Consider the following 72,089-nt stretch of genomic DNA (forward strand, 5'->3'; position numbering starts at 1 on the left):
AGAAATATATATATATTTAGCAAAAATGCTAATGCCAGCTGCAGGTCTCTTTTATTGTCCTTTGTAACATTTAAAGCATATAACTTCATATTGTTTTGCACTGCCTTATTAAATGAGGACTATGAAAACAAATTTGCACTCAGTTCACTTGAAAATATAAACAAACTTGGAGTAAATTTCCACTTTTGCTGAGAAAAACCCTTGAAGGCAACAGTCGTTCTCTTAACAGGAAGTTATACATGGGTGGATTTTGTTTGCTGTAATCACATGATCATCCCAACAAATGCTGAAACCACTGTTGTACAGATCAGAATCTACCCCCTACCTTCTTCCAGACCAGACATCCTCTCTTTTTTTTTTTTTTTTTAGCTGAGATTGTTATTACAGAGTAGGGATGATCAATGAGATGCAAGTTCTTCCGAAATTATGCCATTTTTTATGCAAATATATGCAGCTTGCAAAAAATGGACCAATCAGGTTAAACCCAGGTTTAAATTGATTGGTCCATTTTCAAGCTGCATATATTTGCATAAAACTTTGCATAAATTTACATTTACTCTGAAGAATCTGCATATCTCTGACCATCCCTATTAGGGAGCAATGCTCAGAGTTTTTGTCTTGTGATCGGCTGTTTTGGGTGGTGAAATCCTAAATATGTCCCCAGACTTGACATTAGAACCTGCAATCCAACTAGAGACCGTGATGAGGTGATCTTACCTTTACAAGCATTGTTAGAAACTCCCAGATGCCTTTTTGGCTGATCAGTCTTTGGGAAGAATTTATTAGCAGGTCAGACATTTTGTGGTTTGCTGCTTTTGTTTTCCACCTTGGTAAACTGATACCAAGGATGTCATTCCACTCACCCTCTAACAGTCATACACATGTGCACCGAACCGCACCCTCGACTTACACTTTTATTTGCATTCAGTAGAATGTTATTTGAAAAGAAAACAATGAATAGATACTTATTGCCTCCACTACCTTTGACTACCACCCCTCCTCCCTCTTCCACCCCCACACTCCCTCATTCATCCACCACAACTTCTACTAGGGATGGTCCTCGAGATGCTATTCATTCTAATAATGTACATTTCATGCTAAATGTTATGCACATTCATGGAGCCTGGAAATGGACCAATCAAATGCAGCCACTGCTTGCTTCTATTGGCTCTGAATTTTTAGCATCTCATTGCCCGTCCCTACACCCTGCTAGAAGCTGACAGCCATGCGGGGCCATCAGTCAGTAGGGAAGCGTGCCACCAGCTTAGAGTCACAAAACCACACAACTGCACGCCCATGTGACTAAACAGGAAACATTTCAGACTGACTCTGAGCTGGGGAGACTGAGCGGGAAGCTTTCCTTTTTTCCTTTCTCTTTTATTTCTACATTATTTTTTATGCATGATTGATTTAAAGAGGAACCATAAGGACATGTAGTAGACTGCCGTAGATCATTCAGGATACCCACCAAGATGTTTCCGTTTATCATACCTTTCAGACTGTAAATCAGGGAGAGGAAAGGTTTTACAATTCCTGTCTGTGAGCCTTCTTGCATTGTGGGAAATAGCAGCTGTTTCTAACTGCCAATCAACCACTATCTCCAACTTTGCATATCTATATCCATTTTTTAAAAAAACCTTTTAGCCAATCGCATTTTAAGGGGGTGTGGTTATAGATAATGGCCTTTGGGGCAATTTTTTTTTCATGTCTGCCAGTAGTAAAGATGATGACATGCAGTCTCATTGTGGGTCAAACAATATAAACAAGTTACGTGGCGAAAATCAATCATTTCATGATCTCTCTTCTATTTATTAACTTCTTACTTTGCAATGTATTGGTTTAGTTTTTTTCCCCCTTTTCGCTAAAGTTCCTCTTTAAGAATTTGGTAAGGGGGAGCTAAGACCAACATTGTTGAAACTGGAATTTCCTCATAGTTGCACCACTGAGATATTTGTCCTGAGATTTCTTTTACCATAAAGACGAGTTTGTGACGCATAGGTTCTTTCCCGGAGGAAATCCATTGAAGGGAATCAATGAATCAGTCCAGTGACACAGCACCTTTTTTCATTTTGGTGAAAATCACATTGAGCCATGGATATTGCATTGTAGTCACGATAATGATAGTTTTGCCCATTACTTCTGCCCACCAGTGCTTCTACTTCTTATTTCCTAATGGGCACTTATGAAAGGGGTGGGCATTTTACTAAGCATGCCCATCATTTGTATTTTAGGAGATAATTCAGTCTTTGAGTTTCTGGGGTTGTCCGTTCTTTTAGCCTTATACTGAGAAGTTGTGGCCTCACTCCCTCAACCGCAACTGAAAATATGCTTCTTGCGTTGTGTTTTGTTGGTTCTGTTTCTTGATGTGACTAACTATCCCCAGAAACTATGGAATATTGAGAGTAGGTGGACAATTATATTCTGATGGAATGCTAGCTGCTTGAAATTAGGGCAAAGGCAATCATGTTTATATCAGTGCTTGAAAACTCATCAACGTAGTTCTAGAGAGAACCCAGATGTCTAGGAGAGGTCATAGAGAAGTATGTGATTTATTTGATCAGCTGATAGATTTGCAAAGCTCTGATTTGCTGTGCTTTAGCGCATGATCATGACAAGTAAATCAGAGACTTATATATCTTATCACCAGATTTACTGGGTCATGTGTAATAAGTTCAATGGATATATAGTATCTGGAGATGCCCTTGAATACACAGTGTAAATATAAAAATTCCAACTCTGCATTAGGTGTGTGTTTGGGGCTAAACTTTAATACAAAATAAACTTCATGAAAACAAAACCCATATGGAAAAGGTGTGCTTATGCCTCAAATGTTAAAACAGGCCTTACGTGTCCTGAAGGGCTTATCTACCCAGCTTTGAAGTGCAGACTTCCAGGTAAGCTGTCCTTTAAAACAGGTGACAAGGTTCTATTAATATATTTTTCCATGAGGTCAACATCTTCTCTTGCTATTGGCCGTTTTGCTTCCCTTCAAGCAAGTAAATGTAAACAAAGCAAGATAGGAGTTTCTGTTCAGGAGATGGCTGCCAGAAGTGAATGAACACCTACTTCAAGAGACAACATTGTTGGCAGAAGGAGAATTGAACCTTCTAGTAGGGGGGAAAAAATATACATACGCCTCAAATGTAAATCTACTTAGTGTTGACTACCTATAATACATCTTAAAGTAAACCTTTCACAGTCAGGCATTTGTAATAAATGGAGTCCACTCTTGCGGCAAAATTACTCTCTGGCACAGCTGTCTGACAATTGACAGATTTATTTATGTATAATAACTAATGAGCTTAGGCGGGAGATAAAGCACTATTTTTATGAGGCTCAGAGCCTGATATCTTAGGGAGGTAAGACCGGTAAATAAAAGGCACTTTCCTCCAAAGTAAAAGTTCCCCATTACTACAGTGGAGATTCTGTTTATTACAAATGCCCACTTAGGACAGGTGTACTTCTAAGTTCTTGACTTCATTACTTCAGAGAGTTTGCCGAGCGGTTTGTCTTTGTTCCATTTCAGACATACAACAACAAACTACGGTACTACCACTCCCTAACGTGCATAATGTCCTCCAAACCCCTTAATTTCCAGGCAGGACTCGAAGAGTCTTTTGTATGCTCTGCAATGTATTTGCAACAGCTCCATGTTTGGCAATGGTGAGCAATAAGTTTCTCTCTTTATATTACATCTTTTCTTTGGCTTGTCTTTTGTGGACCAATATTGTGCTGTTTTTGGAGAGGGGGGGGGGGGGGGAAGCAGACTTTTTAAAAAGGAGTGGTGACTTGTCGATTTCAAGAGTTTGTGAGTAATATTCTAGAACCAACAAGGGATGAGTTGCTCAGCTCTTAGGTAAGGTAGTGCAGGATATAAATGCCAGCATCTGACCTCAGGTAATTCGTTAGATGTCAAGGAACAGCAATTATTAATAGAGGAGATGAAGGAGCAGCCAACAGCCTAGTAGTGAAGACAGAATCATGTAGCACTCTCTGCCTGCAAATAGAACCTGTATCTTACTAGTTATCCAGATTTCTATGTCTTGTGCCCATTGTGTATGACACACAACTGCCCTCTCTGGTGCTTGCAAGGTTAAGAAACAGCAATAAAGGAAGATTGTTCTGTTTTAGGACGTGTACTGTAGATAAAACCTTCATGGAATCTTGTTACTTCCGTCTTGTGGCGTTTGTGCTTTTCTTTTTAATTTTGTTTTCTTTCTTTTTGAGTCAGATGTGGGTAGACAGAGAGGAGAGTATAGCTAAGCCCATACACACAACACATACGATCCAACAGATTCCTCATGGTGCTTGTTTTATTATTATATATATAATTCTGCTAGACACTTTACCCCAGGGAAAGACCCTCCCTGTTTAACAGTTGAATGTTAGCAGAAGCGTTACTTCATGGAGTGTTGACTGGTTTCGAGAATTGTCATAAACTCAGCTGACCACAGCTGAAACCGAGGAAAAAAAAAAAATAAATGAAATTTTTATGTGCAAAAGACGGCAACCTTCTTGTATGTTAAACCACCAGTACGCTTTGTACATCTGTGATAACGCCTGTTTTATATTCAAATGAACAAATAAAAGCTTTTATTTTTGTTGCTCTGAAAATGTTGTCTCCTAGCCTTCTTTAATCCCGTTATTGATTCATACAGTATCATCATCAGCCACGGTGCAGAAGAAAGGTCATACTGATTTCCTCAGAATAGCTCACGTTAGTTTCTTCTCTGGTTCCTTTGTCCTTTCTGTCTTGGCGGTGAAGGTCTCAGTGTTTCAAAATCAAAGAGATTATTATTATTATTATTTATTTATTTATTTAAAAAGCGCCAACATATTCCGTGGCGCTGTACAATGTAAGAAAACAAACAAGGGATACATAATGATACAGACAATGATATACATGAAAATATGAACACTGATACAAGATACAGCACTGCTGATTACAATTTGATTTAACAGGATGACTAAAATGTATAAATTTCTAACAGTGTGCAAGCAATTGAATTAATAACATTCCATGACACAAAAGGGTGAGAGCCCTGCCCTTGCGAGCTTACAATCTAAAGGAATGGGGTGGAAACAAGAGGTGGGGGAAGTATACAGTATATGTACAGGCAGTGCGTTATTAGGTTATTTAGTGGGTGCATGGCCTAAGCTAGAGAATATGCTTGTCGGAAAAGGTGGGTTTTGAGGGAGCGTTTAAAGATTTCAAAGGTGGGAGAGTGGCGGATGTGTTGTGGAAGGGCATTCCAGAGGAGGGGTGAGGCACGTGAGAAGTCTTGTACACGTGAATGTGAGGAGGTAATTGTAGAAGAGGATAGAAGAAGCTCGTGTGCAGATCTGAGATTGCGGTTGGGTTGGTACCTGGAGACTAGTGAGGAGATGTACAGGGGAGAGAGATTGTGGAGAGCTTTGTAGGTTATGGTTAAGAGTTTGAACTGAATCCTCTCATTAATTGGTAGCCAGTGAAGAGCTTGACAGAGAGGGTCAGCAGAGGAAGAGCGAGAGGAGAGATGAATGAGTCGAGCAGCAGAGTTCAGTACAGAATTGAGCGGTGTTAGTCGGTTAGTTGGAAGTCCACCAAGCAATATATTGCAATAGTCCAATCGAGATATAATAAGAGCATGTACTAACATTTTGGTTGTGTCATGGGAGAGAAAAGGTCGGATACGTGCTATGTTTTTCAGTTGGAAATGGCAGGAGCTGGTTAGGGAGTTAATGTGAGGAGTAAATGAGAGAGAAGAATCAAATATTACCCCCAGGCACCGTGCTTTGGGAACTGATGTTATAGACGTGTTGTTAACATTTATTGTAATATCAGGCAAAGGGGTGGACAGGGATGGTGGAAAGACTATTAGTTCAGTTTTATTCATATTGAGTTTTAAGAAGCGAGAGGACATGAAAGAGGAGATAGCGGACAGGCAGTCGGGAACCCGTGTGAGGAGGGAGTTAAGGTCTGGGGCCGAGAGGTACAGTTGTGTATCGTCTGCATATAGGTGGTATTGGAAACCGAATGAGCTGATTAAGTTACCAAGACCGTGCATGTAGATGGAGAAGAGGAGGGGACCGAGGACAGAGCCTTGAGGTACCCCTACAGACAGAGGATGTGAAGAGGAGGCCTGATCTGAATAAGAAACAGTGAAAGACCTTCCAGACAGGTAGGAAGATATCCAGGAGAGAGAGAGGTCCTTTATTCCTATAGATGAAAGGATCTGTAGGAGTAGAGTGTGGTCAACAGTGTCGAATGCTGATGACAGATCTAGAAGGATGAGTATGGAATAATAGCCTTTGGATTTAGCTGTGAGGAGATCATTAGCTACTTTGGTGAGTGCTGTTTCTGTGGAGTGGTTTGGCCGGAAGCCAGATTGGAACTGATCGAGCAAGGAATTTGCAGATAAATACTGACTTAGTTCAGCATGGATGTGGCGTTCAAGTAATTTAGATGCAAATGGAAGAAGTGACACTGGGCGGTAGTTAGCAAGTTCGGTGGGGTCTAGAGATGGTTTTTTAAGTAGTGGTGTTACAACAGCCCTCTTGAGTGAGAATGGAAAAATTCCGGAGGAGAGGGATAGGTTAAACAGCGATGTTAGGGCAGGGATGAGGGATGTGGATAGCTGTGGAATGAGATGTGATGGGATAGGATCCAAAGAACAGGTGGTTAGATGGGATTTGGAGATAAGGGAAGAGAGCGAATGTTCAGAGAGTGGAGAGAAACTGGAAAGAGAGCAGTCAACAAGAGGAGTGGAGATGGAGTTTGATGTCTGCGTGGAAAACACTTTACAGATAAAATTGCAAAAATCCGTAGTGTATGTTGCAAATTCTTCAGCTGATAAGCATGAAGGAGGAGGAGGGGGTGGACGGAGAAGGGAGTTGAAAGTACTGAACAGGCGCTTTGGATTGTGCAAGTGGGAGGATATGAGGGAGGAGAAGTATGATCGTTTTGCAGAAGAGAGAGCGGTTTTAAACTTGTTCAACTCTTTTTTGTAAGTAATTAAATCCTCATTAGTATTAGTTTTTCTCCAACGGCGTTCAGCTACCCTAGAGCACCCCTTTAGCTGTTTAGTAGCTTTGGTCAGCCAGGGTTGGCGACTGACACGGTGCGGGCGGACATTGGTGAGGAGTGCGATTTCATCCATGACTTGCGTGATTGAGCAATGATAGTGTGCAGCTGCTGAGTCAGGGTCAGTGAATGGTTGTGTGAGGAGAGGTGCCAAGGCATCAGAGACAGATTGCATGTCTATGTTGCGGTAGTTCCTGCGTGTATATGAGCGTGCTTGAGGCAGGGTGGTAGGAAGAGAGGAGGAGAGAGAGAGAAGTTTAGTAGGTTATGATCAGAGAGCGGGAGAGGAGAATTAGTGAAATCAGTGATAGAACAGAGACGAGTGAATATGAGGTCAAGTGTATGACCATTAGAGTGAGTTGGAGCAGTGGACCACTGAGACAGGCCGTAGGAGGAAGTAAGTGACAGAAGTTTAGTGGCGGCAGAATTGTTGGTGTCAACATGAATGTTAAAGTCGCCCATAATGATGGTAGGGATATCGGAGGACAGGAACTGGAGGAGCCATGCAGAGAAGTGATCTAGGAAGAAGGAAGGAGGGCCAGGAGGGCGGTAGATTATTGCGATCTGGAGGTTAGAGGGAGAGTATAGACGGACTGCATGGACTTCAAAGGAAGGTAGAGAAAGAGAAGGAATGGGGGTGAGTGGCTTGAAGGAGCATCTATCAGAGAAAAGAATGCCCACACCACCGCCATGTTTATTCCCACTTCTAGGCGTGTGACTAAAGTGGAATCCCCCATAAGAGAGGGCGGCAGGTGAGACCGTGTCAGAAGGCGTCAGCCATGTTTCTGTGACCCCAAAGAAGGTGAAGGCGTTGGAATTTAAAAGGTCATGGATGAAAGGAAGTTTGTTGCAGACTGAGCGGGCATTCCAGAGAGCAGCAGAGATAGGTGGGGGAGGAGGGGGGAGAAGAGGAATATTAATAAGGTTGTGGCAGTTTCAGTGTGCATGTGGTTGGCTGTTTGCAGTGCGATTAGTGTGCAAGAGTGAGGAGTGAGCCGGCAGAGAGGGTCCGGGGTTTGGTGAAATGTCACCTGCAGCAAGGAGTAATAGGAGGCAGAGAGAGCGGAGGATAGGGTGGGATTTAGATTTATGGGTAGTTGGAGTATGAAATGTATAGCGCGGTTGTATAAATAAGAAAGTTTCGTGGGAAGCAACCTGTGGAGATGATAAAAGAGAGGGAGAAATGTAGAGCGTGTTGCTGACAGCAGGAGGATGCAGTGAGTGTACAGATTTGAGAATAGCAGGGGAAAGCAGGCTAATCATGAAGAGCAGAGACCACATTATTGCACTAACCGTGAATCAGATTGCTAAAGTCTTGTGTCTGTTCCTTCTGGTCTCTTCTGGTTTAATTCTGGTGTAATTCGGTCGTTCTCTTTGTACTTAGAAACCGGTGTACTTTGAAATACCGGTGCATAAATCGAGCAAGGTCTAATCGACTGAGAGTTGCATTTATATAGTAAGCCTGATAAGCCTATGCTTAGCAGGCCTGATTGTAGCCTGACTGATGCAGGTGAGGGAATGAGAGCTCAGCCTGTAGCAGATCACAGTAACTCAGGTAATTAAGCAGGAAGCTGCTTGATTGTCTATAGGTGTTGGGGCCAAATTAGCATGGAGCCAGAGGAGAGCAGACTAATTCATGGAATAAACAAAGCCAGTCACTTAGCTATAGTAAAATGCAAAGTATTACAGAACTTCAGAATATTCACAGATTGCAGTAAAATCGATAGTTCAAATAAGCGCAGATCATACCATAAGAGTTAGATTGCGTTCACAGAAGGATTGCAGTAAAATCGATAGTTCAAATAAGCGCAGATCATACCATAAGAGTTAGATTGCGTTCACAGAAGGATTGCAGTAAAATCGATAGTTCACATAAGCGCAGATCATACCATAAGAGTTAGATTGCGTTCACAGAAGGATTGCAGTAAAATCGATAGTTCACATAAGCGCAGATCATACCATAAGAGTTAGATTGCGTTCACAGAAGGATTGCACATGTTCCACTTTCTCAGATGCTCAGCTTAATCGGGTTGTTTTGATTGACTAGGGCCGCTATCCAATCAACCTGAGTGAAAGCACAGGGTCAGACTGACATCAAGTGATGGAGATACTCACTGCAGACTTCACTGTTGGTAAGATGATCTGGAGGAAGAGAAGTAGAGTGATGGAGACCAGAAAAGGACTCATTGGGAAGGGACTTACATCCTTTTCTCCATCTTGCATGGTACTGAATTCTTCTGTTAAAGCAGTCTTCAGTAAATGTGTTTAATTTATTGGTGGAGATTGACTAAATGGGCTAGAACCTCTTATGGGTTTTATTTCTGGCTTTGGAGAGAGTGAAAAGATTTCCCTCACTTTCTGTCCCTGGGCCCATTATAATGTAAAGATCTATGATAATAATATAAGTCTTGGTGCTTGCAGAGTTTGTTAAGATCAATAAAAAAAACCTCAAGGTTCCAACGCCAGCCCTGCATGTCCCTGTTGCAATCATTCAATGTATCTAACAAAAGGTTTGTAGCCTTGCAAAGTCAAACTGGAAAGCTAAGTATGATCTGTTGATTGCATTCAGTTTGATCAGATGCAACCATTTATTCAAATTGTAGAGCTGAAAATTTTAGACCAAATTGTGTTGAATAGATCATTTAAAAACATTGAAGTGTTTTTAAAGTAGAACTAAGACACATGCACTTTTTTCCTTTGAGCCTTAATGTCTTGGTCTACCAGCCTGTGCAGCCCACACTCACATATGCATAGTATGGCTACACTCATCCATCACCACGCTTGCACTCTGGAGGAACTGATGGACCCACCACTGGAACGGAGCAGTGTAAAAAGAGTTACGCGAAACCTCTGGACTACATAGACACTTTCCACTACTGAAGTATCTATATTTTTTTTTAACCAGTTCACCACTAAGGTTTTGCCCTTATGTACAACACCAATTTTCGCATTTCAGCGCTTCTCCCTTCCATTCACTAATAACTTTATCACAACAAAATGATCTACCGTATATACTCGCAAATAAGCCGAAGTACCCACTTTTCCCTCAAAAAAACAGAAAAAAGTGGTTGGCTCGCATATAATCCCCCTCCCCAGTATGAGGTAGCCCCCCAGTGTACCAAAGTGAAAATAGGAGAGTAAGTACCAGTGGAAAATAAGCAAAAAGGTGTAATATATACCTAAATATAGATGAAACCACCACTAAATAACTATCAACTAGAGTGTCAAACAAAAATCCTACAAAGTGTGACCAAACAAATCTACCATCCAAGGTTAGAAATGGAGCATGATTCAACTGGTAAGTGACAAGGCTGTAGAAAGAGACACCAGTGCAACAGAGTCAGTAATGAATAACAGAGGCATACATTATATACTGTACACCCCTGCTGCAGAAAAACAAAGTACCATGAATGAGATGCTCAATGGAGGTCAGTGTAAACAATGCTTACCCAAGGAGTAGAGGATTGATAGCTGCCTGGCCACTGCATTTGCCAGCCATGTTTCTGGAGATGATTAGTGCACAGTGGGACAGGAGCTCCTCCACTTGCAGCCACTTGTGCGTCCTGCTTTCCCTGCATGTGGGTGGCCATAATGTATTACGGAGCGGGCATTCAGTGCTGTTAGCCACGTGTCTGGAGTGACAGAGCCTTACAAGCTCTTATTTGCAAAAAATAACAGTAATATATCCTCATAACATACATATTAAAAAAAAGTTGAGTCCCTAAGTAAACTATTTATGCATTATTTTTAAATGTCACTTAGCAAAATAAAACACTGGTATAGTTTTTTTTTTTTTTAACTATGGGAGGGGAGGTAAGGGGTTAATTAATGGGGTATTTTATGTATTTTTATTTAACATAATGTATGTAGGTGTAATTTTACTATTTGCCCACTAGATGCCGCCATCTTCTCTTTATTCCTCCTGTGTACTGTGAACAGTACACAGGAAGTAATGTGTGTATGTTTTACTTTCACAAGGCACTTAGATCAGAGAATGGGAACGTGTGTTCCCATTCTCTGATCTGTGTACTAACGGGCGGCGGTGAGAATACGTTGGTGAGGACAACACTAGGATTTCTGCTTATATTGGGCTCAATTCTGGTAGGGTTTTCAAATAAATTACCTCATGTATAGTACTTTTCCTCATGAGGCAATGACATTTAGCAATTTCGGTAGGTTTTAGTTATGTTTTACCTCATGCGGTAAATTTTAGTCATGAATTGCCTCATGCGGTAATTTGCATTAATTTTACAGAAAATCACTATTCACACGGAAATTAGGGGGCATGTTAGCACATAATTTACCCATCAGTTGAAGAGCTACCTGTAAAGTCAGTTTACCTGACAGTAAAGTCAATTTCTGTGCATTTTGCAGTTTTTAGTAGAGTTCCTATTGGTGTTTTAGGGGAGTTCCTTCCTATTCAGACTGAGAAAAATGGTAGAAATAGAAGTCCAAATAGTTACTGGATTTTTTTCATAGGGGTGCTACATAATCAAATACACTTACCTCAAGGAAAAAAAAAACAAACCATCTTCCACAGACTATCCTAACTTACGTAAGACAAAGGCTTCTATTATTTATTGCATGCTTACCGCTGAAATACCGCACTGTATGCATTTACCGCATGTTTAACCGCATGTTTGGAAATGCAGAAAAAACTTTTGAGTTGCTTAAAAAAAAAAATGAGGTATTTTACCTGCAAAAAATGTTTTACCTCACATAGCTACCAGAATTGAAGCCATTGGAGTCTATGGGCTGCATGAAAAAAAAACTGCATGCGTTTTACAATATGCGTTATTCAAAATGCACAACTTGCTGCATATTTCTCAAGAACGCATGTAAAACGAATATAATGTGTTTCAATGGAGATGCAGAGGACTGCATTTTTACATGTGTTTTTTTAATTAAATAATTATATAAGATAGTGTTTTTTACTCTATTAAAAGAAGTGAAAATATTGAAAAAACGTAAACGCACTGAAAACACAAACGCATACAAAAACGGAACTAAAAAAGCAGAAACTCTTAATGCAGAAAACTCATGGTTTTCCACACTGCCTAGTATGCTCCCAGCCTCAAATATAATAAATGGCTTCTTATAGATAACACAGCAGTAGAGAGAAATAAACCACAATCTGGAGGTCCATTTAGGGCTGGAACCCACTAGAGGGATTTTGTGAGGGTTTAGGGAGTGATTCAAACCGCTAGCAATTTCCCTAAACGCTCAGCTAATGTTAATAGATGGGCCGAATTCCACTAGAGCGATTGCGATTACCAAATCGCAAAATGCAGGACATGCAGCATATTTAGCGTTTCTGTAAAGTATATAAACGCTGGCCTAATCGCTCATCAAAACCTACACAGAGCGATTTTGCTAGCGTTTTGAAGTTACTGCACACTGTAAAAAAAATTGAAATTAATTAAAAGGACCAATCAGAATTAAGAACGCTAATCTCTACACAATTGCTGGCAAAAACCTTACACTTTTTAAAATCACTCAAAACCGCTCATGAAATTGCTTACAAAACGCTCATACAAAATGCTAGCGATTAGCGATAGCATTTTGTAGTGGGTTCCAGGCCTCAAACTTACTACATGGTATATGGTAATAAAAAAGCTAAAATGCTGTTTTTAACGACTTTTCAAAGCTTATTATTAGCAAAATAAAAACAAATAAATAAAATAGTATGGAATTAATACTTTAGGCTGGTGGATCTGCTATAGTACATCCTAAGTTCTAATTTGAGGGCTTATTCCCTCAAAGCATGTTTTGTCCATGTCCTGAATCACATAATCTTTCCAAACACATGCATATTACCATAGCAATTCTAACCATTCTAGCGTTCCCACAAATATGTTACAATAATACATGTTTTATAGTACACTGCTGCATGCATTCATTTGTGCTAAACCTGTGCGACCAAAAGGTCACAAATGACATGTAATAGTGATGCGACACTAAGGTCGCATCCTTACCACGTGACATGATGCCAGCCCGCCCTGCTCCCTGATAGGCCGGGGGGTGGAGGCAAACGAGTATTTTAATAGCAAAAAGGGAACACTTTGGCAACAAGGCGCCAGGTGTGTCCCTAACCAATTGGTGGTAAGTGGCAATCGTCAATCTAATCTTTTGCATTTATAGCTCGCACCTTTTTTACTTCCAATGTCTGCTCTTCACAATCCCCCCCACAGCTGCCGTTTTCCTACCAATCTACCTGCTTACACACAGTCCTCTTAAGCCCATTTCTTTTCAACCTTTTTGCCACTGTTTCCTCCCACCCCCCCCCCCCCCCAGTCCATTAATTTACTTTATATACCATGCTCATCGTCTATTCTACCCCCACTGGTCATTTTAGTGGATAATTTTCTCTGAAACACTATATGTGAATTATAACAATCCATTATATGATACACCTATAGATATATACACAGTTGGTTTTGACACACATCAATCTGTGCCTTTGTCCATAGTGTATGCTCCTATTATTTATTGCCTGAGGAAGTGGGTACAAACCCTGTGAAACGTGTTGCGAACCCCCTAGAGTATACCAAATAAATACTTTATTATTGAATAATAGTCTCTTGTGTCTGCTTGCAGGAGGTAAGTCCACCACTGCCTCCTAAGCATTTTTTAACTTTTTAAGTATTGTTTTTTATACTTTTGGCGCCTCTGTTCTATTCTGGTCATTTTTTGCTATTGTTATACCATTATGTAAAACTCAAGTGCACACACACACAAAAAAAAAAAAAAATCACACCACGAAGAAAAGAAAAAAATCATGCAAATGTGGCATTTTTTTTTTCAATGGGAATTGCATATTCTAACCTAAGGGGATTAAGACCCATTTTCAATCTGCTGTAGGTGTAAAAATGTGCATCCTAGGTATTGCTCAGGTAAGGCTTCTTTAACAGTGCAACGTTAAAAATTTTTATAACGCAGACTAACGCACAGCAATACTAAGTCTGTGCGACATTCACAGTGCACACGTTGCGTTGTGTGTAACGTGAGGCGTTATTAGAAAGTGCTGCATGCTGTGCGTTTAGCAATTAATCTGCTGTGTTAGTTGTGTTGCACATGCTCAGTAATGTATTTTTTTTAATATATGTAACGTATGCGCTGTTTTCGCTCCATGACTGTGCGACGAAAACGGCGCACCAAATGCAGGGCTAAAGAATGCACTATATCGTCTAAGTTATAGTGCACAATGCGTTGCGTTAGGGGCACGTTGAGAGAGAGAGAGAGAGAGTGAGAGTGTGTGTGTATTTATCTATATGCCCATAATTCATACCCCTGGCAAATTTTGACTTAGTTACTTTTATTCAACCAAGTATGGCAAATATCGGTTCTCTGCTCCCAAAACCACTAGCGGTTTGACGATCTGCTAGCGCTTTTGGTGCGTACTGGGCCTATGTAATGGAGTCGAATAGTGATAATTCGATTAGATAATTTGTTTGATTATTCCGTTCGATCAAATATACATTTTTTTCCAACATGTCCGATCGGATTTTAATAGAAAAATGGGATAATAATCATTCGTTTTTCTTGATCGAAAAAAAAAGATTTTATACTTCCATTCAATTAGATCATTTTAGTTAAATAAACGTTTTTATTGTACCATGTATGAGTTCTATAAGAGAGTTTATCACGGGCAGGTGGGAGACAATATGAGACCTACTATCTCATTGATAAACAAACCTGACTTGGTCTTTATTAACAAGAGATGTATGCATCTTGAAAATATACCAGCCAAATTTAACCTTGCAGGGACCAGATTAGACCTTTTAGGCCACATTGTCAGTAGCTGTTGCATTGCGTGCCTTGCAACAGCAGCAACGCAATGGAATGGGACAGCGGCGCTACATGTTTTGCTCATGCTGAGTCACGCAGAGTAAAGCATACAGTCAATTAAAGTACGCTTCATTCCTGTTAACGTGCGTGTTTACCGGTAACACGCTGCATGCATACCACAACTGCCACAGTGTGACCGTCACATAGGTTATGCATTGCAATGCGGTAAACTGTGATATAAAGTGTCCGTAACACCGGGAACATGGCCTTAAAGGTGGCATGTTATAATCCTAATAGGACCCAGAGGCATGTCGTGTGCACAATGACATGCCTCTGGGTCATTGTACCGCTGCTGCCAACCCCCCCCGCCCCCCCCCCCCTTTGCAGCACCCCCTTAAAAGGTCGCCAGGCTACCGACAAACTGCTTGTCGCTAGCTGGCTTTATGTGAGGCTGTCAGTCAGCCTCGTGGCATTGCTACCTCAATTTCAGGCTCCCCTTGCCACTCCCCGCTTCTGTTAGCTTCCACCAATAGGAAGCCAAGCCGCGATACAGGAAGTACTTCCTGGCATTCCTAAAGTAGTTCCTGGGTCGAGGCTTGGCTTCCTATTGGTGTAAGCTAACAGAGGTGGGGGGGTGGAGCCTAGAATCGAGGCAGCCATGCTACGAGGCTGACTGACAGCCTCACATAAATAAAGCCAGCTAGTGACAAGCAGATTGATGCTAGGCGTACAATGACCCCGAGGCATGTCATTGTGCACACAACATGCCTCTGGTTCCTATTAGGATTATAATATGCTGCCCCGGGTTCTCTTTAAAAACTGCATTTATTTCCATACAGAACGATTTTGATTTCATTGACCATCCCTAGATATAACTGGTACATTTTCAACCTTTATAAATTTGTATGCAAAATTTTGGAAATATTTGCATCCCAATTACCATCCCTACCCAGGACTGAGGCCTAGGACCCTCTAGACTAGAGCTCTTTAAGATTGCCGGCAATGCCAAAAATGGATCTACCAGTGAAAGTGGATAGAAGTAAGCCCACTGGAGTGCTTCTGATTTGGGAAAATTGCACTCGCAGTGACTGCACCAGGGGCATAACTACAAATCATGGGTCACCAGTGTTCACACCCTTTCCCTTGCTAATCTCTTGTAACCCCCACAGCCTGGCGGCCCATCTCACAAGGGTCATAAAACAAGTGTGGACACCGTAATTTTCACACACATAAGTGTAGCCACAAAAACACCTGATCTGTAGGATGGATCCCTTTATCCGGAGGAAGTGAAGTAGTAGTTGGGGGCCCCTTACAACTCTGGGCCCCCCTGTGGCTGAAGGGACCGCTGCCCTGTAGTTATGCCCCTGGCCTGTACCATTTTGCTAGCAATTCAAAGTAGAATATTGTCACAAAATCGTTTTTTCAATCGCTATAGATAGCGAGTTCAAATCAATTTCGCAGCACTTGTATTACCGAGAAACCACCAGCTTACGCTTAGCGAGCTGTAGTGGGCCCCGGGCCTAGGCCTGCAATCTGTAAGGGGCCCCGAGCCTAGGCCTGCGATCTGTAGTGGGCCCCGATCCTAGGCCTGCGATCTGTAAGGGGCCCCGATCCTAGGCCTGCCATCTGTAGTGGGTCTTGGGCCTAGGCCTGCGATCTGTAGTGGGCCCCGGCCCTACCATCTGTAGTGGGCCCTGGACCTGAGAGCAGTCTTGCTTCCAATAGCTCAGGTGCTGCATGTAGATGGGAAACCGTAGGCTGGAATGATGAATTGATTTGGGGCGTTCAACGTTTATTTACCTTAAACATCTGAATTGCAGATCTTAGAGTCAGTTTGAAGGTTATTTATATACCCGTGTTTTATAGTGAGCACACATCTGTATAAAGCACTGTTTATCTGTGTTCTCAGAGCTCTGACAAAAGCCAGTGATTTATCAATGCTGAGTGCCGCATCTCTTATATATCCCTATAAGCCAGAACCAGGGGCAGTGTGATGGATTTTCTGGGAGCGGCTGATCTGCACGCTAAGATTTAAATGTATTGATTTATATTGCTTGCTTTACGGCTGGAGTTTAAATTGATTCTGAAGTTGTTCTCTGACAAAATGAGTGAAAGAAGAGCAGCTGGAGAATATAGAGCAGGTGGCAGGCGAGGAGATTGCACTGGAGAGCGGAAATGCATCAGGAAGAAAGAATGAAAGCCACCTGTCATCTCTAACTCACTACTGCAAAGTTACCAATTAGGCCTGGTTCACACATAAATACAGGGCTGTGGAGTTGGAGTTATTATGGGTACCTGGAGTCAGAGTTTTTCATAAACTGAGGAGTCGGGAGTCAGTGATTTTTGTACAAAATCAACAACCCTGGTAAGTATTATACTAAGGAGTCGGAGCCATTTTGGGTACCTGGAGTTGTAGTCGGTGGTTTCATAAACTGAGGAGTCGGAAGTCTGATGAGTTTTGTACAAAAGCCACAGCCGTGGTAAGTATTATACTAAGGAGTCGGAGTCAGAGCCATTTTGGGTACCTGGAGTTAGAGTCAGTGGTTCCATAAACAGGAGTCGGAGTTGGATGATGATTTTATGGACCACAGCCCTGCATAAATCTGCACATTTCCGGTCGAGGCCTATCCTGTCAGTTTTGCATCAGATAGCTGTCAGTTTTATCTGACTGGACCGGTAATGTACATCTTTTATGTGTAAACACAGCCATAGAAACACATACAAAACTGATACTAACTGTCAAAAACTTGACAGGACACCTTTTTATGTGTGAACCAAGCCTTAAAGTGGATCCGAGATGAACTTTTACTCATTGCATAATTGTGTTCCTTTCATATAGTTTATAGGGCATTCCTCAAGCCAAATACTTTTTTGGTTTTTGTCTTAATACTCGGATTCCCTATAAACTAAAAAAGCCACGCCCACAGGTTTTCAGAGAGCCAAGGCACTTTCAGACAGTAGCAAGGGCTCATGGGAGCTCAGTCTGGGCAGGAGGAGGGGGAGGTATTACTAGCCAGAGACTTCAGAGGCAGAGGGGAGGAGGGAGGGGGGATTAGTTTTCTTTGCTCAAGATACAGATAAGCCTGCCTCTGTGTAATGTTTACAAACAACATGGCTACTGTCATTGTATCACAGGAATAACCAATCATATTCTATTAAAGCTGTTTGCAGCTAGATTTGCTGTGTAAACCATCTAAACTTTAGATAAGATATATAGACAAGTTACTTGTTATAGTTAGTTTTTCATCTCGGATCCGCTTTAGGATGGCCACACCATACAATTTTTTAAATATCTGTTCAAGAATAGCAATCAATTTTTCTGACTGATTGTAACAATTCAAAAATCTGTCCAATGTACAATACACCTATGTTACATTTTTCCACAATCATGAATAAAATAATTGAAAGCTCAAAAAATTGATTGGAACTGTACATCAAGTAATTGACAATCCATCACACACACACCATACAATTCTTGATAAAGTTGTTCTGAAATTTCCAACATGTCCAATCTCCAAAAATCGAAAAAAAAACAAAAAAAACAGGAAATTTTATCGGATTTATCGATTGGAAACAAAGAAAAGCTCTCGATTTTTCGGTACAACCAATCGAAATTATTAAATTGGTGAAAAATTGGATCTATTAATTGTATGGTGTGTGGCCACCTTAACACCAGTAGCTACTCTTTCAAATGACGTAGATACGTAGGTATTGTCCATACGTGTGGATGACCATGTCTGCTACTGCCAGGGCTGCCATGTGGGCCCCGAGTAAGGCATGGTTCACAAACACCACGCTCGACCTCACTGTCTGTTCTCAGATGCTGCATGTATCATCCAGGACTACATTTGGCACTGTCATACCTCCCCTCCCCCGGGACTCAAAATACAATGTGAAGACCAAACTAAGGCCAAACGATTCTTTGCTGGCTTGCAGAAAGGCGTTTTGCATTGGTTAAATTCGGTGCTGCCAAAAATCCATCTGAACCAGCCCTAAAATGAGAGGCTTATAACATATATTATCTTACTAAGGCCTCTTTTATATGGGAGGCTGAAGGCAGTGAATTCATCCGTTGCTTCTGTGCATTGGGCAGGTGTTGGCCAGTGCTCGACATAAGTGATGGAAAGGCAGCCCCCCCCCCATCCCCATGGAGTCACATCTAAGCAGTAAGCACAACCATTCTCCGACACGACGTGGTATTGCCAGTGCAAAAATACACCATCTATCACACTCATAGGAGGTTAGAAACAGATGAATGAGAATGCACAGACCTGCAGTGTGTGGGTGGTGAGAGGGAGATCTGTAGGGGGTTACCTCACCTGCATTCCTATGCGATCCATCATATTTACCATTGGGTTACACTTCTGCATCCAGAGCTGGAAGTTTTTTATGTTTTAATGCCGAAAGTGAAAGCTGATGAGATGCACTGTAGACCGCATGGGAATGCAGGCGGCTGAGTTAACCCCCGAAGATCTTCCTCTTCCTCTTGGAACTGGGCTTATCAAATAGACATTGAATTTGCTGCTTTATGGTGTCTCACCTTCCCTGTGAGCTGCCAGGAGGAATGTGCCCCAGGCCCAGCTTCCTCCAACGATTTCTCTACCACCTTCTACTTGTGTCTCTCGGGAAGCTGGTTCCTCCCACTTCCTGCATCCGTAGGAACAAGTACAATTTTACCTTCATAAAGACAGAAAGAACAAATATTGAGCTTCACATTTATTTATTTATTCAAGTATTTATATAGCGCCGACATATTATGCAGCGCTGTACAGAGTTTATTGTCTTGTCACTAACTATCCCACAGAGGGGCTCACAATCTAGTCCCTACCATAGTCATATGTCTATGTACAGTGGTGTGAAAAACTATTTGCCCCTTCCTGATTTCTTATTCTTTTGCATGTTTGTCACGCTTAAATGTTTCTGCTCATCAAAAACCGTTAACTATTAGTCAAAGATAACATAATTGAACACAAAATGCAGTTTTAAATTATGTTTTCTATTATTTAGTGAGAAAAAAACCTCAAAACCTACATGGCCCTGTGTGAAAAAGAAATTGCCCCCTGAACCTAATAACTGGTTGGGCCACCCTTAGCAGCAATAACTGCAATCAAGCATTTGCGATAACTTGCAACGAGTCTTTTACAGCATTCTGGAGGAATTTTGGCCCACTCATCTTTGCATAATTCTTGTAATTCAGCTTTATTTGAGGGTTTTCTAGCATGAACCGCCTTTTTAAGGTCATGCCACAACATCTCAATAGGATTCAGGTCAGGACTTTGACTAGGCCTCTCCAAAGTCTTCATTTTGTCTTTCTTCAGCCATTCAGAGGTGAATTTGCTGGTGTGTTTTGGGTCATTGTCCTGCTGCAGCACCCAAGATCGTTTCAGCTTGAGTTGACGAACAGATGACCGGACATTCTCCATCAGGATTTTTTGGCAGACAGTAGAATTCATGGTTCCATCTATCACAGCATGCCTTCCAGGTCCTGAAGCAGCAAAACAACCCCAGACCATCACACTACCACAACCATATTTTACTGTTGGTATGATGTTCTTCTGCTGAAATGCTGTGTTACTTCTACGCCAGATGTAACGGGACACGCACCTTCCAAAAAGTTCAACTTTTGTCTCATCGGTCCACAAGGTATTTTCCCAAAAGTCTTGGCAATCATTGAGATTTTTTTTTAGCAAAATTGAGACGAGCCTTAATGTTCTTTTTGCTTAAAAGTGGTTTGCGCCTTGGATATCTTCCATGCAGGCCATTTTTGCCCAGTCTCTTTCTTATGGTGGAGTCATGAACATTGACCTTAATTGAGGCAAGTGAGGCCTGCAGTTCTTTAGATGTTGTCCTGGGGTCTTTTGTGGCCTCTCGGATGAGTTTTCTCTGCGCTCTTGGGGTAATTTTGGTCGGCCGGCCACTCCTGGGAAGGTTCATCACTGTTCCATATGTTTGCCATTTGTGGATAATGGCTCTCACTGTGGTTCGCTGGAGTCCCAAAGCTTTAGAAATGGCTTTATAACCTTTACCAGACTGATAGATTTCAATTACAGTACTTTTGTTCTCATTTGTTCCTGAATTTCTTTGGATCTTGGCATGATGTCTAGCTTTTGAGGTGCTTTTGGTCTACTTCTCTGTGTCAGATAGCTCCTATTTAAGTGATTTCTTGATTGAAACAGGTGTGGCAGTAATCAGGCCTGGGGGTGACTACAGAAATTGAACTCGGGTGTAATAAACCACCTTTAAGTTATTTTTTAACAAGGCGGGGGGGGGGGGGGGGCGGGGGCAATCAATTTTTCACACAGGGCCATGTAGATTTGGAGTTTTTTTTCTCACTAAATAATAAAAACCATCATTTAAAACTGCATTTTGTGTTCAATTAGGTTATCTTTGACTAATAGTTAACGGTTTGTGATGAGCAGAAACATTTAAGTGTGACAAACATGCAAAAGAATAAGAAATCAAGAAGGGGGCAAATAGTTTTTCACACCACTCTATGTATTGTAAAGTGCATGCATCAGTCTAGGGCCAATTTAGGGGGAAGCCAATTAACTTATCTGCATGTTTTTGGGATGTGGGAGGAAACCGGAGTGCCCGGAGGAAACCCACACAGACACGGGGAGAACATACAAACCCCTTGCAGATGTTGATCTGGCTGGGATTTTAAACCGGGGACCCAGCGTTGCAAGGCGAGATCGCTAACCACTATGCCACCGTGCTGCACATGCGCAAAAAGTCCCTGCTATAATGTATCACTAAAGAATAATGCATGAAAATGCAAATCACCTCATTGAAGAGGAGTTGTCAGCCACAAAATCAAATTGTATTTACCCACTGCTCTGTGTTCATTATTCAGCCTGGAGCCTCACTCGGCACTGCAAGCACTCTAATTTATTCAGAAATGTGTCTGCTGCAATAAATTATCTGGTTGTGATCACATGTTTACAAAGCAAGCTAGCTAGAGCAGATTCTAAGAGGGGAGGGGGGAAAAAAGTAAGGTAGGAATTTACGGTACATCAGTATTAGCTTCAGTCAAAATGGAAAATGCCAACATAATTTTGTGTATTTACTATATAAAGTTCACTGAAATCAAAATGTGGACAGTACAATACATCTGTTACGTAAGTAGATCAAGTGCATCTACTTACTGTATATACTGTATATATTTTTTTTTTTTTAGGGTAGTATGGCTGACCCTGCTGCTTTAAATACCTGAAACTGCTGGCATGTTTGGTCTTCATCAGTGCTTACTATGGCTTGATATGGTTCTGTGGTTGGAATTGTAAAGAAGAGGTCTTACAGAATACCCAGTTACGATTTGGAGAACCAGAATCACTAGAGTTTTGTAAAGGCCGAGACAAACCACAAAGCTCCTATACTGAAAATGTAATGCCAAGTACAATTTTGTCTTCCTAACAGCAAAAATCATTTAGAAGTATTTAGGATTATAAAAGCAATAGGTTACCTGAATGCTCCCACAATGCATATCTTCATTGAGCGAACATGCAATCAGACCATAATCAACTAGAAACGCTGGGGCTTTGTAGAGGACCATAAAGGGACAAAACATTTCCTGTACAGAAAAAGCTGAGAAGTTAAAAAATGTTGCCTTTCTGAAAGCGAATTTGCAAGTATTGATTGTATTTGCAAAAACACACACAAACACACCCCAGTTCTGATGGACAGTCAGAGGGACGGTGGGTGCAGGGAGCGGGTGCCTGACGGCGGTTTTGTGCGCAATGGAGCCTTCATAGAAGTGCTATCCATACGAAACGGCTGCCAGGCACCCGTTCCCTGCACCCACTGACTGCCCATCAAGACCAGTATGTGCACCTACTTTGTGTTGCTGTACTGGGCTCTTACCACTTGCTGTACTGGGCTCTTACCACTAAATTTCACGTTGATTCACTACTTCTATGAATAAATTCAGTTGATTTGCAGTGCCGACTTTCATCTTTTTCTACTGCTGGAATTTTAATCTCTTTGGTCTGAGCACACAAGAGAGCCCCGGCCTATCCTGTGACCATACTGCAACTGGTAATATATATTGTTTTTTTCCCATAATGCATCACTTCAGAATGATGAGTAAATCTTGAAACCATGCTCAGCCACCTTGGTAGATCTGGCTAAAGATGTAGTTGCCAAAGCCCAAATTAGAGGTCACGTATTTCATTGTGGCAATTTTGTCCAATGAAGGGCTTCATGCCGCTGGGGAAAAAAATGGGACCAGTGATACAATATGTATACCGTTAAAGGACAACTGAAGGGAGAGAGATATAGATGCTGCCATATTTGTTTATTTTTTAAGCAATACCAGTTGCCTGGCTATCCTACTGATCCTCTGCCTTTAATACTTTTAGCTTCAGACCCGGAACAAGCATATGCAGATGAGATGTTTCTGACATTATTGACAAATCTGACAAGATTAGCTGCATGCTCGACCTGATGTTATTCAGACACTACTGCAGCCAATTGATCAGCAGGGCTGCCAGCCAGCAACTGGTATTGTTAAAGAGCAAATAAATATGGCAGCCTCCATATTTATCTCACTTCAATTGTCTTTTAAATACTCAGTAGAGCCACACTTTGCAGACATAACACATATAAAAAAATTATATAAAAAATATAAAAAAGTTAACCTTAGTATAGCAATAAAAAACAACAAAAGTTTGCTTTCTTAAAACAGAAAGAATTTGCGATAATTCAGGTTGGAGTGAGCTTGAGATGTCTCCCAGTGCATAACTGCTAAATATATGCAAATTAACCATTGTACTCTTAGAAGCTAAACACACCTCCAGAACCGCTGGAATGCAATGATGTGTCAGCTTGTTAATTTGTACAGAGCCATAATAACCCAACATGCATACAGACTGTTTCGGATTGTTTGATCCTCATCAGTGCATGACATGGTTAATTTGGCTCTATGGAGTAGGGCTTGTAACACCGAGAGGTACAGACTAACCAGTAAGCTCATGGTGACCCAGAACTCATTGGAGTGTGCAAGGGACTACAATGGTCCTAAAAAAAACCTCTTACTAAAATACTAAGAAAAACAAAAAAGTTTGTTTTCTTAAAACAGTAAGAATTTGCGATAATTCAGGTTGGAGTGAGCTTGAGATGTCCCCCAGTGCATCACTGCTGAATATATATATGCAAATTAACCATTGTACCCTTAGAAGCTAAACACACCTCCAGAACCGCTGGAATGCAATGATGTATCAGCTTGTTAATTTGTACAGAGCCATAATAATCCAACATGCATACAGACTGTTTCGGATTGTTTGATCCTCATCAGTGCATGGCATGTATTAATTTGGCTCTATGGAGTAGGGCTTGTAACACAGACTAACCAGCAAGCTCATGGTGAGCCCCCTTAAAAGCCCCCTTACTAAAATGCTAAGAAAAACAAAAACAGACACATAGTAGACAATTGCACAGCGCATGGGCAGCAAGGTGGCATAGCGATTAGCACTCTCACCTTGCAGTGCTGGGTTCCCGCTTTGTCACATGACAGTGGTGGACTGGGTGCACGGAGCGAATACCCTTCCCAGGATCCAGAGCCTTCCATCTCCAGGTATCGGACTTGTTTTTTCTAGTTAATGAGAATAGGAGGCGTGTCTCTGACCAGGGAAGAGTTGTCCTTCTACCACTAAGGTGCATGGAGGTCATAGCCTTGCTATGGTCTAGGAGGCTACTCCACATATTATTATTAAGTATTTATATAGCACCGACATCTTACGCAGCGATGTACAGAGTACATTGTTTTGTCACTAACTGTCCCTCAAAGGAGCTCACAATCTAAACCCTACTATAGTCATATATGTATGTATGCATGCATCATGTAGTGTATGTATTGTAGTCGAAGGGCAATTTTTTAGTGGGAAGCCAATTAACTTATCTGTATGTTTTGGGATGTGGGAGGAAACCGGAGTGCCCGGAGAAAACGCACGCAGACACGGGGAGAACATACAAACTCCTTGCAGATAGTACCCTGGCTGGGATTCGAACCTGGGACTCAGCGCTGCAAGGCAAGAGCGCTAACCACTACGCCACCGTGCTGGCGTGCACATATAGCCAGAACAGAGCTTAATATTTGTATTTGTTTAAATTCAAACACACAGTATAAATCACTTAGTGGCACAGTCCGCCACCTAGAGGCAGCTATGATATCACTGCAATCTGTATTTGGTATGTTATGGTTATTTGTAAAGAATACATTTAATTCTGATTCTATTCTGCATTGTGGCTATAGATCTAAGATTATAAACATTTATATATAATAGCCACTTTAATTATGCTAGATACAAAGTTGAGGATTGGGGGTGTCTCAACCTCAAAACATTTGTCTGTGGTGCAGATGCATGTGTATATGGAACAGAAAAATGTAGGATGTCTTGGCACCTTGAAAAAGAAGAGACAACAGGAGCCCAAATAGCGCAATATGTAAATTAACCACTTAAGGACCGCAGTGTTAAAGGGGAACTTCAGCCTAAACAAACATACTGTCATTAAGTTATATTAGTTATGTTAAAGCGGAATATAACCCTGCATTTCAACTTTGCTCTAAAACATTATTTACAGTATATTATATGCAACCAGCATTTTTTTTTTTACTAGACCAGCATTGGAAGGGTTACACAGAGTTTTAAAGTTCCTGGAAAGAACTGCAGACGCATCCGAAGCTCAGATAGATACATTTATGTAAACAAAATGTATCTAAGTGTTGAATGTTACACACTTTGGCTGTCCTCCAGCTCAGTCAGAGAGAGTGAGTCACATTCAACACTGCAGAAATCTCCTGGAACTTTAAAACTCTGTGTAACCCTTCCAATGCTGGTCTAGTAAAAGAAAAAAAAATGCTGGTTGCATATAATATACTGTAAATAATGTTTTAGAGCAAAGTTGAAATGCAGGGTTATATTCCGCTTTAATTAAAATAGATAGGTAATATAATCTCTTACCAACCCTGTTTTAAAAGAACAGACAAATGTTTGTGATTTCATGGGGGCAGCCATCTTTTTCATGGGGGCAGCATTTTTTTTTGGTTGAAAGGAGGTGACAGGGAGCATGAGACAAAGTTCCAACTGTTCTGTGTCCAGATCACCCCTCCCAGCTGTACGCGCTAGGCTTCAAATATCAAATTCAAAATTAGAGAGAAAAAAATTTGCGCCAAAACAGCAGAATGAGAACATCATCATCAGAAATCCTATCATGCTTTGAACAGAATCAGTGGAAAAATGCCCGGGCAGTTTTCTCCTGTGCAGCTAAAAATGAGGCTTGGCTAAGAAAAACAAAAGTTCTGATGGTGTGAAACTGTTCAAGGAACACCAAGCCTTTTCAGTGCTGCTGAGTATTTTAGTCTGGAGGTTCACTTTAAAACCCCCTAAAGACCAGGTAATGTTTTGTTAAATTGGCTTTAAGGCCAAGCTGCAGGGCCGCACAACTCAGCACACAAGTGATCCTCCCCCACGTCCCTGTTGGTGGGGTCTGATCGCCCCCGATGTTTAATTATTTTACAAATATTTTTTTTTTTATAAAGGTTACTATTTTTTAGTTTGTTTTTTTTGTTACTCCCCCCTCCCTCCGTTCCCCCAGCTAGCCAATCATAGCGATCGGCTTCAGCCTATGACAGTGGATCACTGTCTTGCCACCCAGGGGACAGCCGTAGATCGCTGCGCTGTACTATGTTTACAGACAGCGGTTTCGCCGTCTAACAGTCTCCGAGCGGCAATCGCCGCTGGGAGACTGAAGGCGGAGTAGGAAATGCAGCCTGCGCGTGATCTCCTGCAAACTGAAGCCCCAGGAATTTACGCCGATCTGCATGATGCGGTCGGCAAACAGTTAAGGGGAAATGCATTTAACAACAAGTTAAATAATCGTATTCAATGCCAAGCTGCTGCAGCTAAAGCGAATAAAATTTTGGGATGCATTAAAAGGGAAAGAAAAACTCGAGATGCTAATATAATATTGCCCCGGTTTAACTCTCTAGTAAGGCCACATCTGGAATATGGAATTCAGTTTTGGGCACCACATTACAGGAAAGATATTGCAGTTTTAGAGCAGGTGCAGAGACAGGCAACAAAACTGATACGAGATATGGAAGGTTAGATAAAATTAGTTTATTTAGTCTAGAGAAAAGATGCCTTATAGGGGATCTAATTAACATGTATAAATACATCAGAGGTTTTTTTTTTTGCAAAAATGGTGTGTGCATCAAACACCAAGTGAACCCTTATATACCTGGCTTGCAGATAAGGCCTAATTAGCTTATTCATGAGACATGGCTCAAGCAAATCTGCATTCGCTTTCGCATGCTAGGATAGACAGGCTTTTGCCAACTAACTCACCTCAAAAGTTTTGCTCTGAGGGATTAGTTCGCGCAGCATTTAGCACTCTCAGAGACTCTGTAGCCGCCCCCCTGGGGGGGGGGGAAGGCTAAGAAGCATGGGCGGCCCCCCCAAGCGCTGCCACTGCAAGAGAGAGCCGCCCACACCTACCACCCAAAGGATAGAACCAACCTTATTTCGTATTGCGTCCATGTGCATTATTATGCCAGACCAAATGTGCGCGACTTGGAAGCACTACGAAAGGGGGGGGGGGGGGGGGGAGTGAAACATGGGTCACCCCAAGCCTGGTAAAGCTCAAGGGTGACTCTACAGCTCCACACTCCAATGGGGAAACAGGCTGCAGACAGCCCATGTAGAGAAAAAAAATTGTGGTGAGTTAGTTGGCAAAAACCCTGCATATCCTGGCATGCGAAAGCGAATGCAGATTTGCTTGAGCCATGTCTTGTGAATAAGATAATTAGGCCTTATCTGCGAAGCCAGGTATATAAAGGGTTCACTTGGTGTTTGATGCACACACCCCTTTTGCAAAATAGCTTTTCTTTCTTCTGGAAGCAGGTGGTGGATGACCCTCGTTATATGGGCTGTCTGCAACCTGTTTCCCCATTGGGGTGTGGAGCTGTAGAGTCACCCTTGAGCTTTACTGGGCTTGGGGTGAACTGTTTCACTCCCCCCCCCCACTTTTGAAGTGCTCCCAAGTCGCGCACATTTGGTCTGGCATAATAATGCACTTGGACGCAATAAGAAATAAGGTAGGTCCTATCCTTTGGGAGGTGGGTGTGGGCAGCTCTCTCTGGCAGTGGCAGGCAGCGCTTGTGGGGGCCGCCCGCGCTTCTTAGCCTCCCCCCCAGGGGGGCGGCTACAGAGTCCACAAGGAAAAAGGAAAGTCCCAAAGCTCAACCGTGTCAATGATTTCAGTACCAGGGAGTCAACCAGTCAGCACCTGGATCCATCAAGGTGCAAATCCATTAGACCAACATAGAAAGAAAGACTGGGTCTCCACCTGGAATTAGTGCAATTGTAGCAAAGTGATTTTATTCCATAGCAAAAAAAGCACACAACGTTTCGGCTCACACACTTGACAAAGGCCTTGAGCCGAAACGTTGTGTGCTTTTTTTGCTATGGAATAAAATCACTTTGCTACAATTGCACTAATTCCAGGTGGAGACCCAGTCTTTCTTTCTATGTTGGGCGGCTACAGAGTCTCTGAGCAGTGAGTGTGCTTGGAGTGCTCTGTTGGCCCCCCTTTCCTGGGATCCACATGGCGATCCTAGATGAGTGCTAAATGCTGCGCGAACTAATCCCCCGCAGGGCAAAATATTTGCAGTGAGTTAGTTGGCAAAACCGTGCATATCATGGCATGCGAACGCGAATGCAGATTTGCTTGAGCAGTGTCTCATAATTAAGCCAATTAGGCCTTATCTGCTAAGCCAGGCATATAAGGGTTCATTTGGTGTTTGATGCACACACTTGTTTTGCAAAATAAATACATCAGAAGGCAATATAAAAGCTTGTTGGATGAGCTTTTTGTCCCTAGGCCTTCAAAGAACTAGAGGACATGATCTGCGCATGGAGGAAAAACATTTCAGCCATTTATTTAGGAAAGGGTTCTTTACAGTACGAGTGATTAAGATGTGGAATGCATTGCCACAGGAAGTAGTTATGGCAAATTCTATGGGCTTGATTCACAAAGCGGTGATAACTCAGTTATCACGCCTAAAAGACTTTAGGCGTGATAAGCTTTGCACTAGCAAAGTTATCACCGCTTTGTGCTCTAACTCGCGCTAAGCTACCGCGCGTGCGCGCGCAAAGTCCCATAGGGCTTAATGGGAGCTTCACGCGAAGCGCCGGGTGCTGCGCGCGCAAAACTTTGCGCGCGGAAAATTCGCGCGAGTTTCTTCTTATCATGCCTAAACTGAGTTTAGGCGTGATAAAGGGGTTTTCACTCGCGTGCAAACATTTTGCACCGCTTTGTGAATCAGGCCCTATATCTGCATTTAAAGGTGGCTTAGATACTTTCCTTACGATGAAAGACATCCATGGCTATAATTACTAGGTAATGCCCAGTGGTGTTGATCCAGAGATTTTATCTGATTGCCGAGTCAGGAAGTAATTTTTCCCTTTTGGGGCTAATTGGACCATGCCTTGTAAGGATTTTTTGCCTTCCTCTGGACCAACAGGGATATGTGAGGGAGCAGGCTGGTGTTGTACTTTGTTCTCTGGTTTAACTCGGTGGAAGCATGTATTTTTTCAACCCAAATAACCATGTAACTATGTCACTTCCCAAATTATGCAAATTTTTATGCAAATATATGTAGCTTAAAAAATGACCAATCAATTTCTTGTTCGGGTTGCGAGTCTAGGTAATGAGAGTTCAGATAGGTAGATCTCTGAGTCAGTCTGGGTTGCAGCAGTGTGGCTAGTATATAGAGTTGAATAGTAGGCATAGAATGTTTTATTTATAGCTTCACAGCCCGTAACTTGAGTACCACTAGGATCACATATATAAGTAATTACAGGTGAGAAAGTATAAGCTTTGCTTATTTTTGCGAGCAATGTACCGGTTTTCTCTCCCAAGGACCATTCAACGTAAACCTGAGTTTAAATTGACTGGTCCATTTTCAAACTGCATACATTTGCATCAACTCAGAAGAATTTGCATATATTTGGTCAACAACAACAACAACAACAACTGTAACCTAGTCTACATTCAGCAGATAGGGGGTCAAGTGGGAAAGGATGTTTTACCATGTTAGATTCCCCTTTGTTGACAGCCAGTTGTTCACAGCTGGCTGCCAGCCAAGAATGCTGATTCAGCTCCAGGAAAATGCTGCCATTGTATGTTTTTTTCCCCAGAGTAAAATGAGCCATAAATTACTTTCCTCCTGTCGCTTTCACTTACAGTAGGTAGTAGAAATCTGACCGAAGCGACAGGTTTTGGACTAGTCCATCTCTTCATGGGGGGGATTCTCAGGGATTTATTTATTTTCAAAAGCATTCAGTGAATGGCAGTTGCTCTGTCCAACTGACAAAAAAACAACAACTTTGTAGCAAGCAGGGAAGCTGGCCAGCATCATTTTTTAAATGCTTTTTAGATATCTTTATAAAGAGTAAAAGCCTTGCTGAGAATCCCATATGCAGCAACAAAAACTAAAGTTATATAACAAAATCACTTACTACAGAGCTATGGAGGAAGCTGCCATCTTGGCCACCTTTAACACCTGTACACTGAATTTGTTTGTTACTTTGGAATGAATATACAGACACACCTAAGTCAGGACATCTGATCTGAATACTTGTCTGAGGTGAAGGATTTAGAAAGTATTTGCACCAGAGGAGGGGAACTATGGTTATAAGGTCAAGATGGAAACCTTTGTAGCTCTCTAATAACAGGAGTACTTTAACCACTTGCCGACCGCATCATGCCGATAGGCGGGGACACGGCCGCAGCCCCAGGACCGCCTAACACCAATCGGCGGAAGGTGTTTGGGGCATGGTTTGGAGGAGATCACACACGCCGATGCACGCGCATTCCTGCCACTAGGAGACGGTTAGACAGCGTCTAATAACATATTACAGCGCTGTACTGAGGACAGCCGTGTGACACGGCTGTCCCCCTGGGACACAGTAGAACAATCGGCTGTCATAGGCGATCGCTGTGATTGGCTGGCTGGGGGGAGGGATTTAAGAAAATAAATAAATAGAATTAAAAAAAATATATACATATATTTATAAAAAAAATAAACACTGGGGGAGCGATCAGATGCGTGTTTTGACAGCAAACTGCGCATGGAATCCACAGACTATTGAAATAAAGTCTCGCTCGGGAAACACTTGTCATGACCAATCGTATTCTGAGTTTGCAATTTTCCGTGCATTTTTAAATTTCACAGTTTTCTGCTTTCCCACACAACGCACACATTCGCAATTACAGTATTGCTGCTGCAAAATCGCAGACATATCACGTTAAAATGTTTGCATTAAACTTGAATGCAAAAGTTGATGGCGCCCCGGCAATCGAAAAGGGTAAAACGGCCCTGCAAGTGTGTTCCCTCCCTTAGAGTCACGACACCCGTGGTGAAAATTAACCCTTCTGGCGGTTAATTTTTTCTGCCACACAGGCAGAAATCCATTTTTTTGTTTCATGTAAAAGCTACCAGAGTGGTAGCTACATGAAACACCACTAGAGGGCGCATGTGTCCCTCTAGTGCGATCGTCGCCGGCATCAATAGCAAACAGGGGAACGCGTATATAACGCGTTCCCGTTTGGCTTCTCCTGTCGCCATGGCGACGATCGGAATGACGTCATGGACGTCAGACGCCTCCGATCCAGCCCATAGCGCTGCCTGGAACTTATTGGTCCGGGCAGCGCAGGGCTCTGGCGGGGGGCCCTCTTCTGCCGCTGCGTGCGGGCGATCGCCGCAGAGCGGCGGCGATCAAGCTGTGTGCGCGGCTAGCAAAGTGCTAGCTGCACGCACAGCACTTTAAATGGGGCAAATCGCCCCACCAGGGGCAGAGATATCCTCCTGCGCGGCATAGCCCGAGCTCAGCTCGGGCTTACCGCCAGGAAGGTTAAACAATCATATTTATCCTTATTTATCTACTTTTTATGTTTTTACCATTTGTCTTTGCTCTACAACATATTCATTGCTGTATGCCAGAGCTAAAATCAATGAACTATTGACCTTTTTTTCAATCGCTTTCCTGTTCTCAGAAGCCATTTTCTGCTAGGAAAAGGTTTTACGGCTGTCATTCCTCATCAGTGACCTCATCAGTCCCGACTGCACAGAAACGGTCACTTGCATTCTTGATGTTTAACACTTTCAGGCAGAGGGAAAAAAAAAGAAAGGAGTACAGCATAGTTATTTGCAAGCTTGGGACTCTACATACACGTCTGTCTCATCTGTCTCATCATGTCACCTCGGATGTCCTTTAACCTATTAGGGACAGCAGGACCTGGCCCCTTTAAGGACCAGAGCATTTTTTTTTTATTTTGCCATCCGTGATCACTATGATTGGCTCACAGTAATAACCTGGTAAGGAGCCAATAAAACTGGCATAGAAGGAACAGAGTCTGCGGCCGCGGCAAGTAGGGATCGGCTTGGGACAGCGGTAATGTCTCAGAAATAAGACAGCCGTGGATGCAATGTGGATTCTAACTACCACAGTCCCAAGCCGGTTAAGTCACGTGGCCATTGATGATTGAAGTACACAAGTTACATTTTTGCCCAATCCACATGTTCCCCTTGGAGGTCGACCCATATCTTTTCAGCAACACACCCAGTCTTTGAGGGTGTTTTGCACTCACCCTCTGCTAATTGTAATGGCCTCAATTCTGGTAGCTATGTGAGTTAATTTTTTTCTATGTAGGTAAAATATCTCATGCAGTATTTTCCTCTTTTTATAGCAATTTTGCAAGGTTTTTTTCCATTTCCAAACATGACGTACATGCATAAAGTGAGGTAAAACATGAGGTATTTCAGCGGTAAGCATGCAGTAAATAAATAATAGTAGTCTTTAATTGTCTTCTATAAGTTAGGATAGTCTTTGGACAATTTCTTTTTTGAGGGGGGGGGGGGGGGGGGGTGTATTTGAGTCAGTTTGGGTAAATATTCATGGTGGAAATTAAGGTTACCAATTGCTTATTGGGGTATGCTACAGGCCACCACATATTCATGAAGCTGCAGAACTGCAATTACTACAGCAGATTGAAAAAGCTGCAAGTAAAAATGAGGTCATAGTTGTGGGCGACTTCAACTTTTCAGACATTGACTGGAGTATTGAGACTGCCCATTCTGGTAAAAGCAGCAGATTTCTGACATCACTATGGGCCCTTTTCCACTAGCGCGTTTGCGCTGGCTGAATCGGAAAGTCGCAAACCGCTAGCAATTTTACAATCGCTATGGTTTGCTTTTTAACATAGGAATCGCGGTAGGTCATTTCCACTACCGCGATTCGTTTTTTACAGGAACGCGAGGCGGAGCGATATTTGCCGCAACTTTGCTATGCAGTGCATAGCATAGCAAAATCGTGGCCGTAAACGTCGGGAAATCGCCGGTAATTTTTTAGCTTTGCGATTCAGCAGTCGCTAGCGTTCAGCGTGAACGCTAGCGACTGCTAGTGGAAAAGGGCCCTTAAGGACAATTACTTGACTCAAATGGTAGCAGAGCCAACTAGGGGGAATGCGTTACTGGACTTGATCATTTCTAATAGACCAGATAATGTATCAAATGTGCAGGTTCAAGAACATTTGGGAAATACCGTAGTGATCACAACATGATAACGTTTAATCTGGTGACTGATAGGCCGCAGGGCAGCGGGACCACTAAAACAATGAATTTTAGAAAAGCAAAGTTCAATCAACTCAGGCAGGCACTAAGTTTGGTGAACTGGGATAATGTACTACAAGGGGAGGACACTGAAGGGAAATGGCTAGCTTTTAAACTTCTTCTCAAGCAATATTGTAGTATGTATATCCCATATGGAAACACAATGTCTAGGAATAAAAAAAAGACCTCTATGGATGAATAGAAAGGTTAAAGATAAAATGAAGGGGGAAAATAATGCCTATAAGGTTCTAAAACAGGAGGGGACCAAGGCTGCATTAAGCAATTATAAGGAGTGCAATAAAATTGTACAAAAAGAAATTAGGCAAGAAAGATTGAAGCTGAAAATCAAATCGCTAGGGATATCAAATCTAACCCAAGGACGTTTTAAAAGTACATCAATCTTCCAACTGTAATATTAAATACTTAATGCAAGAAGAAGTGAAGCCAAGACTAAATAAATTAAAAATAGACAAGGCACCTGGCCCAGATGGCATGCATCCTCGGGTCCTAAGGGAATTAAGTTCAGTTATAGATAAACCCCTTTATCTTATCTTTTGTGACTCTCTTTCAACTAACAGTGGATTGGCGTATAGCCCACGGTTTCCCATTATTTAAGAAGGGCAAACAAATCAGATCCAGGAAATTATAGACCTGTAAGCTTAACATCAGTTGTATGCAAACTATTTGAGGGGTTACTAAGAGATACTATACATGACTTCATAGTAGAAAACTCGTATTTCTCAGCATAAACATGGGTTTACTAAAGACAGGTCCTGTTTGACTAACATGCTCAGCTTTTATGAGGTAGTGAACGCTAATGTGGATATTGGGAATGCTGTAGATGTGATATACTAGGACTTTGCAAAGGCCTTCGACACTGTTCCACACAAAAGTCTGGTGCAAAAGTTGAGGATGCAAGGACTGGGGAAGAATCTGTGTGCATGGATAGGGAACTGGCTAATGGACAAAAAACAGAATTGTGGTCAATGGATCATACTCAAAATGGGTGACTGTTAGCAGTGGGGTCCCACAGGGGTCTGTACTTGGTCCAGTGCTCTTCAATTTATTTATTAATTACCTAGTAAATGCAGTAGAAAGCAATGTTGCTATTTTTGCAGATGATACAAAATTGTGCAGAATCATCAACTCTCAGGAAGATAGTGTCATATTGCAACATAATCTGGATAGGATGGCTATATGGGCACATACATGGCAGATGAAATTCAATGTTGAAAAATGTAAAGTCATGCATTTTGGTCGTACCAATGGTCTAGCACCACACAAAATAAATGGGATACAGTTGAGGACATCAAACTTGGAGAAGGACTTAGGAGTACTCATCGACAAGTTAAATAATCATACTCAATGCCAAGCCGCTGCAGCTAATGGTAACAAAATTTTGGGATGCATTAAAAGGGAAATAAAAACTCGAGATGCTAGCATAATATTGCCTGTTTAGCCCTCTAGTAAGGCCACATCTGGAATATGGAATTCAGTTCTGGGCACCACATTACAGGAAAGATATTGCAGTTTTAGAGCAGGTGCAGAGACGAGCAACTAAATTGATACAAGGGATGGAAGGTCTCACTTACCAAGAAAGGTTAGATAAACTGGGTTTATTTAGTCTAGAGAAAAGACGCCTTAGAGGGGATCTAATTAACATGTATAAATACATCAGAGGGCAATATAAAAGCTTGGCGGATGAGCTTTTTGTCCCTAGGCCTTCTCAAAAGACTAGAGGACATGATCTGCGCATGGAGGAAGAACGTTTTAGCCATTTATTTAGGAAAGGGTTCTTTACAGTAAGAGTGATTAAGATGTGGAATGCATTGCCACAGGAAGTAGTTATGGCAAATTCTATACCTGCATTGAAAGGAGGCTTAGATGCTTTCCTTGCGTTAAAAGACATCCATGGCTACAATTACTAGGTAATGCCCAATGATGTTGATCCAGGGATTTTATCTGATTGCCATCTGGAGTCGGGAAGGAACTTTTTCCCTTTTGGGGCTAATTGGACCATGCCTTGTAAGGGTTTTTCGCCTTCCCCTGGATCAACAGGGCTATGTGAGGGAGCAGGCTGGTGTTGTATTTTGTTCTCTGGTTGAACTCGATGGACGTATGTCTTTTTTCAACCCAAATAACTATGTAACTATGAGTATGTACCAACATATGAAAAGTATATTTATAGGCATCCCTTATATAAAAAAAAAAATCCAGTAAATATTGGGGCGTTTTAGTTCTACTATTCTTTTCTATTACACAGCCTGAACAGGAAAGACACTAAAACAGCAATAGGAACTCCACTAGAAACTGCAAAATGCATACAAATTGACTTTACCTCCAGGTACCGGCAGGTCTTAACCTGATCGGTAAATTATGTGCTAACATGCCCCCCAATTTCCATGAGAATAGCCATTTTCGGTAAATTACCTTAATTTACCTCATGAGGTAAAACGTGACTAAAACCTACCAGAATTGCTAAATGTCATTACCTCACATGAAGTAATTTGTTTGATAACCCTACCAGAATTGAGGCCATTAACTCAAAGGTGATGCGATAGTTGTCGCTGTTCAGTTTCAACACATCTGATGGTGCGGTGCTTGGAAGCTTACAACCAGGTTAAAACAGCTACTCATTGGGGCACCAACCTTACACACAAACACTCCATACCGAAGAAGGGGAGCTGTAAAAACAGGGCTGGAGATTTGGGCGCAGTTATAGGAATTACGGCTAAAGCAGCGCTCACTGAGCAATTTGGGTGCCGTCAAAGGATGGAGCACAAATTACTATAAAAACACTGTAATTCGTCTGCCTACAATAGCTGAAAGATGAATTACAATTTTTCTTCACTATCCACAGTGACCTGGAGGAAGAAGAGTAATTAACACGTCCGAGACATTTCCAGGTGCAGGGTAGGCAGTTTATCGGCTTTACCCTGCACCCAAATCTGGTGGCTTAATCATATGTATGCATATGAGGAATACTGACCCTCCCTCCAAAGGATACATGTGGACCAAGTCTGTCCGTGATAAATCGCCTTCAGTATCTTGTCAGCAACTATACAACACTTTGGTCAAACCAACCCTCATTGCTTTGGCACCGCTACACTGGTAAACAACCCACAATATCTATCTTTTGTTAATACCTACTTGCATTCCTCTACTTACCAGGACTGTGGAGTCGGAGCAATTTCAGGTACCTGGAGTTGGTGCTTTCAATAAACGTCGCAGTTGGATGATTTTTGAACCAAATCCATAGCCTTTGTAAAAATTAGTCAAGGAGTCGGAGCAATTTTGGGTACCAGCGTCGGTGGTTTCATAAACTGAGGAGTCTGAGTTGGATGATTTTTGTACTCCACAGCCCTACTTCTTACAGATTCGGAATACCAGGCTCAGTCTAGTCTCTTGTACGACCCCTTGTAGTGCCCATCAATAAAGCCTCAGAAGAAATAACACATTCCACAATAATGTAGTTGAAGACCTTCTACTGAGACCACAGCTAGGGAAAACACTTTCCACACCTCTTGCTTTTCATTTTTTTTTTAAATACATTTATTTAACAAACGTTACCACATATTGCTAGTAAGAGCAGCTTACAAAATAGCAGAGCGTATCATAAAGCAAGAGCAGCCACAATGGGTAATTACAATGTGCAGAGTGGCCCAAGCAGGACATTTTAGTACAGGTTAAAGAAACAGAAGTGAACTGAATTCCGTAGTAATGCTTTCAAAACTGTTTTTTGTCTTTTTTTACAACTTTATTTTTTTTAACTTACAACATATACAAAAACCAGGTCACAATCTTAATTGTTTAGTTTTCACACCGATTTAAACTCTGCAATGTGCAACCATGTCAAAAAGACACAGGAAAAAAAGCCAAAAAAAGAACACAAGTCTTCATTGTCATGCAGATCACCGCTATATTGTATGTTTCCTGGAATGATTTATACACCACATGTAATTTTCACAATATACCTTCCTTCATAGATCTGGATCGATACGGATGTTTGGACATCAAAAAATTTGTGTTGCTAGGATTGCACAGCGGTCACTACAGCAGCAGAGTGGTTCTTTCTTTTTAATGGGTCATGAAAGGAGTTTATAATTGCTGCAAAATTGCAACCATGAGAAGAAAGAATTTCTATGAAAAAACAAAACAAAAACCCACAGGCCCATTTACAGGTGGCGTTCTTTCAGTTTTTAAAACGGTAGATGAATGCTTACAGCTGAACTGTGAGAAAAAGCTAAAAAAATTCAGCATACTGTATTCCAGTATATTATGTAAAACATATATGTGTTATGCCTAGTACACACCATACAATTTTCGGTTAGATTTTTATGTTAATCCCCATACACACGCTAAACAGCGGTCTTTTATGCAGCACAATTGTCAAACAACTTTTGTTGTGAAACAAGTTGAAAAAAAAAAAAAAAAAAAAAGTCTCTTGCTATTGTTCAAAAAGCTGATAAGACTGATAAGAAGTCAATCCAACTGTTGTATTTAGAATTTCTGTTATATTATTTTCTGTAAAGTACTGGTAGAGACTGAGACTGGTCATTATCTCTGGTGCATCTGGTTATCTCCTGCTGAGTAGAAGAATTGCTAGGCAGATAGATGGTTAGATAGATAATTTCCAACATGTTGGAAATGATTTATCTGGCAGGTAAATCTAACAGAAACTCTAGTACACACCATACAATTTTCTGTAAGATTTTCTGTTAGATTTACCTGCCAGATAGATCATTTCCAACATGTTGGAAATGATCTATCTAACCATCTATCTGCCGAGCAATTAGGCATTGTTCTACTCAGCAGGAGATAACCAGAAGACAATGCACCAGAGATGATAACCAGTTTCTACAAGTGCTTTACAGAAAATAATCTAATTACAGAAAATCAACAGAAAATTGTATGGTGTGTACCTAGCATCAGACTTTGAAATCCAGCAGCAAAACACTCACAGACAGCTACCGCCTGCCCTATCTTACTTATAAGACTGATACAATTGGCTCATGCTGCCAGCTCATATCTTGGTCCCTAGAAGGAGCTGTAAAGATTGGAGGGACTTTAAGTCGATTTAGGTAATCCTATGAGGATTCCCATTATTTTCTCATTAGCATTTTCACACCTCACAGCTACATCAGGGATTGGAAATGCCACCTGGCAGTGCAAGTTATTCTGCTTCAGGCTTGCATATAAGATAAGAAGGGCATACCTCTTTTGCTGCTAGATTACAAACACTAAAAACTTTATGTCCAGGAGTAATCTTGCAAGTTTTTTTTTTATAGTTTGATAGCTTCAAGGTTGGCAATTTAAGGACAAATGACTGAGAACTGGTCATGAGATAATCCATCCAACCTGATTCTGCCATGAATTGACTTTCAACTGTACTTAAAGCAAACATATACTGGTTGCTGACCTAGGAGAAGAATGGGAGTCCAGGCTTCAATACTTCCTGAGTCAAATAACATGGACAAGTATGCAGTTCAGGAGTTCTGCCTTTAGAGGCAAAAAGTGTTTCTTCCAGATCAGTCCCTCGGAATGTATTGAAGCCAGAGACCGGACAGGCATCGTAGGTCAGAAAAGACAGTCTACATATCTTTGGAAAACCTCTGTTGGACTGGAAGAATGGAAGGTGTATTCATACGAGTCAAACAATTTCTCAGGGCAAGGTCTTCAGATTAAGGAGAGAGAAGACCTGCACTGGGTAGATTTTTAGCTACAGGTTGCTAAGAATATATGACAATTTTAACTGAATCAGGTGTGAGCTGTATCTGTGATATTAAAATAGAAACATATTACAGATCTTCCAAACAGACGGTATCTTTTATTACTGGATTTTCATATCACACTATGAAATTGATCTTTGAATGACCATCCTAAAAGACTCAAAAAAGTAGACAAACAAGACACTTTACAGAAAAACCTCCTGCCCCGGGTTTAATAATGGTCTCCTGTAAGAAGAAGCCAACTCAGATTGAGCCATGACCATGGGGTATTCAATTCTTCTGACCATAAAATCTGCACACAGATGATAGAAACAGGAACCTCTCCAGAAAAACACAGAGGTCCCCCTCAGTTACTATCATGTTGGGAAAAGGTGGGGCGGACTATCATGTTGGGAAAAGGTGGGGCGGGGGGTTTAGGAAGAGAAGTCTTAGTGTTAATACAGTGAAAAGTGACTCCCAATCTACATGCAACAGTTATGAACCATGCAGTGATTGCACAGGTCCTAACTGCAAGGCAATCGTCCACTACAAATGCAAGTGTGGTTGATCGCACGGTTTTTTATATTTTAGGTATTGGAGGCTGCATTCACCAGCCAGATGAACGGTGTAGATTATGCTTAGCCAGACCGCACCTAAACCGGAACAGACAACTCAGCTTGCGTCATTCGCTTTACCAGCCTCTCCTATAGCCATGTTTTAAAGTATTATGAGACTTTGCAAGCTAACCAAATATGCAAGAAACAGGCACAATGCTATTACTGCCTTTAAAAATAATGCACTGTGGTCTATGATGTGTCTAACCCAGCGGCATTCATTTACGTACTAAATGTGTCTAATTTGTAATTTCAGTAGCTATAAAGAGGCACTGTGTTGGGGGGGGGGGGGGGGGGAGGAGATGGGGAGGGGGGGCGCATACTGAGAGGCCAGTACTTCAGAGTGATTCTTTTGAAGCTCTAAATAGCATACCTTGCATATACAATAGGGCTGATATGCCAAGGCTAACAAACCGTGAAAAACATACACTGTTCCGCTTAAACATTACCACCTGCCACCGGATATAGGGTAAGCCTCCTTTTTGCAGTCAAAGCAGCTCTGAAAGTGCCCTGGGGTACGGGTCACCAAAATGTGACAGATACTTTCAGCTCTATCAAGTTCTTCGGTGGATCCGCCATGGTTCCAGCTTCTTCCATCCAGAACATCCAACCCATGTTCAATAACTGAACTGAGACCTGGGATATTTGGAGGACAAAGAAAACATGATTCATCATCAGACCAGGCCACCTTCCACTGCTCTATGATTCAGTACTTACACTCGCTTGCTCATTGTATGAGCTTTTCAGTGATAAGCAGGGGTCAGCATGACTTACGAAAAAGGGAGAGAGTGGAGAACCAGAGAGGCGGGCAGAGCTACAGGTCCAGCCATGCTATGACAGGATTTCTAGCTGGCTGGATTAGGGAAAGAAAACTAAGAAATGGCAACAGAACTTTGAGATTCCTTTCACACTGTGCATGTTGCGCTGCTATAGCATGGCAACGCTGAAAACGAACAATTGAGCATACAGTACAATGAAAGTACGCTTCACTTCCGGTTGACAGCATTCAGTGCGTTATTCTGACGGAATCCGCCGCACTACACAATAGTAATAACATTGGCATGATAGTCCGTTACAACAAAACATACCGAGTGTAAAAGGGCCCTTAGTATACAGACTTTTACCACTGCTTCTAATTGCTTGCAATAAATATCAATACACCTATGCAAACATATAGAAACTTCCTGCAGGTTAACTTCGTCCACAGAACTAGCAAGTTAATTACTATCTACATCCTTGATTTATAAAACAAATAATCACTCTCTTTCACATATAACACACTTAAAAAGTTAAAACTACTGTGTAAAATAACATGATAAAAGTGGCTAACGAAAGTTTAAAAAAACGGTCTTATAAAACAAAAGTTCTCAATGTGAAGGAGTAAAGTGAACAAAAAAATTCACCTATCGATCCATTCCAATGCTTTATGCTTGGTTAGATACTGCAATATACGGACACTTTGCAAAGAATTGGCCGTGCATAATGCCTTAGATGAATTCCCGGATGTGGTTGAAAAGCAGTGCATGAAGCTGCGAGTTTCTGGTTAGACAGTGCGGTACAGCTACACAAGAACAATGGAAGTTACAGTGACCATCTGTAAAAGAAGCTCTTCACTCATGCACTTTTTAATTGGCCTAACAGAAAGGACATGGCATGCACCAACCCACCAATCAAGCGCGCTTTATCTTCATGTGTAACCTAAGCTGCAAAACCTCAACTGATTGGCTGACAGACTTCTGCACACCACTGCTTCATAATGCTGATAATCCAGTCACAGCTGACTGATAAGGGCATCTGCTCAATCACTACTATGTATAAAGAAATGCTAATCAAGACATTATCTGAAACTCAAAAATACTTTCAAACGCTGACCCCTAAGCGGAAAATAAAAATATTCCTACTCATTACAGTGTCTCTGTGTCCAATGTGTAGTAGGAGGAGAACTTGGCCTCAGCAGGTCATGGCCGTCCGTGATGGGGACAAGCATAGACCACGCCTTCCGGCTGTCTGGCTTAGGAAATCAGTAACTACTGTTGGCCTTGACAACTGCACTTTAAACTACAGCAACGTTAATACAAACTCCAGTGGACCCGTAAAACAACACCTGAACTGAAATATGGAGGCTGACATATTTCCTTTTAAGCAGTGCAGTTTGCCTGGCTGGACTGCTGAGCCACTCTGTCTCTAATAATCTTAGCCAAAGGCCCTGAACAAGCATGCCAGTCAGGTGTTACTGACTTAAGTCTGACTGCGTAAGGCCCGGTTCAAACTAGCAAGGATGGAAAACTGATCCATGTAAAAACTGATCCGTTTTAAAAAGGCAACATTTTCCATCCGTGACCTTCCGTTCCGTTATCGTGTGGTGAATGCAACGCATCTGTTGGTCTGGAAAAATTGCTGCAGACCCAAACTTGGGGACCGAACATACCCGATCAAACGGAGCAATGTTCACCTCCATACCGGTCCGCTAAAAGGACCATTTTTTAGGCCAATGTAAACCAGGCCTTGGCCACATGCTTGTTTCAGGTGTGTGAATTAGAAACTACTGCAGCCAACGAGATTAGCAGGACTGAAAAGCAACTGGTATTGCTTAAAAGGAAAGAAATATGGCAGCCTCCATATCTCTGTCGCTTCAGGTGTATAGTAAAAAAAATTAATTAAATTAAACTGAAGTTCCCTGGCCGTCATCCTAATCTCTTCTTAAGACACGCATATACTAAAACAAGCATGCATCTGAGTATGAACACCTGACTTGCACACTTAATCTGAGTCAGTGACTCAGAAAATATGATAGGCGGGTATAAAACAACAAGGCAGATGACACATTTAAAAGTAAATGAGCAGAAATGGCAGGTTTCCTATTCTTCTCACTTGGTGGTCATGTCCGTTTTAAATCTAATTTCTCATCATTGCTTGCAGGAGCCAGAACCGGAGCCAGAGACCGAAGCTGTGAGCTCCAGCCAGGAAACCCCCTCCATGCCGCCACTAGTGGAGAAGGTGTCTGGATATGGAGGCTGCCATATTTATTTCCTTCTAAACAATGCAAATTTGCCTGGCTGTCCTGCTGATCCTCTGCCTACGATACATTGAGGAAGCATGCAGATCAGATGTTTCTGGCTGAGGGCTGACTGGATTAGCCACAAGCAGGTGTGTGCGATTCAGACACTCCTCCAAAGAGATCAGCAGGATAGCCAGGCAACTAGTATTGTTTAAATAAATATGGCAGCCTCCATACACCTCTCAGTTCAGGTGTCCTTAAATAAAAATAAGCCCGTTTTCCACACATAATGAGCTAAACACGTGTTTATTTATTTTTATTGAACATTCCCGTCCCCCTAATCACACGAGTTTTGTTTAAATCACTAAAAATGATCATGATTCCATCTACTTTAAAGGGAACAATAGGGGCTGAAGGAGGACTGCCACTTCTTTGTGGGATCCTTGATTGCAAGGCATTATCAAAGTCTTCTGGGAGGAGAGGAGTAGGGAACATGCAAATTAATAAATGGGTGGGGGCTTATCTGGGACAACACTCCGCCCCTCTCCTGCAGGAGGTGGGTGGTATGGTGGTGGTGTTTGGTGCTCATGGTGGCGGTAGTGATGGGAGACCATGTGTGGTGGGGAGAGGAGTTTGGAAGATGAGCCTGACCAATCCCAGGAGACAAACAAGATTAGTGGTGGTCACGAGATCATTATAGTTGCTTTTAAAATAAAAAAACAGTATTTAGAATTGTTTTGAATAACTTAAACACATATACATTTGTATAAGAAAAAATATACTTAATAAAGTTAGAACCTATTCATAAATAATCAGTAATACATTTTAGAGCCGCAATAATTTGAGAACAATCTGAATCAGTTTGGAATTATTAGGGCTGGCCTTCTGGGCGGCAAGCCATGAATGGAAGCAGGTCGGCTGGACCTGGACACGATTGGCTACGTTCAGCGGTTCCGTGTCTCCTACGGGTGTCAAAGCGCATCAAGACAGCGAAACATCGGGAACTGTCACCGACAAGAGCCGCAGCTGCCACAAATCTCCATGTGAACCATCTCTTAACATCTCACAATGATGGTTTCCCAGTATCTATACAATGACAGGATGCTTTGACATGGCAAATGCAGCAAAGATAAACCTAAGAATACCTCTTGCTTCACCACAATGTGTTTAGTTCATTATGTGTGAGAAAAGAAAAGGGTCACTTTAAAAGGCACATGCTCTCAAAACAAATTTCTGTATGTTGCTGTAGTCCACCCTCCACTTGTTTACTAACATCAGAGACTAGGCTTATTCTTACTAAGTTACTTGTGTTACCGCCACCTGAATTTTTTTACCTTCCTATAGAAAGTCCATGTAGTGTAAATGAATAGTTCAGCCTGTGCTTGCTGTCACAAGATCTTAAAAGGGAACCAACAAGCTATGATAAACACTGGTCAACCACGACGACAGTGTTCACTTTTTTCGAGAAGGGATAGCGACACTGCTAAAAGTAATGGGTACCACTAGTGACAACATCCACGCCTACATACAGTGATTGTTCAAGCGGACCTGGCATTAGTGCACAGATACAGATTAACCAACAACGTGCTCAACTCTGAGAATTAAACCTACTAAACTTGTATTTGAAGGAGTCAAGTGATTAAAGAGTACCCGAGATGAAAGTACAAGCATTAATACTTACCTAGGGCTTCCTCCAGCCCCCTGTAGGCTGTGAGCCCCCTCGCCGCCCTTCCAGGCCACTCTGTTCTCCAATCTTATCTGGTAAATACCCCAGTTGCACTCCACTGAACCAGAGTAGTCCCGGCAATACAAGCTCCCTGATCGCGCTCCAGTGGCTGGGAGAGTTTGGCGCATGCACAGTTCACCAAGACTGTAACTGTGCAGTTGCGGAAGGCTTCCGGCCCTGGAGTCCAACCAAGGACAAACACAGAAGGGCCGCGCATGTGCAGTAGTCAGCATCTAGCGGAGCAGACTACAGAATAAAGGAGTGGACCTGGTGGACGGCGAGGAAGCCCACGGCCTACAGGGGGCTGGAGGAAGCCTCAGGTAAGTATAAACACTTGTGATTCAATCATCTCAGGTTTCCTTTAAGAAGTGAAGCAAACCACCCTTCAAAACAACCCGAGGTGTGTTTGAAGAATGCGATCTGCATACAGAGGCTGGATCTGCCTATACAGCCCAGCCTCTGTTGGTATTCCAAACCCCCCTAATGTCCCCCTGCACTCTGCAATCAGACATAGATCACAGCCGTGCTGTGAGGCTGTGTTTACATCTGTAGTGTCAGTCTCGGCTGCTCCCCCGCCTCCTGCAGAGCTCCGGTCCCTGCCCCCCTCCGATCCCTCTAATCAGCGGGGAGGGAAGGGAGGCAGGCGGGGACCGGAGTTCTGCAAGAGGCGGGGAGAGCAGCAGACTGACACTATAGAGAAAAACACAGCCCGCTGAGACACGCTGTGTGTCGACAGCACGGCTGTGATTTATGAGGGATTGCAGAGTGCAGGGGGACCTTAGGGGGGTTTGGGATACCAACAGAGGCTGGGCTGTATAGGCAGATCCAGCCTCTGTATGCAGATCACATTCTTCAAACCCACCTCAGGTTCTCTTTCAAGATTTAAAATATGTGGCCAAAAAAATGTTGCAGATGAGACTAAAAAAAAGGCAAGTTTGAACAAAATGCCCATAAGCAGTGTGAACGGCTGAATTATTCTAGAATGGATCGATATTCGGGCATGGCTAGGATCTCACACAAAGAAGGTCTGCCAAGAGTCAACTCTGCTTGAATGGTCTAGCGAGTGTGCCTCCATAGGTCATGAACTGTGCAAATTGTAATGCCAATTCTATGTTCTAAGATAGGATTACCTGTATTTAAAACTATGCAAAGATAATATATTTTCATTTCTTTATAAAAGTTATATATTGAAAATAAGTAATGAACAAACATGGGATATATTTTACAAATAAAAAGTGTGCAAGAACCTTTGCTTGCCTTGTGAACCCTGTTCCCTAATATTTAACATTAATTAAACCCCCGCCAGTACAGAATAACTTTTTTTTAAATTATAACGTTTTATGAAGTAGAAGGAACGTATTGAACCAGGTGGCAGGTGTGGGGCAGCGAGGCCTTGCTTTAAGGTAGTCTTGTTTTACCCTAGTTTTACACTCCCAGATCTGTGACCAACCACGCCACAAATTCTCACCTCACTGAGATCCCGGGTCTTTCTGCCACCATGAGTTTTGGTCCAGGACTGCTCCATTAGGCACAAGAAAACCAAAATGGTTCTTTCCTCCCTTCCTGTATCGAGGAGGAATAATACCTCATACCGATTTTAAAATTTTAAAATGTTTAAAACTTTATAAAAAAACACAAAATGCTTGGAACCTAAAAATGCAAAAAAATGTGTCTAGCACAACTACTGTGTGTGTCAGCAACAGTTTGGTAATGACCATGGAACAAGATTTTTTCAGTTCAACCTAACCTCGGATCTCACAGGAAGGAAAGATTATCAACCATGGATGCTGCAAGAAGAGCTCTGCGCACGAATTGGCCGAGAGAGGATCGCCTGGCAGCAAGCAGGTTGGAAGAAAAGGCCAAGCACAAGACTGAATGTGCAAAACGTGTCTGTGAGCTAAAATCCCAGCATTTCACTATTGCCGCTGTGCAGGCCGCACTCTGTCCAGCACTGAGCACACACACTAGGAGCTGGTGTGGAAATGGTATGCAGGTAGTAAGCAGGTACGGTGTCTTGGAAATGATAAAATGCAGAGTTTTGAGGAGAGTTATCACAGAGACCATACAACCGATGACCATTCATCTTTTCCTGCGACAGGTCCTCTTGTGTTCAGCGTGCCAGTGTTCCTGCTGACATTTGATGGAGCAGTATGAGGTGTTCCAACAGCAGTGGTACATGGCTTCCTCTTCACAATTGTAACACTAGTACAAAAAAAAAAACAAAAAAAAAACATAAATCTCCAATAATGTGTGAAAAAAACCACCCAAAGTTTGTCATTTCAGTTTGGTCAATTATAGCTATAGTTTTTGCTAGTGCGACACAGAATTCTGCAATAGGGGGTCCAATTAAAAAAAAAATTGTGTATTGCACTAGAAAAATGACAGCCGTTTAGTCATTAGCAACTACAAAAAAATATTTTTTAAGTCAAATTTTCAAAAACAAACAGGTAGTTTAGTGTGAATTCTAAGTACTGCTTCTGAAAATCACCATATATCTGCTATAAATTGTAAGCCCTACCTCCTCATACACAACGTTCCTACTGTGCCCAGGGATGTTGGAAAATATAGTCTGGCACCTATTGTTCTTCCTACCTTGGGTGTCACATGGTCACACCTGACTGCTTCCTTTCTGCTCTTAGGTGGGTCAAACTGATTAATAATTGGCGCTTTGAGTCCCCCAGGAGAAAAGTGCGACATAAATGTTCTGTGTCTTGTCTGTGTCTAATAGTTGCCATGGCAAGGACAATTGGTCCATGAAATTGCTATATTGTCAAGCACTTTGTTTCCATACACTATAGTGGCTCAACATCCTGAATGATAGTTGGTAGGACTGTCAAAGATTGTCAAATCTACAGTTGAATGAAACGGCAAATACAAATAAAGTATGGTATTATGGATACTTCTATACTGGCCAAACGAGATCTAATTTGGATATTATTTGAATCTCCCACCAGGCTTACCACATCTATGTAGTATAAGGGCATAGCTAAATCTCTTCAAAATTGTATTCAGCCTGTTCACCCTCACACTACATTCCTGATGCATGCTTTAACCTCTTAACGACCGCGTCACATGGTCCACGCAATTGGCGTGAACGCAGGAGCAGCCCCAGGACCGCCTAACGCCCATTGGCGTCAAGTCCTGGGGCAGGGTTTTGCAGAAGATCACGCGCGCATCTCTGCTTGAAGGATGGAGCTCCGCTTAGTCATCAGTCTCCCAGTGGTGGTCGCTGCTAGGAGACTGTTAGACGGTGAAACCGCTGTCCATTTACAATGTACAACTCTGCAATCTATAGCAGCGCTGTACTGGGGACAGCTGTGTCAGTCGGTTGTCCCCTGGGGAGGCATACGAGCGATCGGCTCTCATAGGCTGATGCCTATGACAGCCGATCGCTGTCATTGGCTGGTGGGGGAAGGGTAAAAAATAATAGGTAAATGTATTAATAAAAATTACATAAACAAATATATATAAAAATAAACAGACATTGTGGGAGCGATCAGAGCCCACCAACATGTAAAGTCTGCACTCTGCAGTGGATAAAGGACAGATGCAAAGAGAAAACAAACAAAAAAATAAAACAAACAAACAAGTTCTACTTACCGGGGGGCTTCCTGCAGCCCCTGGTAGCAGATATGTCCCTCGCCGCAGCTCCGCTTCGAGACGGTGGCCTAGGGCAGTGTTTCTCAACTCGGTCCTCAAGTACCCCGAACAGTGCATGTTTTGCAGAAAACCACAAACATTCACAGGTGAGGTTATTAGTGTCTCAGCAGAGCTGATTAACTAGCTCTTTGGTTTTCTGCAAAACATGCACTGTTGGGGGTACTTGAGGACCGAGTTGAGAAACACTGGCCTAGGGTACCCTCCGTTGCAGATGCAGACCGGCATCTTCTGGTCTGTGCCAGCAGGACACTCGCCACTGGTAAGGTTGGCATCTGCAACGGAGGGGACCCCGGGCCACCGGCTGGAAACAGAGCTGCGTTGAGAGAGATATCGGCTGCCAGGGGCTGGAGGAAGCCCCTGGTAGATTTTTTTTTTTTTGCTCGGCCCCTCCCTTTAAGGGCCTATTTCCAATAGGATATTATATTTTGCAAGTCTTTCCTGTATGAAATTTGAATGCGACTAACAATCATTATATGGGAAACGGATGCATGGTGCAAAATCTGAAGCATGCAATCCATATTTTTCTGCATCAAACCGCATGTGAAAATTCACATTCAATGGAAAAGACTTCATTGACATTCATCGACTACATATTTAATGCGAAAATTTGCACTGTGAATTTGTACTTAGGGTCCGTTACCACTAGCTGCTTTCTGCATTCGGCTGTCGCTGGCTGCTAAGGGGGAATCAGATGTGTGCTGCAGAAATCTGCAGCATGCAATCCATATTTTGCCTAGCAGTGCAATTCTCCACAATGGCTCGCCCACATTCAATGGAAACTACTTCACTGATATGCATCGGTTGCAGAGCCATTGCAGAAAACCGCAATACAGATTCAGATGTAGTGGAAATGGGCCCATGACGGAAAATGGATTCTAAATCAAATCTGGGAATAAAAAAAAGGGGGGGGGGGGGGGGGGGAATGGGAGAAAATCAGACACATTGGTAGAGGGAAGCCTCAGACACTTACAGTGGAGGAAATAATTATTTGACCCCTCACTGATTTTGTAAGTTTGTCCAATGACAAAGAAATGAAAAGTCTCAGAACAGTATCATTTCAATGGTAGGTTTATTTTAACAGTGGCAGATAGCACATCAAATGGAAAATCGAAAAAATAACCTTAAATAAAAGATAGCAACTGATTTGCATCTCATTGAGTGAAATAAGTTTTTAAACCCCTACCAACCATTAAGAGTTCTGGCTCCCACAGAGTGGTTAGACACTTCTACTCAATTAGTCACCCTCATTAAGGACACCTAGTCACCTGTATAAAAGACACCTGTCCACAGAATCAATCAATCAATCAAGCAGACTCCAAACTCTCCAACATGGGAAAGACCAAAGAGCTGTCCAAGGATGTCAGAGACAAAATTGTAGACCTGCACAAGGCTGGAATGGGCTACAAAACCATTAGCAAGAAGCTGGGAGAGAAGGTGACAACTGTTGGTGCGATTGTTCGAGAATGGAAGGAGCACAAAATGATCATCAATCGACCTCGCTCTGGGGCTCCACGCAAGATCTCACCTCGTGGGGTGTTAATGGTTCTGAGAAAGGTGGAAAAGCATCCTAGAACTACACGGGAGGAGTTAGTGAATGACCTCAAATTAGCAGGGACCACAGTCACCAAGAAAACCATTGGAAACACATTACACCGCAATGGATTAAAATCCTGCAGGGCTCGCAAGGTCCCCCTGCTCAAAAAGGCACATGTGCAGGCCCGTCTGAAGTTTGCCAATGAACACCTGAATGATTCTGTGAGTGACTGGGAGAAGGTGCTGTGGTCTGATGAGACCAAAATAGAGTTCTTTGGCATTAACTCAACTCGCTGTGTTTGGAGGAAGAAAAATGCTGCCTATGACCCCCAAAACACCGTCCCCACCGTCAAGCATGGGGGTGGAAACATTTTGCTTTGGGGGTGTTTTTCTGCTAAGGGCACAGGACAACTTAATCGCATTAACGGGAAAATGGACGGAGCCATGTATCGTGAAATCCTGAACGACAACCTCCTTCCCTCTGCCAGGAAACTGAAAATGGGTCGTGGATGGGTGTTCCAGCACGACAATGACCCAAAACATACAGCAAAAGCAACAAAGGAGTGGCTCAAGAAGAAGCACATTAAGGTCATGGAGTGGCCTAGTCAGTCTGCGGACCTTAAAGGGACACTTAAGTCAAAAAAAAAAAAATGAGTTTTACTCACCTGGGGCTTCCAATAGCCCCCTGCAGCTGTCCGGTGCCCTCGCCGTCTCCCTCCGATCCTCCTGGCCCCGCCGGCAGCCACTTCCTGTTTCGGTGACAGGAGCTGGCAGGCTGGGGACGTGAGTGATTCTTCGCGTTCCTGGCCACAATAGCGCCATCTATGCTGCTATAGCATATACCATATAGCAGCATAGAGGGTGCTAATGTGTCTGGGAACGCGAAGAATCACTCACGTCCCCAGCCTGTCAGCTCTTGTCACCGAAACAGGAAGTGGCTGCCGACGGGGCCAGGAGGATCGGAGGGAGATGGCGAGGGCACCGGACAGCTGCAGGGGGCTATTGGAAGCCCCGGGTGAGTAAAACTAATTTTTTTTGTTTGACTTAAGTGTCCCTTTAATCCAATAGAAAACCTATGGAGGGAGCTCAAGCTCAGAGTTGCACAGAGACAGCCTCGAAACCTTAGGGATTTAGAGATGATCTGCAAAGAGGAGTGGACCAACATTCCTCCTAAAATGTGTGCAAACTTGATCAATTACAAGAAACGTTTGACCTCTGTGCTTGCAAACAACGGTTTTTCCACTAAGTATTAACCTCCCTGGCGTTCTATTAAGATCTGAAAGTTGGCTGCATGAAAGCCCACTAGAGGGCGCTCCGGAAGCGTCATTCTGATCGCCTCCGGCGACCAGAATAAACAAGGCTGAAATGAGCAGCCTTCCTTGTTTTGCTTACATCGTCGCCATAGCGATGAGCGGAGTGACGTCATGGACGTCAGCTGACGTCATGGACGTCAGCCGACGTCCTGACGTCAGCCGCCTCCGATCCAGCCCTTAGCGCTGGCCGGAACTTTTGTTCCGGCTGCGCAGGGCTCGGGCGGCTGGGGGGGACCCTCTTTCGCCGCCGCTCAGGCAGCACACACGGCTGGCAAAGTGCCGGCTGCGTGTGCTGCTTTTTATTTTGCAAAAATCGGCCCAGCAGGTCCTGAGCGGCGACCTCCGGCGGTGATGGACGGATATATTCGTCCATACCGCTGAGGAGGTTAAGTCTTTTATTGTTAGAGGGTTCAAAAACTTATTTCACTCAATGAAATGCAAATCAGTTGCTATCTTTTATTTAAGGTTATTTTTTCGATTTTCCTTTTGATGTGCTATCTGCCACTGTTAAAATAAACCTACCATTGAAATGATACTGTTCTGAGACTTTTCATTTCTTTGTCATTGGACAAACTTATAAAATCAGTGAGGGGTCAAATAATTATTTCCTCCACCGTACATTGGTAGAGGGAAGGTTCTGGATCCTCCAAAGGCTTTCAACATCCTCCTCCAGGCCACAGCTTCTTCCCAGGACCCTCTGAAATTTTGCAGCCACACTCCAGAGCCTGAATGAGTGCGACCACATTCTGGCTCGACCTGTGCAGTAGCACGGAGCTGATTGCGCTCGTCCGAAAAAGATGAGCCCAAGCAGCTCTGTGCTATTCTGCAGGCCTTATGCGTCTGCACAGGGCGACCGTGCATTTTCAACTGGCCCTTGCTGAACAGGTTCAGGGAGTCCCAGCACTGGTACGGCATGAGGTGGAGGGAGCTGGGAAACCCTCTGAATTATCCAGAGACTTCCTTCCTCTGAAGTATGTATCTATTTGGGGCACGTTTTGCCTACAGGTGCTTTTTAAGGCCTCACTTGACACTTTTCTTCTGAGAAACTTCCCTCTGCATTGACCTTTTACAAGGGTTGCTTACCCACTGCTTCTTCTTGGTCTGGGAGATGAGCTGTTTGTGCTGGGCTGCCATCTTCTTCATCTCTTCCATGAACTCCTCCTTGCACTTCTCTTTCACCTGCTTGCACTTCCTGTCCATTTCTCCTTGAACGTTTGCTACAGCTTTACTAATGGCTTGTCTCTTCTCCTCTTCCATCTCAGCCCGTAACTGCCACAAAGGAATACAATAATATGAATAGCTGTGCTCTCAAAAATGTTAGAAGGTACCTGTGGGGTGCCAATGTTCTGAGACGCCTGCTTGAGAACCCAACCATCCACATCAATGCCGCATTATTATACTCCCTTTGCTGTGTACTCACCATGCCCACCAATCACATCTAAAACTGAACAGGAAGTACATTTTTACTGGGCTCTGCCACACCCCTTCCTGTTGCCTCTGAACCATTAAGAGGACTGTTCTGGCCAGTTGTAGTGATTTTACAAATTTGTGGACAGTAGCAAGGGGCAAGACAATACAAAGTCAGAAGTCAATGCATGTGCACTTAACCTCCTGGGCGATAATCCCGAGCTGAGCTCGGGGTATGTCGCGCAGGAGGAGTTCTCAGGCCCTGGTGGGCCGATTTGCATAATTTTTTTTTTTCGTTACACGCAGCTAGCACTTTGCTAGCTGCGTGTAACTTCCGATCGCCGCCACCCGCCGTGCCGCGCAGCCCCTCCCTCCCCGACCCCTTGCGCAGCCTGGCCAATCAGTGCCAGGCAGCGCTGAGGGGTGAATCAGGACTCCCTCTGACGTCACGACGTCGGTGAAGTCATCCTGCCCGGTCGCCCCCTCCTGGGCGATGTAATTGTATCGCCCAGAGGGTTAAGAGTGAGTGAGCGTGTGAGAGTGAGTGGGGTCTGTAAAGATGGAGGATGGGTACATGAAAGGAAGGAGCTGCTGGAAAAGAACATTGAGCTGCAGTATCTTAGGTGTGGGGGTAGATGGCAGTAGGCCTAGGGAGGCAAAAATAAAAATGTAGCCCTGCAGAGGCCTCCTTGGAGGGAAGAATACATCTTGGAATGCTTTTGCACAGAGACTACACTGCTAACCTGTTAGCCACGTTTATTTACCAGAGACTGTAAATAAGATACTAAGCATTCTGGATTGCATGCCAATTATAGTACATTGTATGCAGCTTGGAAATAAGCCAATCAATCACTTCCTGGTGCTTGATAAGGTCTGGATCTGTGATGCATACAATTTACATGCAAAGTCAAAATAATTAGCTTTTCAACCATCTTAAAGGGAATGTCCAAGCAAAATAAAAAAATGAGTTTCACTTACCTGGGGCTTCTTCTACCAGCCCCATGCAGCCATCCTGTGCCCTCACAGTCACTCACTGCTGCTCCACTCCCCCGCTGGCAGCTTGCTGACCTCGGAGGTCGGCGGGACGCATTGCGTACATTTTTACGCATTCCCGCTTGTGCAGGAACATTAACACATACATTTTTACGCATTACTGGCTCAATGCGTAAAAATGTACGCAATGCATCCCGCCGACCTCCGAGGTCAGCAAGCTGCCAGCGGGGGACTGGAGCAGCAGTGAGTGACTACGAGGGCAAAGGATGGCTGCATGGGGCTGGTAGAAGCCCCAGGTAAGTGAAACTCAATTTTTTATTTTGCTTGAACCTTCCCTTTAAAGCGGGATTGTAACCATAAAAATCAAATTTCAACAGCAACTGGTCTGAGTGTATTAAAGGCACACTGAAGCGTGAAAAAAATTATGATATAATGAATTGGTTGTGTAATACTAGAATTTTAGTAGCAAAGAAACATTTTACCTCAGGCAAACCTAAAGTTAACTCTTCTGTCTTTAAGTTAAAGGTGGCCATACACTGGTCGATGTGCCATTAGATCGACCAGCTGACAGATCCCTATCTGATCGAATCTGATCAGAGACGGATCGTATGGCTGCCTTTACTGCAAACAGATTGTGAATCGATTTCAGCCTGAAACCGATTCACCATCTGCTGAGCTGCTTCTGCCGCCTGTCCCCCCCCCCCCCCCCCCCGTATACATTACCTGATGCTGGCTCCCGGGCATCTTCTCCGCATTGCACGGCTCTGTTCCGGCTTCATCCCGGCGCTTCCTCTGTTACTCCGTGACCAGGAAGTTCAAATAGAGCGCCCTCTATTTGAACTTCCTGGTCACTGCAGTGACACAGGAAGCGCCGGGATGGATGGAGCCGGAACAGAGCCGTGCAGCGCGGAGAAGACGCCCGGGAGCCAGCCTCAGGTAGTGTATACTTGATCGGATCGGCCGCCGCTAGCGACGCGCACTTTACCCGCGGGCGATCGAGGGTAATTTCCCGCACGGCGCGATCGACAGACCGATCCGATTTCGGGAGGAAATCGGATCGGCGGCTGCGTTTACCGCGAACGATTGGCAGCAGATTCGATCCCAGGATTGAATCTGCTGTCGAAACGGCCGCGAATCGAGCCAGTGTATGGCCTGCTTAACTCTTTAATCCTTAAAATAACTCCAGAGTTAAACACAGGCTGTTCATTAACTGTGTGTGAAAATAACTACAGAGGAGGTAAATTAACTACAGAAGAGGTAACATAAGGAATGAAGAGATAAGATAACTCTCTTACTGTGTGGAAGTAAGTTTTCTCTTGCCTTATTATCTCCAGCATGATCTTAGTGAATTGAGGCCATTGTCTTTTAAAGCTTATTATCTCAAGTGTCTGGCAGAGTTCTGGCACTCAATGGCTAATTTGCATAGATAACAACTGGAGTTTCTCAGCTCTTTGACTTGTGTCTCTGCTGCTAATGCTTTTTTTCTTAGCTGTACTACACATACAAATTATATAAAAAAAATTCTCGCTTCAGTGTCTCTTTAAAAAGATAAAGATGCTAATCCTGCATTCAAACCGTGCAAAACTGTTTCTGCTGTTATGGTTTGGAGTTATTACATACTTTAGGAGCACAGGCCCTTTAGTAGTCAGTGCCAAACAGTTGAATGCAGGGGGTTCTATTTATGTATAATACAATTCTCCTCTTCCATTTATTTCCCTGTCTAGCCTATCTGAAACATGATCCTCTGCTCACTTGTGTTTACAAGCAAGGCTGAGGTGGCTCAGCGAATGGAGGAGAAAAGAAAACAAAGACAGTGCAGTTCCTAGTATACACCTCAGTAGGAGTGTCTGAATACTCTGGGAGGAGGGCTGCTAATGAATACACAATGAGCAAGAGAAGGGAGGGGAGGGGAGGGGGGGAACAAGAGTCAGGGAGGATATGATGTCAGTGTTAGCTTAGCAAGATGGCCACTGTCTAGAATAGGATTTTCTGCTTTTCCGTTATAAAATTCACAGGAATCATTACGTGGATAGCACAATATATTTGTTATGTAAGTAGAACTAGTATTTATCTACTTATATATGTGCTTTTTATTTCTAGGTTAGCATGGGTGTCACTTGTTCTTTAAGGGCCCTTTTCCACAGACAGCTGAACTGCGTGCTCAGTTAGCAGTTACCAAGCAGAAGCAAGCAGTTGTGAGTTCAACAGTCTTTTCACTAGCTGTCAACTGCTAGTGGAAAAAGGGCCCCTAATTGTAGATAGAAAAACCATCAGCACTGGTACAAACAGAAATAGTACCTGGCAGCAGGCATAATGTCTGTACCAGTTCTGTAGGCCAGTGCAGTCAGTGTTCAGCATAGCAAAAGATAGAACGATATAGTGGCTAAGTGGTTAGCGCTCTCACCTTGACCGAGAAGGTCGATTGGCTTCCCCTCAAATTGTCTCTAGGCTAGGGTAGGGATACGAGATTGTGAGCTCCTATGAGAGGCAGTTTGGATACATGTAGTGTTGGGGTTAGAATTCAGTATAGTGAACTTGAACACCAGAATACTCTCGACCGCCGCTGTTCAGCACTGGAACGAGCAGACAGGGTCAGGAGGAGCTCACTACCTTGTGTGTCATGTTGCGCTTCACATGACTCCGATACTTTCGGAGTAATGTGTAGCGCTAAATGACACATAAGACAGCAAACTACTCTTGACCCTGTCCCCTTGCTCGGGTGCTGAACAGTGGCAGTCAGGAGTATTCTGTTGTTTCACTATGTCAAATATGAACACCAACACAGTGACCTGTATTTGTTTTACTCTAATAAATTGCTGAAAATGGCCAGGTTATATAAATGCAACATAACAGTTTCAACAAATACAATTTAGGAGAGGTTAAATAAATACATTTCTCAAACAAACAAAAAAATCACTACTACAAGTTACAAGTTTAATAAACAATCAGCAACACTTGTACAGTGCCTGACCACCAAGTAGGTAGGGCACAACTCATCACCCATGTCTTACAGGTACCCTGGCTATACGGTGAAATGCAAATTTATTTTTTTTTAAACAGTCATATAGACAGCGACTTCAAGGCGAGCTTAGATTTAAAAATAACTGGAATGAAATGTGTCATTTTAAATTAAACTGCAGCCTGACAGACAGAAACTTTGATCCTACATCACTCTCCAGTGCCACCAGCCAAAACTACCTGCAAATCCTATTCCCACTCACTGCTCCATGGCTCTGCAATTCCTATTCCCACTTACTGATCCAGGGCTCTGCAAATCATATTCCCACTCACTGCTCCAGGGCTCTGCAAATCCTATTCCCACTCACTGCTCCAGGGCTCTGCAATTCATATCCCCATTCACTGCTCCATAGCTCTGCAATTCTTATTCCTACTCACTGCTCCCTGGCTCTACAAATCCTATTCCCACTCACTGCTCCATGGCTCTGCAATTCCTATTCCCACTTACTGCTCCATGGCTCAGCAAATCCTATTCCCACTCACTGCTCCAGGGCTCTGCAAATCCTATTCCCACTCACTGCTCCAGGGCTCTGCAAATCCTATTCCCACTCACTGCTCCAGGGCTCTGCAAATCCTATTCCCACTCACTGCTCCATGGCTCTGCAATTCTTATTCCTACTCACAGCTCCCTGGCTCTGCAACTCCTTTTCCTTTTCACTGCTCCATGGCTCTGAAATTTCTATTACTACTAATTCCTATTCCAACTCACTGTTTCAGGGCTCTGCAAGTCCTATTCTCACCAATTCCTATTCCAACTCACTGCGCCAGGGCTCTGTAATTCCTATTCCTACCCACTGCTCCATGGATCTACAATTCCTATTCCCACTCATTGCTCCACGGCTCTGCAATTCCTATTTCTACTCACGGCTCCGCAATTCCTATTCCCACTCACTGCTCTGCCATTCCTACTCACTGCTCTATGGCGCTGCAATTTCCTTTCCCACTCACTGCTCCATGGCTCTGCCATTCCTACTCACTGCTCAAGTCACTCAGCATTGCAGAGTGGTGTATAATCTAAGCATCAGCTGTTACACTGAATATGAAAAGGACAGTGTTACAGTATTTTACCCTTACAGGTTTTTGAACTGGTTTGGCATTCTACTGACCTCCTCTAGGGCTTCCTGAACTGCCCTTTCAGTTTCCCTCTTGTTGTCTGTAGTCATCCTCTCCTTGAGCTCATTGAAGATCTTGCTGTATTTATCGTGACACATGTTCTGACAGCTGCCATCGTTGTTTGTCTGTGTGCTGCGGTGGGACATTCTTGGCGAGGAGGCACTTTGCTTCTTTGTCTGCGTATAAACAGATACCTTCTCCACTGGCGGGGGCATGGAGGGGATTTCCTGGCTGGAGCTCACAGCTTCCGTCTCAGGCTCCGGTTCTGGCTCCTGCAAGAAATGAAGAGAAAATGGGTTTAAACTGGACTTGACCATCAGGTGAGAAGAACAGGAAACCTGCAATTGCTCACTTACTTTAAAACATGCCATCTGCCCTGTTATATTATGCCCACCTTGAGTATTTTTGAGTCACTGATTAAGTGTGCAGGAAAGGTGTGTGTGTGTGTGTGTGTGTGTGTGTGTGTGTGTGTGTGTGTGTGTGTGTGTGTAGGTGTGTGTGTGTGTGTGTAGGTGTGTGTGTGTGTGTGTAGGTGTGTGTGTGTGTGTGTGTGTAGGTGTGTGTGTGTGTGTGTGTGTGTGTGTGTGTGTGTGTGTGTGTGTGTAGGTGTGTGTGTGTGTGTGTAGGTGTGTGTGTGTGTGTGTAGGTGTGTGTGTGTGTGTGTGTAGGTGTGTGTGTGTGTGTGTGTAGGTGTGTGTGTGTGTGTGTAGGTGTGTGTGTGTGTGTGTGTGTACACATTCTACCTAATAAATCCCGTGTCTCTGCGTCCCGTGTTTTCTCTCTGCGCATGTGCAGGGATGCAGAGACACTGAGGGGGAATGGCGCAAGGCTTGCAGGAGAGGACGGGGCCAAGAGGGGTGTGTGCGGCGGGCGCATGCGCGTTGACATGCGGTGCTGACAGACCTAGAGCCCGTTTTTAATTGGGCTTAGGTCGCCTAGTTTGTAATAATTAACAGGGAAGGATGACGGCCAGGGAACTACACTTATTTTTTAAAGGACGCCTGAACAGAGTGATATGAAGACTGGCATAATAATTTCCTTTGAACAATACCAGTTTCCTGGCTGTCCTACCGATCTTTCAAGCATTAGTAGTATCGCAATCACACACCTGAAACAAGCATGCAGCTAATCCAATCAGACTTCAGTCAAAAGCATCTAACCCGCATGCCTGTTTAGGGTGTATGGCTAAGGCCGGGTTCATACTATATCGCAAATGCAGCATATGCGTAAACGGCGCCGAAAGCGCATCTGTTCAGGACCTGAGCAGATGCCCTGGTGCGAATCACACTGGCTGCTGCATTCGTGTCGCCACCCGTCCGCCAGTATTTCCACTGGTTTTCTTATCAACTCTTATCAACTGTGCCGTCCCAGTCGGAGACCAGGAAACATGGGATTTCCTGTTGGTTTTGTAAAAAAAACAACACCACACCGATGTGAATCCTACCTAGCAACGGAGTTTTCTCATTGGGCCACATGAACCAATGAGAGTTTTCTCTGTTGGGAGAGGACTACCATTGTTTCTCTAGCATACCAACAGGCAGCCCTATTCCTCCTGGTCTCCGAGACAAGCCCGGACTGCGGCACTAAGTTTCTACAGGACAGATATGCAATTTTCCTGTGGTGGGACGCCTGGTTGGAATGGAGACTTCCATTCCCACAGGCTTGCATTTGTGTCCGATTCATTTGCAGTCAGCGTTTTGCGGCTGGGGAAAATGCATCAGATCTACATTTGTGTTCTGTCTGACAGTGTAAACACATTCTATTGAGAACGTAGGATGCTTTTACCACGCGTCTTTGCAGTTGACTGAGTTCCGTTAAACTCAGCGTTTTTCTCTTCAATGTGAACGGGCCCTAACAATATTAGAGGCAGAGGATCAGGACAGCCAGGCAATTTGCATTGTTTAAAAGGAAATTAATGTGGCAGCCTCCTTATCACTTTCACGTCAGGTATCCTTTAAAAGCAGAAAACGGTGAAACATTCTCCTCTGCTTCATCAGATTAGCCTCCCCATTTTACCTGAAATGGTTAACATGACCATCACTAAAATGTTATTATATAAAACATCACAGACACAATATCACAAATTGTATACCTATATAACAGGGTAACCTAATCAAGAAACCTCTCAAAGCTTCTAAGGATACAACTTTATAGAACTTGCCCCTAGAACAGGGATCAACTGGCCCTTCCCTGGGCTCCTTAAAAAACAATGATCAAAATAAAAATAAAAAAAGAAATGACAGACATAAAAACCAAGCCAATTGGAAGGAGAAAGCATCAGCACAACAGCAAGGCAAGTAGCAGATTTTGTAAGGAAATAAATATGGCAGCCTCCATATTCCTTTCATTATACTGTAGGTTTCTTTTCCTAGGGTTGAAGCGTAACGGAACTTAATACCACAAACACAGGTACATACAGTACTACAATATCAACCAATATGAATTGCTCAACCCATAAACTTTATTCAGAAGCCGTATCAAACCTTATTGCTAAAACCCTTAAATCAAGACCCCTAAAATCAATCCTGGGTAATGATAGAGCTCTCCATTGGTGCATCCCACTTCAAAACTATGCCACTCCCAACCACAAATAAGCAATTAAACAAAGGATAGCCTAACTCATACAACCTTGTGGTTGTGCAAGAACAAGTCACATCTGCATCATTCCAGTGCTCTGGCTCAGTGTCACACTGTGAAGGTCCGTTCCAATTGACACCCACCATTAACAACCATTCGAATAGCGATAGAAGAAACAGTGGGACAAATCACCTGCCTGTAAGGAGCAGGGCTGTGGAGTTGGAGTTGAGGTTGAGGAATTGGAGTCGGGGCAATTTTGGGTACCAGGAGTCATGGTTTCATAAACTGAGGATTCGGAGTTGGATGATTTTTGTACCAACTCCACAGCCCTGGTAAGGAGTTGTATACTTCCGTATAAGTCAGCGTACTGTTAATTGGTCTAGCCACAATGTGAAAAGGCAGAAAAACTGGGGTAGACAATATTGAAAAACCATTCCAACCAGCTGTCACTGTGATACTCATCACCTTTTTGTGCTCCACAATCATCTAGACGAAAAAAGTCCTCTGCTCACAAACTAGCTCCACCGACGGCTCCAACTCTACATCAATGTACCATAACATGAAAAGGGAAGAGTGATTTTAGTGCTTTCCCCATGACAGTTACATTAAAACACGCCCACAGGAGGTACTGCACCCGCCCCTAATTGGGCTTCCTCAGTGTGTCATGCCATATAGTTCATATAGAACTAGTCCTAGTAATAACTTGTCTGAAAACAGCAAACGGACAAACGGGAGAATAAATAAAAAATAAATAAATAAAAAACTCCAATAAGGTTCAATATACTATTACAGCTACACATACAGTTAATTATGCCATACTTTTATTTTCAGTAAAGTTAAAGAAATTCTGTTGAGTATTAATGCAATGTAAACTGGTAGCAGAGTGCTGACAGTGCAGCATTTACACATCAGTAGTATCCTCCGCTGTCACAAGGCTCCAAAGCACTAGCATGTGCCAAATTCAGGCAGATTTTGTGCTATGCCAGCCCAGCCACACCCACACCCACACCTGTCAGAGCCACACCTTATCCCAGTCTGGCCACGTCACACACCTGTGCCTCATGTAGCAACTCAGCAGCCAGCACTGGTCTTAACTGAAAGGGATGCTGGGGAAATGTGTGCTAATAGCCTGAACTTGGAGAGAGCCCGGATAGTGACAGTGTGGAATGCTGCATGCAATCTAATCACCAGGTTCATTTACAGCAATCCACTGCAGAACTCCTGTAAAAAGATACAAAGGAGAATGAAGGGAAGAAAAAAAACCCGCGAGACTCCACGTGAGAACATGCCCCGTCCTCAGTGTTGCCGTTTATGTGAGATGCACGCATCTATTGTTATCTCTCTGCAGCCTGTCCGTGCTCTCCCTCCTAATAACAGCGCATGTGTAGTGAGGGAAAAGAGCAGACAAGGCTCAGAGAAGGGGAGAGACTGATCCTGAGGTCACTAATCACTCTCAGCTGGGCAACAGCCCAGAATATCTGCAGCGGCTCTGTGAAAGAAGGAAAAAGGCAGATGTGACTGATACAAAACATTCCCAGCGCGTGTCTAAACCAAGCAAGGCTGATTTATCTGACAGGTGAAGGATTTAAGCCAGCAAACGCAAAAAACAAAACAAAACAAAAAAGCAGAGCAAGAACTTACTTCCTTCTTGGTTTCCACGTTCGTGTTCCGCCTTCCTTTCTTGGCTTTCGGTTCCTGAGTTGCTGCTTTCTGTTTAAAAAAGATGAAGGGGAATGAGCAATTCTGCTAATGCTGCACACATCTTAAAAACATGGAAAAAAAAATATATATATGCAGAGACAAGATAATCTGGAAATTGTACAGATCTCGTTCACATACTGTTTATAGCTCGTCTGGGCCTCAATTAGTGGAGCCGGAGGGAAACAATTCATAGGCTTGTCTGGTTGCCCAGACAATCTCTCCCTTTATGTCTGCAGGAAAACTGGGACAAGCTGTGAGGAGGTTGTGCGAGGACTCCAGGTGTGCTTCAGGTGATCAGTCACTTGTGGAGGCCGCTGTGACTTCCTATCAGTCATGTCATCATCTATTACCTTTGTAAGAATAAAGCCATCACATCTAGCAGGAAGGGAGTGTTAATGAGGGGAGCCAGCCTTTCTCTGCAGAGTGCTCTCAGCATTTCTTTATAGGCGAGCCAATGCTTGAACATATTTTTCTTTACTGGAAAGACTGTCTGCTCTTTATCAGCACTGCACAAAACTGAATCATAGTCCGGGGCTTCTCATTAGCTATCAAAGAATAAAAGCTTTATTTAAACGTGCTCGGGAGCAGACGCATGCTGTGATTTATAAATCTCGGTCACTTCAATGCAACAGTGCTTATTAAGGTTAATTTGTTCTACCGGAAGAACAGGTTTTAATATTTAAAAAAATTAATTCAGATTTTGAAAATAACCCTCAGGCTGGGAGCACGCTTTTTTGAATGGTGTGCGGTCCAAAGGGGTGCAGGGAACAGCATGCAAAATCACATATAATGACAGTCTATGGGCTGAATTTGAAAATACAGCTATCTCCTATTTGCACAATTAGGGCTCATTTCCATCTGCGCAAATTTGGAAACGCAGCATAATGCGCAATCGCAGGGATATCAGAAATGCTTAGACTGCACTGTCTGTTTCCATGCAACGCATGGTTGCATGCATTTTGTCGCATTTGCGCAGCGATCCCATTCATTAAAATTGAAAATGTGCACAACACGCTGACTTTTTTTTGTGTTTTGCATGTAAATTGCATTCAATGATTGTCAATTTTCAAAATGCATTGAAAACACGGGAAAAGGGGATTCAAAACGCTGATTGTTTAACGGCATAAGTAGAAATCGGACCTAACATTTTCAAAACTCACAACATACACTCTCTAACTTTTTCCACTGAAAATGGGAGGAGAAACGCTAAACATAAATGAATGTAAAATGCAAATGCACATACAAAAAGCAGAACCAAAATGCCTAAAGACAGAGAAAAACGCAGCAACACACAAGGCAGAAAACTCATGATTTTCCTGCACAGACAAGTTCGCCCTCAGAATTGATTGCAAAACAATTTGACCAAGCTCATAGCCTGACAGACATGCAGACGCAAACAGGATCTGCCGCCCAGCAGAGATGGCCATTGACATGCAGATATTACTGATTTTGATGAAAATTTCATGCAGATTGTATGCTTCTTAAAATCAAGTCAACCAAAATTTGCAGGAAGTGCATTTTATCACACTTTTAAGCTGCATGCTATCTACATTGAATTGGCATGCAGATCGGAATAATTCGGATGTCACTGTCTGACGCTCAGTAGTACGTAAAAATAGCAGCTGCAGCACATTATGAATTATTTACACATGTACTAAGGAGTAAAGAGCATAAAAACTATTTTAATGGTCAGTACAAACCAAACCAGATATTCCAGTTTTGGCTAGGATGTCCCAAATTCCCTTTTAATTTTTTTTTTCCCTGGGCCATGCGGCTCTAGCCTTTAAAGAGCTGAGGCTCTCTCCCCCCCCCCCCCCCCCCCCCCCGGTTTCCCTCTGTGATCACTGTGATTGGCTCCCAGTGATCACAGGTTCGAGAGCCAAACGGTATGGAATTTAGCAGTGGGCAGAATGCAGCAGTTTAATGTACGTTAAGTCATGTCAAGAAGCCACAAGTGCGGAGTAGATTTTACTACATACAACAAAGAACAGTGGAGCTCTGCACTTCTAGGGTGGGGTTCAGATCACGAAAAGCCCAGCATTACACAAAAGGCTCACCAGTCTTCACCTCCAGGCGCAGGGACATACTTGACATGTTCATGTAAAATCGATTGAAAAAGAGACAATCCAGCAATACAGAAGAGAGAAAGCTGGGCACTTGTCAAACGCTGCTGCTCCCAATCAGCCCTAAATTATTCCTACATATGGTGGTCCTGCCCCCTAATCCAGCAATTTTGGAAAGATGTTGAGGTTCTGCTCAAGGTAAGGACAAACCTAGACCTCTGTCTTAATGAAGTAGAGGTGATATTTGGCCAGGTCTTGCAACTTACTACCAACTTAGGGGCATACTACTCTTTTCCACCTTGGTAGGCAAGAAGTTAATTGTCAAGTACTGGGGTACAAACCCTCAGTCCTACAGCATCGAGTTTGCTCACAAAATTTAATGAGCACCTAGAGATAGAGACCCAAAACCTCTCTAATGCCTCAGTGACTAGCTTCAACGTACAGAAGAGATGGACAAAGTTTTGGGATTTTTATTCCGATAAATGAAAAAATTAACATACTAGTTATAAGAAGGGCAGATTTATATAGCCATTTTACACGTCTACGTTTTCTTTTTCGGTTGTTTCTGCCTTCCCTACTTTGGAAGTCGGTCTTTCCTTTCCTCTTTTTGCTATGCTTTTCCAGTCATAGGTAGTATTTAATAAATTAGAATTCGCAAACCATGATGAGATCCTATGACCAACACCAAGAGCGTGGTGATGAAGCCTATCAATATGGTTGGGCCTTCATGAGCAGCAGCTGTACTTAAGAGTTTGTGGGGAGGGGAACAACAACTTTGCTGCCTCTAATTACTTATGTATCACACAAGCATACAAAGAATAAAATCCCAGTGAAGCTTCATGTTTGGACCTAATGCTGGGAATACACAGTTCGTTTTTGAGCCATTTAGATGACTGGATAGATAATTTCCGACACGTCCGATCTCCCGCCAGATCGTTTCGCCACTTGATTCTGCATTGAACACAATGGAAAAAGATAAGAAAAAACGAGCGGGAGATAAGAGAATCGTCTGCAGAACTGAGCGGGAGAATCGAGCAGCAAAATCGAGCCATGTATGCCCAGCATAACACGCAAGTATCATTTGAATGTAGAACAGCTGTTGTGTGTCCCTTTTTCCTTGTACCCCACCTACTGAAGCCACCTTCACTGGAATTGTATTAATTGTATGCTTGTGCAATGCTTTAGGAATTTAGTAGTAAAGATATGCTTTAAAGAAACCTGAAGTTAAAACAAACAATTAAGTCCTAACCACAAATAGGATGATGGTATCAGGTGAGCTTCAACTGGTTTAACATTTTTTTAGGTCCCATGAGGAAAAATATTTAACTACTGTATTTTTCGGACTATAAGACGCTACGGACTATAAGACTGTTCCCTGGTTTTTGCTCTCTAAAGCTAGGTGCTAGCTTTAGTGAGCAAAAACCAGGGAAAAAAAGAAAAAAATACTAAATCTGGTGCGTCCATGGTCCAGGAGCGTCTTGTAGATGTTCTCCCCAATTATATATCCTCCTTTAGTCCCCCTTGTGTCCTCCAGTCCCCCATGTGTCCTCCTGTCCCCATTGGAGGAGTCGTCCTGTCCTCTCATGTCTTCCTCTTGCCCCCGAGCCAGTATCTCTCCCCTGGTAATCAGCTACATGTATCCTACCTGTGTAAGCCAATTATCATTTAATCACCCCACCTCTCGCCCTTGTAAGCTAAATAGCATGTAATTACCCCTCTCCCGACCGTGTTAGTAAATTAGCATTCAATGACGTGCCTCCAGCCCGTGTAATCTAATTAGCATTCAATGACGTGCCTCCTGCTCATGTAAGTAAATTAGCATTCAATCTCCCGATGTAAGATATCGGTAATTAGCCGTGGGCATCACTCACCTGAAACTGGAAGCCTGCGATGAACAGCTGCTTGTCTCGCTCACTCCTTCCTCATAAAGACGGTCGCTTATGCAATGACGCGACCAGGAAGTGTCGGCAATAGGAGGAACTAGTGAGCGAGACAAGCAGCTGTTCATCGTAGGCTTCCAGTTTCAGGTGAGTGATGCCCGTGGCTAATTACCGATACCTTACACCGGGAGATTGAATGCTAATTTACTTACACAGGCAGGAGGCACGTCATTGAATGCCAATTAGATTACACAAGCGGGAGGCGGGGTGATTAAATGCTAATTAGCTTACACGGGCGGGAGGGCGCCGTGACTGAATGCTAATTAGTTTACATAAGCAGCCGGAGATCAATGCTAATTATGTTAACAGGAGAACCACCACTGTTCACCTTACATTATGGGCAGTGCAGGAAGACAGCGCAGACATTACAGGGAGTCCCTGACAACGCGGCGGGCGTTCGTATGTCGGTAACTCCCTGTATTCAGTCTAAGATGCAGGAATTTACCCCCCCCCACACACACACACACTTTTGGAGGAGAAAAAGTGAGTCTTATCGTCCGAAAAATACGGTAATTATTTGTCCCCTGTTCTCAGAAGTGTTTCTCAATTACACAGGAGATTTATGATGTCTAATGAGTTAACCCCTTTAGAGGAGGGACTGAACATGCAAAAGTTTATCACGTGTTACTTCAGGTAACCTTTAAATTTGAACAGTCAGATTTCACTGATATTGACCTCTGATGATGTAGTTTACTATCATATACTTAGTTTTGTTTTTTTTCTATTGCCCAAGTTTATTTTATATTTGCAAAGTCCGTTAATGTATAAAAGTCTATCGTGATACCACAATGGGCATTCCAGTCTTATACAATTTTTATGGATAGTGGATAGATTTCCATACACCTCCTCAGAAGAAAATAAAAACCCCTTATCAAACCACTGAAGCGAGTTCAGTGCAGTGGATATATTCTCTGCTCCAGCTTGGTGAGATCCAATGCCGTGTGAGCCTTCTTAGTGGCAACAGGAAGGTCGTAAGATTCAAGACATGAACACTTCTCATCACTACAGCAACACCCTCGCGTGTGCAGCACCTGCCAGTTACTTGCCTGTTCATTGCTGGTTGAGGAGATACTGGACTCTGCTTCTTCTTCTCCCTTGTCTTCTCCCTTGGACTTCCAGAACCGTCCCTCTTGTAGGAAGCGTTGATGCAGCTGTAATTCTTCACACGCTTTCTTCCAGCCTGAACTGCGCTTTACGTGTAGCCGATGAACATTTACTGTAATCTCTTGTATGTTCTCTGAAGGAATCCAGGCCCTGGTGTTAATGGGAGTTTTATATGTATATAACTGTACATATGCAGCAATGTCAATTATTCTTGACAATTACCATTAGGTTTTATTGAAGCCCTTCAATCTAAAGAAGAAAACATCTTCATTTTACAGTTGCATGGTTGTATAGATCTGTAAATGTACAACTGAATTGCTGAAACTGGAAAAGCAGCCAATGAGCAAACAATCTACATGGGCAAACAACACAGTGGTGTCCGTTTCTGCTTATTGTGTACCAGAGGCAATCGTAGCAAAAGGATTTATACTTACCTGGGGCTTCTTGCTGCCCCCTATAGTCCGTCTGCTACTTCTATGTCTTTCCAGTTCCCTCCGATGTGCTGCTTTCAGCTACATGGGTGGTCTCGGCCACGCACACCCCCTGATCGCACTCCTGTGGCCAAGAACTTTCTGCACATGCAGCTAAGACTGCAACATCGCTTGCACAGGATATGCATGCGCAGTGGCCAGCAACTCAACTGGAATGCGGACTTCAATGCGGCAGAACAGAGGGGACCTGATGGACACTGAGGTAGCTGACTGACTATAGGGAGCTAGAGAAAACCCTATTTAAAGTATAAATCCGTATGCTACGATCTGAGATTTACTTTAAACATGTACCCTGGATGTCCATGTGGTCTTGCTGTGTGTACATTCTCCTTACTACATCAGGAGATCTGCTCAAGGAATGAGAAGTAAGGATGGTCAATGAGATGCAAACAATTTCTCCTTGCATTCAAATTGTATGTAAATTATATGCAGCTTGACATTAGACCAATCAGAATAACTTCTTGTGAATTTTATTGGACTGACGTCAAGCTGCATAACATTTGCATGACATTTGAATGCAGATAAAATTATTTGCATCTAATTGTTGGATGATCCCTAATGAAAAGTATGGATGTCCACACAGTGGTCTAAAATTCCAGGTAGAGCTATTTACATAATAATGCAACTCCACCCACCATGCCTGAAAATGATACAGCGCACTCAAAAAGTAATTGGACTTCAGGAATTTTTGGTATGTTGGACCTTCATGTTAAACTCATGAAATTGATTTTTCACCTCATGAAGCAACACTCAGGCCCATAAAGCAATTCACTTTTTCGACTGACAGTGCAAACAGAATTTTTACAAATATTTAAAATCAAAAACTGAAATACCTTAGAGAAATAAAACCTACTCTGTCACCTTAATGCAAATTAAATTGCATGAAAACAATTACGGTGACAGTGTATCAAAGCATAAATCAAGCCAGGTAGTCAAATGAAATGTCTGCTGAACATATTTCTGAACACATAAGTGGAATAAAAAAAAACTTTTTTGTTCAACATTTTTCAGTTAAGGTTGAAGAATATATTTTATTATCACCTTTTAGAAATATTGTATTAAATTGCCGTCATATTATGACTTGACACTTTTTACCACAGATGACAAATGAGCAAAGCAAAAGCCAATAGTTGAATTGACTTGCAGAACTTAAATTGGCCATTACACTGCTCGATGTGGCCAACCGATAGATCCCTCTCAGATCATCATCTGATCAGAGAGGGATCTACAGTGGCTTGTAAAAGTATTCGGCCCCCTTGACGTTTTCCATTTTGTCACATTACTGCCACAAACGTGAATCAATTTTATTGGAATTCCACGTGAAAGACCAATACAAAGTGGTGTACACGTGGGAAGTGGAACGAAAATCATACATGATTTCAAACATTTTTTACAAATGGATAACTGCAAAATAGAGGGTGCTTAATTATTCAGCCCCTTGAGTCAATACTTTGTAGAACCACCTTTTGCTGCAATTACAGCTGCCAGTCTTTTAGGGTATGTCTCTACCAGCTTTGCACATCTAGAGACTGAAATCCTTGCCCATTCTTCTTTGCAAAACCGCTCCAGCTCAGTCAGATTAGATGGGCAGCGTTTGTGAACAGCAGTTTTCAGATCTTTCCACAGATTCTCGGTTGGATTTAGATCTGGACTTTGACTGGGCCATTGTAACACATGGATATGTTTTGTTTTAAACCATTCCATTGTTGCCCTGGCTTTATGTTTCGTGTCGTTGGCCTGCTGGAAGGTGAACCTGCACCGCAGTCTCAAGTCTTTTGCAGACTCAAAGAGGTTTTTTTTCCAAGATTGCCCTGTATTTGGCTCCATCCATCTTCCCATCAACTCTGACCAGCTTCCCTGTCCCTGCTGAAGAGAAGCACCCCCAAAGCCTGATGCTGACATCACCATATTTGACAGTGGGGATGGTGTGTTAAGAGTGATGTGCAGGGTTAGTTTTCCGCCACACATAGCGTTTTGCATTTTGGCCAAAAAGTTCAATTTTGGTCTCATGTGATCAAAGCACCTTCTTCCACATGTTGCTATGTCCCCACATGGCTTGTGGCAAACTGCAAACGGGACTTCTTATGCTTTTCTGTTAACAATGGCTTTCTTCTTGCCACTGTTCCATAAAGGCCAACTTTGTGCACTGCACGACTAATAGTTGTCCTATGGACAGATTCCCCCACCTGAGCTGTAGAACTCTACAGCTCGTCCAGAGTCACCATGGGCCTCTTGACTGCATTTCTGATCAGTGCTCTCCTTGTTCGGCCTGTGAGTTTAGGTGGACAGCCTGGTCTTGGTTGGTTTACAGTTGTGCCATACTGCTTCCATTTCTGAATGACTGCTTGAACAGTGCTCCGTGGGATGTTGAAGGCTTTGGAAATCTTTTTGTAGTCTAAGCCCGCTTTAAATTTCTCAATAATGTTATCCCTGACCTATCTGGTGTGTTCTTTGGACTTCATGGTGTTGTTGCTCCCAATATTCTCTTAGACAACCTCTGAGGCCATCACAGAGCAGCTGTATTTGTACTGACATTAGATTACACACAGGTGCACTCTATTTAGTCATTAGCACTCATCAGGCAACGCTATGGGCAACTGACTGCACGCAGACCATAGGGGGCTGACTAATTACGCACAGCCCATTTTGCAGTTATTTATTTGTAAAAAAAGGTTTGGAATCATGTATGATTTTCGTTCCACTTCTCACGGGTACACCACTTTGTATTGGTCTTTCATGTGGAATTGAATGTGGCATTCAATCTATTTAAAATCTGTGTGTCTGTCTGCTGAGTTTCCCCAGGTCTCCCCCTCCCCCAGGCTGAGGAGAATGTAGCCAGCCGGGTTTACACTCACCTGTCCGCCATTGCATGTCTACTCTTCACCGCCGAGCTGTACCCAGTCTCATCTCTCTGAGATGGCCTGTATCCCATAACAACTACTAGTGGCCAAACGGCATCATGGCACGTACTTTATGCGACCACTAGAGGCCTCTACAGTTTGTGACATGACAAGCACCCCAGGAGAGAAGAGACAGGAAGGAGTGCTCGACAGTAAAGAGAAGACATGGACCAGCGGACAGGTGAGTGTAAAGTTGACTGCAGATACCGCACTTTGCAAAATCGAATGCTGCTAGCGTCGCACTTCTGACCAGCAGCTGATCCAGTGATATCTTCCATCTGGCGCGATCCACTAGTTGTTTGCAGCATTGATTCCCAGCAGATTGATCAAATGATCGAATCAGCCAGATAGCAAAGAAAAATATGGAATTGAAAAAAATCAGTTTAAGGTGGAAAAAAACGTTTAAGGTGGTCACGCACCATAATTAAATCTATTCAATCCAAGAATATCAATCAAATTTTCTGACCGATTGTAACATTTCTAGGGTGTACAAATTGACATTGAATCTACCACAAACCATTCAATTTTCCTAAAAATTGATTAGAACAATCCGTCATTCCTGATCAACTTTTATAGAATAAAAACGGTAGATTTCCTGCTCGAATGAAAAAAAAAAAAAAAAACCTCAATTTTTCGGTAAATCCAATCTATCGAATTACTGTAAAATTGGATCATTTTATTGTATTTTGTGTGGCCACCTTTACAGACAATTCACAGATCAAAACATATATCTGCAGCATTAAAAATCCCCAAGGGTAGAATGGACACTAATACTTATAAAGGAACAACCACAGCTTCTAGAGCTGGATTGTTGGCCAAATGCAGACCTGAGGAGAGTAGATGGTAAGAAGGCTAGGTGTTCAAGAACCTGATTGTCTCTTTGGCAGAGGTCAAGGGAATCTTTGAAAGTAGAAGCCTTTCATGAGCAAAAGAAATAAAAAAAAGCCAAGTTGGATTTTGCAAAGAGAAACCTAAACAACTCTCAGACTGTGTGAGACAAATTTCTCTCTGCTGCTGAAAACAAGATTGTGTCATTTTGCCTCTGTTCTAGGTCCTAGATCTAGCTTCCTATTTTGAGAAAATAAAAACAATGTTAAGGTGGGTACATACATCAGATAAAAGTCTTTGGAAAATGAAAGATCACAGACCAATTTTACCCCCTTCCATGTAGTATGAGAGCCATACCTACACAGTCTATTCTATTGATCTGAACGCCCCATCAGATAAAAATCTTTGCAAGATGCTGCACACAAAGATGCTGCACACATGCAACAGATCAGTAGCCGCAACAGATCTGTTCCTGCAAAATGCATTCATAGTCTATGATATCTGCAGATCTCATACACACCTTGTTTAACGGACAATCATCTGCAGATCAGAACCATTAGGATGGATCTTCAGATCTGCAGATAATTGTCTGATCTGCAGATGAATGTCTGTTAAACAAGGTGTGTATGAGGATCTGCAGATATGAGACTATGAATGCATTTTGCAGAAACTGATCTTTTGCAGGAACAGATCTTTTGCAGATACTGATCTGTTGAATGTGTACAGCACCTTTGTGTGCAGCATGTCGCAAAGATTTTTATCTGATGGGGAGTTCAGCTCAATGGAATAGACTGTGTAGGTATGGCTCTCATACTACATGGAAGGGGGTAAAATTAGTCTGTGATCTTTCATTTTCCAAAGACTTTTATCTGATGTGTGTA

General features: G+C 42.9%; 1 protein-coding gene and 1 long non-coding RNA gene across 3 annotated transcripts in view; both read right to left on the reverse strand.

Moving 5' to 3' along the window:
- Nucleotides 1-4,312: 4,312 nt before the first annotated feature.
- On the reverse strand, nt 4,313-30,179 carry LOC137518244 (uncharacterized). Its single transcript, XR_011020769.1, has 4 exons — nt 30,095-30,179; nt 22,314-22,421; nt 19,392-19,528; nt 4,313-4,767 (listed from the first exon to the last, which is right to left on the reverse strand). It is a non-coding gene; the product is annotated as an uncharacterized lncRNA (long non-coding RNA).
- A 15,232-nt stretch (nt 30,180-45,411) lies between these two features.
- ZMYND11 (zinc finger MYND-type containing 11) overlaps nt 45,412-72,089 on the reverse strand; it is a 136,303-nt gene continuing 109,625 nt past the window's right edge. For both annotated transcript variants that reach the window (XM_068238607.1, XM_068238608.1), the window contains exons 13-17: nt 66,932-67,139; nt 61,823-61,891; nt 57,598-57,876; nt 52,157-52,342; nt 45,412-46,769 (exon numbers count right to left, since the gene is read on the reverse strand). In XM_068238607.1, coding sequence (XP_068094708.1) covers nt 46,647-46,769; nt 52,157-52,342; nt 57,598-57,876; nt 61,823-61,891; nt 66,932-67,139 — 865 coding nt within the window. In that variant the 3' untranslated portion in view covers nt 45,412-46,646. The remainder of the gene's footprint in view (nt 46,770-52,156; nt 52,343-57,597; nt 57,877-61,822; nt 61,892-66,931; nt 67,140-72,089) is intronic.

Source organism: Hyperolius riggenbachi, chromosome 5 (genome assembly GCF_040937935.1).
Source record: "Hyperolius riggenbachi isolate aHypRig1 chromosome 5, aHypRig1.pri, whole genome shotgun sequence".
Lineage (NCBI taxonomy): Eukaryota > Metazoa > Chordata > Amphibia > Anura > Hyperoliidae > Hyperolius > Hyperolius riggenbachi.